General features: G+C 34.3%; 15 protein-coding genes across 15 annotated transcripts in view; 5 read left to right on the top strand and 10 right to left on the bottom strand.

Moving 5' to 3' along the window:
- Positions 1-572: 572 nt before the first annotated feature.
- On the bottom strand, positions 573-1,811 carry MONOS_16899 (uncharacterized protein; the record flags this gene model as incomplete). Its single annotated transcript, XM_067869770.1, has 1 exon — positions 573-1,811. One exon carries the CDS (start codon positions 1,809-1,811, stop codon positions 573-575), a length of 1,239 nt encoding a protein of 412 aa, XP_067736592.1.
- Positions 1,812-3,673: 1,862 nt separating this feature from the next.
- Positions 3,674-4,549, bottom strand: MONOS_10923 (uncharacterized protein; the record flags this gene model as incomplete). Its single annotated transcript, XM_067863411.1, has 1 exon — positions 3,674-4,549. The coding sequence occupies one exon, from the start codon at positions 4,547-4,549 to the stop codon at positions 3,674-3,676; it is 876 nt and encodes a 291-aa protein (XP_067736591.1).
- Positions 4,550-9,770: 5,221 nt separating this feature from the next.
- MONOS_16898 (uncharacterized protein) lies at positions 9,771-10,073 on the bottom strand (the record flags this gene model as incomplete). The annotated part of the gene is made up of 1 exon (XM_067869769.1): positions 9,771-10,073. The coding sequence occupies one exon, from the start codon at positions 10,071-10,073 to the stop codon at positions 9,771-9,773; it is 303 nt and encodes a 100-aa protein (XP_067736590.1).
- A 3,809-nt stretch (positions 10,074-13,882) lies between these two features.
- MONOS_10924 (putative K+Transporter (Trk) Family Protein) lies at positions 13,883-22,683 on the top strand (the record flags this gene model as incomplete). Its single annotated transcript, XM_067863412.1, has 2 exons — positions 13,883-14,062; positions 14,136-22,683. 2 exons carry the CDS (start codon positions 13,883-13,885, stop codon positions 21,924-21,926), a joined length of 7,971 nt encoding a protein of 2,656 aa, XP_067736589.1. The 3' UTR covers positions 21,927-22,683.
- A 7-nt stretch (positions 22,684-22,690) lies between these two features.
- On the bottom strand, positions 22,691-23,922 carry MONOS_10925 (uncharacterized protein; the record flags this gene model as incomplete). Its single annotated transcript, XM_067863413.1, has 2 exons — positions 22,691-23,553; positions 23,617-23,922. The coding sequence occupies 2 exons, from the start codon at positions 23,920-23,922 to the stop codon at positions 22,783-22,785; spliced, it is 1,077 nt and encodes a 358-aa protein (XP_067736588.1). The 3' UTR covers positions 22,691-22,782.
- A 3,845-nt stretch (positions 23,923-27,767) lies between these two features.
- Positions 27,768-28,730, top strand: MONOS_10926 (uncharacterized protein; the record flags this gene model as incomplete). The annotated part of the gene is made up of 2 exons (XM_067863414.1): positions 27,768-27,914; positions 27,969-28,730. 2 exons carry the CDS (start codon positions 27,768-27,770, stop codon positions 28,728-28,730), a joined length of 909 nt encoding a protein of 302 aa, XP_067736587.1.
- A 6,359-nt stretch (positions 28,731-35,089) lies between these two features.
- MONOS_10927 (uncharacterized protein) lies at positions 35,090-35,960 on the bottom strand (the record flags this gene model as incomplete). The annotated part of the gene is made up of 2 exons (XM_067863415.1): positions 35,915-35,960; positions 35,090-35,857 (listed from the first exon to the last, which is right to left on the bottom strand). Exons 1-2 carry the CDS (start codon positions 35,948-35,950, stop codon positions 35,090-35,092), a joined length of 804 nt encoding a protein of 267 aa, XP_067736586.1. The 5' UTR covers positions 35,951-35,960.
- A 3,287-nt stretch (positions 35,961-39,247) lies between these two features.
- Positions 39,248-39,628, top strand: MONOS_10929 (uncharacterized protein; the record flags this gene model as incomplete). Its single annotated transcript, XM_067863416.1, has 1 exon — positions 39,248-39,628. The coding sequence occupies one exon, from the start codon at positions 39,248-39,250 to the stop codon at positions 39,626-39,628; it is 381 nt and encodes a 126-aa protein (XP_067736585.1).
- Positions 39,629-43,065: 3,437 nt separating this feature from the next.
- On the top strand, positions 43,066-44,378 carry MONOS_10930 (uncharacterized protein; the record flags this gene model as incomplete). Its single annotated transcript, XM_067863417.1, has 3 exons — positions 43,066-43,172; positions 43,296-43,551; positions 43,614-44,378. The coding sequence occupies 3 exons, from the start codon at positions 43,066-43,068 to the stop codon at positions 44,376-44,378; spliced, it is 1,128 nt and encodes a 375-aa protein (XP_067736584.1).
- Positions 44,379-48,366: 3,988 nt separating this feature from the next.
- Positions 48,367-49,643, top strand: MONOS_15396 (uncharacterized protein; the record flags this gene model as incomplete). The annotated part of the gene is made up of 2 exons (XM_067868268.1): positions 48,367-48,585; positions 48,642-49,643. The coding sequence occupies 2 exons, from the start codon at positions 48,367-48,369 to the stop codon at positions 49,410-49,412; spliced, it is 990 nt and encodes a 329-aa protein (XP_067736583.1). The 3' UTR covers positions 49,413-49,643.
- A 660-nt stretch (positions 49,644-50,303) lies between these two features.
- Positions 50,304-52,104, bottom strand: MONOS_15397 (uncharacterized protein; the record flags this gene model as incomplete). The annotated part of the gene is made up of 1 exon (XM_067868269.1): positions 50,304-52,104. One exon carries the CDS (start codon positions 52,102-52,104, stop codon positions 50,524-50,526), a length of 1,581 nt encoding a protein of 526 aa, XP_067736582.1. The 3' UTR covers positions 50,304-50,523.
- A 23-nt stretch (positions 52,105-52,127) lies between these two features.
- On the bottom strand, positions 52,128-54,047 carry MONOS_15398 (uncharacterized protein; the record flags this gene model as incomplete). The annotated part of the gene is made up of 2 exons (XM_067868270.1): positions 52,128-53,872; positions 54,002-54,047. The coding sequence occupies 2 exons, from the start codon at positions 54,045-54,047 to the stop codon at positions 52,128-52,130; spliced, it is 1,791 nt and encodes a 596-aa protein (XP_067736581.1).
- A 955-nt stretch (positions 54,048-55,002) lies between these two features.
- MONOS_15399 (uncharacterized protein) lies at positions 55,003-56,500 on the bottom strand. Its single transcript, XM_067868271.1, has 3 exons — positions 56,488-56,500; positions 55,932-56,425; positions 55,003-55,872 (listed from the first exon to the last, which is right to left on the bottom strand). Exons 2-3 carry the CDS (start codon positions 56,364-56,366, stop codon positions 55,129-55,131), a joined length of 1,179 nt encoding a protein of 392 aa, XP_067736580.1. The 5' UTR covers positions 56,367-56,425; positions 56,488-56,500; the 3' UTR covers positions 55,003-55,128.
- A 2,470-nt stretch (positions 56,501-58,970) lies between these two features.
- On the bottom strand, positions 58,971-59,536 carry MONOS_15400 (uncharacterized protein; the record flags this gene model as incomplete). Its single annotated transcript, XM_067868274.1, has 2 exons — positions 58,971-59,218; positions 59,443-59,536. 2 exons carry the CDS (start codon positions 59,534-59,536, stop codon positions 58,971-58,973), a joined length of 342 nt encoding a protein of 113 aa, XP_067736579.1.
- Positions 59,537-65,832: 6,296 nt separating this feature from the next.
- The window catches only part of MONOS_15260 (uncharacterized protein), a gene marked incomplete at both ends in the record, with an annotated part of 6,455 nt that continues 2,481 nt past the window's right edge, over positions 65,833-69,806 (bottom strand). Inside the window, one exon of the mRNA XM_067868125.1 lies at positions 65,833-69,806. This exon is cut by the window's right edge and continues 2,324 nt beyond it. Coding sequence (XP_067736578.1) covers positions 65,833-69,806 — 3,974 coding nt within the window.

The following is a 69,806-nucleotide window of genomic DNA, read 5'->3' as shown; positions in this document are numbered from 1 at the left end:
CCTGTTCACCAGTCTCCCAGGAAGTGGCTCCTTCGGTGGTCCCACTGCTACGCAACTCCCCACTTCTGGCGTCCTTTGACCAGTCTGTATCTGTGCGGTCTCTTTCCCTTCGAGAGTATCTGCAGTAGCTATCTTCCAGCTCTCCTCCAGGACGCTCCCAATTAGGGACTCGATAACAGTCCCAGAAGCTCTCAAGGCTCTCTTCACTACCTCCCTCTCGGTTTCCTGACCGTTCATCTGTACTGTCCCGTGGGGATGTACGGAGTCTTCCTCTGTGTTTACTCTCCCTGTTCCCATCTCGCAATCTATCGAGCTTTCTATCTCTATCCTCTTCTTTTGGTCGGAAGGGCTCAATGCCTCTTCGTTGCTCTCGCAGACTTCCCAGGGTTCCTCCCCTGTGCTTGTCTGTCGATTGATTGGGACCTCCCGTAGTACTGTCATTCCCCTGAACTCTGACAGCGTCATGTCCGTCCCTGTCTCGCGGCGAAGCGCGGCTCTCTCTTCTCTCTCTGTCTCGCGGCAAAGCGCGGCTCTCTCTTCTCTCTCTGTCTCGCGGCAAAGCGCGGCTCTTTCTACGCCCACTGGCTCGTTCCAGAAGCTGTTCCTGCTGCTGATTCTCCCTGTGTCCTCGGGGGGGCTGGAGGAAGGGGGACTGTGAACGAGGGGGCTCTCCCAGCTGTTGCTGGGGCCTGTTGTGGTCGAGTTTGTGTTGACCTCCTTCTTTGTTTGAAATTTGAGAAGCTTCCTTCGAAACCTTGCTTCTGGAATTGCCTATAGGCAAAGCCTTGAGCGTTTCTGCCTGTGCTGTACTTTCCTGGGCGCACGCCCCTGACTGGGGCGAGTCCGAAGGTTGTGGGAGAAGCGGGGGATGCTCCATATCCTGGAGCATCCCCCCCTGGACGAAAAAAGCTGGTGCTATCCACCAGTCTCCTGAAACTCTCTGGGATGTCCTTGGACATTCCCCCGTCCAGAAAACACTTCACGTTCTCCCAGCTTGACTGAGGGATAACTTTCAGCAAGTTTATGCGGCTAATACAGTCTGCTATTAGGGCGTACGCGCAAAAGAGCCCCCTCAGTCGCTCTTTCTCTTCTTCCTCTAGGCGTGTCTTTTTCAATTCTCTTGTAGTGAGGGCTGCAATCGCCTTCGCGGCTTCAAACCCCGATTCCAGGGCGGGCTGAAGCAGCTCGATAACCCGAGCGGCTTCTGGAGAGTCTTTCCTTCCCTCAGCAGTGACCCCCGTCACTGCTAAGGCGTTCCAACTGATGTCAGTGTGTCTTGTAAAAAAGTTCTTCTCCGTCTCCGGGATAAAGGTGTTCAGGATATCATCATTTATTCTGATAGATCCGGCTTTGCTAAAGTCCATGAATCTCTTCAGTTCTCCTGCTTGTCTCCTAGGCGTTAACCATTCGTCTGGGAAAATTCCCAAGAAATCTTCGGATCTATCTTGCTCTTCTTCCCGCTTTTCTGTGTTTTCGGAATCGCTCTCGCTGGTTTCTACATCGTCCCATTTCTTCATCTGGTTACGTCCGCGACCGCCCCTCAATCGCTGTCTGTGTCTCTTCTTTGCGATCATCTCTGTGTCATCAGATTCGGACTCAGATTCGCTTGATCCCGATAGAGATCTTCCTCTTGGTCGTTCCCTCTTCGTCTTTCTCACTGGTAATATTCCTACTGCTCCCGAGCGGCTCGTAACTGCTCGACTTCTCGCCATTTCCTCAATCAAATTTTCTACTCTTAAAAGTCTAATTGCAAGATCAAATCCTCTGTCCTCGCTGTCACTGGTTTCCATTCTAACAGGATCTTGTGTCATTATTACTGCGGACAATGGTGTGTAACAAAGGTTTATTTGTTAGCGAAGTTTGATCTTAAACCACCCATAATTTAAGATCAAACTCATTATTGAGGAGCAAACCTGCTCCTTGCGTTCGTATATTCGCTCTATTGCGAATTGTCCACAGTGTTCATTTCTTGAATTCCATCACCTCCAACATTCATTCTGTTTGTGATTCATTCAGGACACAATGAGCACAACAGGACTTCAAACAATGAGATTATCAGCAAAAACAAACTTCTTTTTTTATCTGACTGTTTGAAAACGCTTTTGATTAAATTCAAATTGAAAGGTTTTTTTCAACAAACAAATGTGCAATATGTTACAGCAACAAAACCAATGATCGTTTTTGCATTTGAGAAGAAAAGCATACCTTTTTCTTTATTTTGATCAAACCAAAAGTTGATATATTTGAAAAAATTTCTTCACTTTTTCGAAATTGAAGTAAACCTGTCTGACGTATCGAAAAAAAAATTTCACGTCCTTCAGTAATTTTCCAGTGTTTTTTTTTTTCTATTTTTATTTTAATTTTTATTTTTTTTATTTTATTTTCTGTTATTTTTTTATTTTTTTTTTATTTTTATTTTTCTTTTTTTAAGAATGAATGATTATTTTTGTGTGAGTATTATTTTTTTGAACTTTATTTGTTTTTTTTAATTTTTGAATTTATCAAAAATTGATTTTTTCTCATATCCCAAAAATTTATTTCAGTTATTTTTTCGAATGAATTATTCTTTAATAAGATTTGTTATGCATGGATTGTGCAATAATGCGGATTTTGTTTTTGCACTATATTTTTTTATCAGATATATATAAGCTATTTATCACTTCAACAGTTTGAAACTTTTGTAATTCTTTTCATTTTTCATTTTTCAATCGATTTTATAAAATATTTCAACGATATAATTCATTCATATATTTCTGTAATGCAGACGGTTTTTTGTTAACGCTAAGTGCTTCTTCAATTTAATTATTCTTTGTATTTTCTTAAAGATAATCTTTTTCAATGTATTTTTCATCTTCTACTCCGTATCTATTTCTCCCTCCACACCACTTCATTCTTTCTTTCTGCTCGTTTGTGCAACCAACTTCTTTCACCTTATACGATCTTCTTCTAATGCTGCTGCGGTGAATGTCGGATCTGAATCTCAAAGAGCGAACCTTGGAAGATTGGCTTTTTCTGAATTGAACAGCTATCTCCTTGAATAGTGTGCGTGGAATGATTCAAACAGTGGAAATGGATACGGAGGTGCTCTGAAAATAAATTGCACAAATGCAAATCTCACAATCACTTCTTGCTCGCTTTTCAATTGTTCTAATGCAAATCATGGTAGAGCGTTATATAGTCACTGTTTGAAAAAAATTGAAAATGCAAAATCAAATTTCACAAACTGTTCTTCATTTCACGGAGGAGCAATTTGTGTAGATGAACAACAATTATCTTCCGTTAATTCATTTTCTGATAACAGAGTTGAAGGTTGAAAAATAACGGGTATTTATGGAACTGGTTGGTATTTCTGGATCTATAACATGACCTCAGCCTGTCAATTCCTGTTCACCAAATGCAAGTGCATTTCAAATTCGGGTGGTGATGCTGCTGGTTCTCTAACATTTAATGATCCTCCAAATAACAAACCAATTCAGTTTTAGATAAGTGATTGCCAATTTGTAAATAATGAATTGACGTCAAGTTCATCTACACGCGGCGGAGCTGGTATTTATTTTGATGCAACCTACAATTGGATGAAAGAAATTAGATTCATCACTTTCTGCTTTTTCGATGGCAACTCTGCCAAAAATGGTAGATGAAACGATGTGTTCTTCAGTGGAAGCAGTATCGCTCAATCTCCATTCGAGAATTGTGGTTCAACAACTCCAACAAAAAGAGTCTGGAATGCAGGAACTGCAGATAGCGGTGTGTACAATGGATGGCTTCCGATCATCAACCAGAATAAAATAGTCTCAAATGGTGGAAGTGATGTCGATGCCTGTGGCAAAACACAGCAAAGCCCCTGTGCCACGGTGGAGTATGCCCTCGGATGCGTTGCTCCCTTCAGCGATGCCTCCCTCTCTCTTCTCGTCTCCACTTTCACTCCCACAAAGACTCTCACATTTCGTGCTCCAAATACAAAAATCACTGGAAATGGCACAACTGCCACCACCATCGCCTCCAGTGGCATTCCCCAACCACAAAACCCACATTCACAATCATCACAATCATCCTCATCATTATCAACATCTTCTTCACCAGATCCATCTGCAACTTCTGCACTCTTCCAACAAACACAAGGCTCACTCACAGTCTCTGCCCTCGCCATTGCCCACAACTCCCCAAATCCCATCACTCCCATCCTCTTCCACCTCTCCAATGACTCCCCTTCCCTCAACCTCAACACAACCACCATCACCGGAACAACCTCCATAACAATAAAAACTCCCCTCTTCTTCCTCACTGCTGGCTCCCTCGCCCTCAACCACACATCAATCACCAGTCTCGCCCTCAACAGCCAAAGCATCTTCCACCTCACCTCCCTCACCGCTCCCCTCACCCTCAACTCCTCCAGCATCACCGATATCACCTCCACAGCCACTCCCACCAGCTGTGTCCTCTCCTCAGCCACCTCCCCTGCCCTCTCCCTCTCACTCACCAACTGCACCATTGCCAGCATCAACTCAGCTCCACAAAACCAACAGACTGCTACCAATGGCGTGTGCATCTCATTCGCCTCATCTGCCTCTGCCTGGATGCTTTCTTTTTAAAGCTCAAATAAAGCTAGGTGCTGTGCGAGCGAAGAAGAATCGAAGAATTAGAAAGAGAGAAAAGCGAAAATTCAGATATCGGAACGAGTTGGTGGACTTGAAAGGAAAACCAAAACGAAACCTATTTCAAGCGGATCAAAGAGAATGACATTCTGCGGGGATGATGCGAAAAAGAATAATACAAAAGATATTTACAAAGAAACAAGAAAAGAATAAGAATTAGGAGAAAAGATTCAAAAGAAGATGAATGAATAAACCATATAACTGTTTCATTTCGCAAAGTTTCTTTGATTTACAGGTTATTAAATGCAGCGAAATATAATAATTTGATTTAATAATATTTTTTGGAGATGAATTGCAAAGTATTTTAATAATGCAATTAAAATCAACGTGCTTCAAAAATATCTTTTGGATATTCCTCTGACTTGATGTGAGATATTAAGAAAAAATATGAAAAATTTGAGAGCATTTGTTAACAATAAGTTATAATTATATTCAATATTGAATCCATTTTCAAAGCTATTTAGAAGTGTCAAACTTCTCAAAACATTTCATTCATTCGAACAACTATTCAGCCCTCATCTTCTGTTGACAAAGAGAGAGAAAAAAGTTCTGCAAAGTTATTAAAGACTTTTGTGCTTTTCACCATTCCATGCAAAATCTTTATCAAAAATTTCTGATCATCTTTCAATTCTTCCAGAAATGAATGATTCTTCCATTTCGCAATCGTTATTCTCGACACAATTTGTTTCATGTTTATGATATCCAAAAAACTTTTTTCTATCACTCGTTTTCGAAGAAAAATTCTTCAGTCGTGATGTTCAGCAGGCGTTTCTGAAAAAATTGCGCTCAATAATCAAGTGATGAAGATAAGGAAGGCAGGCGCTTCAAGTCGATCGAAGAAATTGATAAATACTTTTCAACGTTGTCGGGAAAGAAAGATGAATGAAAAAAAACGAAAATAACATTTTATTGAAAAGGAATTTGTTGAAGCCGAATCTTCAACATATTTGTGTGCGTAACAAAGAGATGAAGATAAACAGTGATTAGTTTGTTATCTGACTACTGGCTTTGGACATTTTAGTGAACTTTGTGAGCTTGTCAATAAAAAAACTGTTAATAAAATTTCTCTTTTGAAACAAGCTAACCATATCCTGATGATATTTCGTTCTGGATGAATTGTTGAATTTCCTTGAGGTCAAGTTTTCCACGTGCGTTCTAATTGCATGCGTTCAATTTTGATTTCCACAATAATAACTTTATTAAAGTGCAAAAAAATTCTTCATCATTCCATTTCATTTCATCTTTCACGTTGCAAAATGCAACTTTTTCAACAATTAGAATTTATTTCAATTTTTTGATCAACATTGAAATACTGGCTTGCACTGACGTTCATGACCGTCACCTACGATCCGAAATTCCTTTTTTGCCTTTTCGTCAGTATCCCATTTAAAATAATTTTTTTAATGATGTAAAGTGAGAAGAAAATAAATTTTTTTTTTCTTGTGCAAATAATGAACTTAATATTGAGATAAATTATAATATGGGTTGTTATTTTTGAAAAGTCGCAAATGTTCAATTTTCTGAAAAAACAAAAATTTCATATCTTGATCAAATTTCAGTTCCCGCTCATGCAACTTCACCAAAGCGGAGGATATAATTTGACAATGCCATTTAACACATTCCTGTAAAGTTGAATGAGCGGGAACTGAAATTTGATCAAGATATGTAATTTTTGATTTATTAGAAAATTTAACGTTTGCGACTTTTCAAAAATAATTACCCATATGGGTGATTATTTTTGAAATCATAACTTTTTTCGGGCTGTTCATTTTTCAAACGTTATTTGTCTTTGGGAAGGAATTATGTATTCAATTTGAAAATTCAGCTCAACTATATGAAAAATAAATGCTTTTGCTAAAACAAATATAAAGATATCTTTTTCAAGCATTTTAACTTTTCAATGTTTTTCTGAAAAAATTCAAGGGATTATATTAACAGAAATATTTGAAAGAAAGAAGATGATATCAAAAAAATCACCCCTTTGGAAAATGAGTTTTTAACAAATGCAACAACTCTTTGTTAAAAAAACACTTTTTTCGTTTTATTTATTCTTTTTTTATGAAAAAAAAAATAGTGTGAAACTGTGTTATATAGAGTTATCATTTAATCTTGATATTATTTCTTTTTCAAAACCCTTTTATTTAAGATCTTGCAAATTGCATAGCACAAGCTTGCGATTTTTAAAAAATAACCAGTAATAAACATGTGTTTCGGATTCAATTATTTTTTGTCACGTCGGTTAGTTATTGAAAATCAACGTGGGACAAAAGATTTGACTTCAGGCATTTCCATTGAAAAGATGTGCCCTTTTTATTGAATTTTAAAGATCAAAAAACACAACAAAAATGTGTTCATTTTTTGACATACGAGAAAAGCTGTATTGCATTTTGCTTTATATTTCTTTGATTCTAAGTTACAGATTCTTTTTTCCAATTAATTTCGAAATCTGGTTAAGTTCCAAAATGTTGTTAGTGAATCAGTTTTTTCATGCTTTGTGCATTAAAAGCTAGAAAGTCTATATTTTTCTCCACGTCAGTAATGGTTTTTTTCCATATTTATTTTTACTGATTTTCTGAATTATCGAAAAAAAATCGAATTATATCAATAAATTCATAATATTATGATCAACAAACTTCACTTTGTTTCTTATATAAAATGAAAAATAATTTCCCTTCAGACACTGACTTCATTTTCGTTCCGATGATCAAAAAATAACAAATTTGACTTTTTTGTCAGAAACTTTTTTGAAAAACGTATTTTTATTATTCACTTATTTGAATACTTATTAAATCATATGAAATTCAATAATTATTATTTTCATTATAGAGGTTCTGACGTTAGAATTGTCTCTCGTTCCATCAGGAAACAATTTTTTTGTCAATAGTCACAAAGAAACACCTGTTAAACATGTAATGTTCGATAAAATTTAATCTTCTTATTCCATATGGGTGATTATTTTTGAAATCATATCTTTTTTCGGGGTGTTGATTTTTCAAAGATTGTCAGTTTTTCGAAAGAAAATTTATTTCAAAAGAATAGAAGCATGATGATTGTTTTAAATGACTAATGGTTATTCCGAATGAAAGATAAAAAATGTATTCAATAAGCCTTTTCACTTTTCGATTTTTGTTTATTGATATTCAATAAATATTTTTGCACCGAAATTTTTGCATGATATAATATGATTTCAAAAATAATCACCCATATTATATTTTTTTATGCTTTCACGAATATTTTAACTAGGCCTTTGCGACAAGGAAAAATTTAGCGATGTATGTCGGTCGAAAAGCAAAACCAATGTCGAGAAGGTTTTTTTTTTTTTTTTTTTTTTCCTAAATGAATTTTACTATTCTAAAATATTCAGCTTGTATCTGAATCTCTTTCTGACATGAAATTTTGATAAAAATATATTTTTGAATGAACGAAAATTTGTATTTTAATTGTTATGGAAAAAAAGTTATTTGAAACTTCAATTATGAAAAAGAAAAGCCTAAACAAGTATTATTATTGAAAACAAAATTTATTTTTTTTTTTCTTTGGAAGATGAAAAGAAAAAATGTTAATATTGCAATCAAACCAAAAAAAAAAATTGAATTGCGAAAATAGAAGTTAGATTTATGAAAATGTACTGTTTCTGTTTTGATTATTAAAAAAATATTAAATTAAGAAAATTGAAGTTATGCTGTTTGTTTTCATTTTCAACTATCTGTTTTATTATTTGTGCATCTTTAAATGACCCATAATTGATGCTGTCCATTGGCAGATGCCAGTTGCGAGTTGCCTTCAATAAAATTAAATTCGTGTGCAACAAATGCAATTGATCTTTGACAAACAAAAGAAAATAAGACAAAAAAGTTTTTCTTTAATATGAAGAAGAAGAAGATGGAGTGAGTGATGAAGGCTGATAGTTATATGTTAAGACTGAAGAATTTGTTGAAAACAAAGCCTGAGAATAAGACGAAATAGACGCACGATGCTAAGGAGGAAGATACATTGGCGGAATCGATGATTACAAATGAAGCACAGTTGCTGGCAATGGAAAGATCGACTTGATAAGCTTATTATTCTGTTCATTTACTGTTCGTTGGGTGCTTTACGAAATGGAATCAAGAATTGGAACAACGTGTGTTGCAGAAGAAACTGGTATCTGATGAAGAGTTGACGGAAAATCAGAAGTTGATTATTGATAAGCTGGAGTATCAGAAAATTCACTCACAGAAGATACTTCATTTTCACTTTCTAAGCTGTCTTTTTCTGCCTCATTTTTTAATGTTAGTTCTCTTTCTCTTTTTTTTTCTCTTTCTTCCCTCTCTCTCTCTCTCTCTCTTTCTCTCTTTCTCTTTCTCTTTCTCTTTCTCTTTCTCTTTCTCTTTCTCTCATTTTCTATATCATTCTTACTCCATTTCACTCTGAATTTCGCCTTCCGTATCTTCTGCATATTCACAAGCATTTGAAAGGATTGAACATCAACAAACTCGTATTCCACCTTTAAATCTTCAATCATCTACAGAGCCTCCAGCTGCTTCTCATTCTGCAGCCACGACAGCCTCTTTTTGCAGCTTATTGCGAATTTCCGCAAACTTCTTATCTTTCTGCTTTTGTGATCTTCCCACTTTCTGTTTTGATTGGATTCAGTTCTTAACGGCTTATTCCTGCTTTCGATTCTCAAAAAGTGTTTTCTTCTCCTCCCTCCGCTTTGGCTATTCTTGTTCTTCCATTCTCTTTTGCTCGTCCCTCAGAATCTTCCCAAAAGAAATGTTTTCATTCCCTTCCTTTTCCAGCTCCAATTATCTCTGTTGCCATCGCTCTTTAATCTTCAGCTGCTTCCGCTTTGCTTCCATTGCTGCATATCTCCTCTTCTTTTGTTCTTAATCTCACTGCATCTGAATCTTCCTTTCTCTCTCAACCATCCGAACTCCTTCGTTAACTCGCCCTGCTGCGAGCTGCTGCAATTTGTTGTTTTTTTGAGTCTAATTCGTCTTTAAAGTCATCTGTTCATGCTTCTTTCGTTTCTGTCTTGCCTTTTTTCTTCTTGGTGTAGTCTTCTTCAATTAGTTTTGTCAGCAAAGCATCGTCTCATACCACTCCCTCTAACCAATTCTTCCTCTCGATTTTCTAATTCCTCTTGATCATTCTGAAGTTATCGTTCATCACGATACCCCATATCTCCACAAAGGATTTGTTTTCCCGATCTATAATGTCATCATCCAGCTTCTCCTGCTCCATCACCCGCAGATACCGCAACCTCTCCTTCATATATCGCAACCTGTCGCTCCTTCGCTTTTGGTTGATGTACTGCCAGTTCCAGCTCTCCCGCTTCCTCCTCACGCCTTCCAGCGCATTCCGGATCGCCCAGTGCCACAGGTCCGGAAGCCGCTTCGACACAACTTTCCGCCCTATGTCAATCGCGTCTAGCATCCAAAAATGAGTCGAATCTTCGTTAGCTTGATCTGCTGAATGTGAAATCGAAGACTATTGCAAAGAGATGGGTGAATCGTGTGATGAAAAAGATGCAATGACGTTTGAAAAAGTTATGATAGGCGATAAATATGGAAAAGGTGAAGAAGATGAAGCGGATGAAGTTGATGATGAAAATATACTGCTGTTTAGAGGGAAAGCCGTTTGAGGAAGAGTTTTTGTCATTTATCGTGTTGCTTCAGTCTTTGCCTTCAATTGCTGATGCCGCTGCTGTCAAATGAACAACTGACAATGCAGCTGAGAACAGAAATAGATAGATTTTGTTTTGCTATTTGTGTATTTTCTTCGCTTTGTTGCAAAGTCTTTCTGTGAGTCGACAATGGAATGAAAATGGGTTTATACACAATATATAGTGCATATTGTGAACGTGATTCCGACAACATTGATTGAGAAAGTACTTGCATGGAAGTAATTACAGAAGGATGTGACGGCAGGCTCATTCCAAAAGAAATACTGTTTAAAGAGGAAACTTCATGATAAGATTGGAATTGTTGTGGGAATTGTTGATGGAAATGTTGTTGTTGATGAAGCATTTGCATGTTTAAGAGTTCATTTTGTATATGATCAAGCACTTTCTATCGCTGTTGCTGCGATTAAGATCAAAAATTGTCGCAAAACAAGATGACATTCAGGGAGGTGATTGACGTAATTGAGGTGAAAGATAAAGATGAAGAAGAAGTCGAATTTAAAAGAGGAAAAGAAGAGTGTTGTTGAGAGGAGAAAGATGGATAAGGAAAAGAGGAGATGTTGGAAAGAGGTGAAAAAGAAAAGTTTTTTGGTGGTGGAAGTGGAGGAAGAGAAGAAACAGCTTAAAGAACAAAGAAAGAAGAAAAACGATAACTTTCCAGATTGTTATTCTTCTTTTATTTTTTTTGTTCACAATGAAAATTCAGCTTTCTTTTTCGAAATCATTAGAAGTAACTTTTTCTTTTTCTTATTTCATTAATATAAACTGAATTCTGTTGGTTTTCAAAATTTAGCAACTTCGATTCATTCCAATTTGCACGAGATATTTGACGTTGTGCTATATGAATTATTATGAGCAAGTCATCACAAATAATTATGAATCTTCATCAGCAGAATAAACAATTCTTTCAAATTTCTATCGTTGTTCATCGTATGAAATGATAAAAACAATGATTTTTGTCAAACATTTTTCATGTGTTAACCTGCTATTTCCACAAATCTGAGTATCAAAACTTAAAATGTGTAATTATTATGGAATGCATTCAAAAATATATATATACAGTCAAAACCGGATATAATCACGTCGAATACAATCACATTCGTTTATAGTCACATTTTTCCATTCACCGACATTTTTAGCTCATTTTTCATTCATTTTCCATCGAATATAATCACAGGGATGAAAATATATAATCACATTTTGTTTCATTATGGGTGCTTTTTTCAATGAAAAATCGATTTTTTGATCAAAACTTTCAATTTTTCGCTTTTTCAAAATTATGTTTAAATAAGACTGAATAACATAGGAAAACATAAAAAATTGTTATTTCTATTGAAAAATGTGTTTTTGTGAAGAATTTCCAAAAATAAAAAAATCGACCCAAAATTAATTAATAAATCAATTAATTTTTATTTTTTTCTGTGATAAGCAGCATCGTATATTATCACAATCGGATATAGTCACAAAAAGTTGTGCAAAAACCGATGTGATTATATCCGGTTTAGACTGTATATTATTAAGAAAATAACAAATATATATGAAAGCTGATGAAGCGTCCGACAAAATATGGCTTTGGACAACAAATGAATAATGTCAGATAGATAAATACTCAATATCTTTGAAATTCTTAGAATTTTTCAATCAAAAAATGCAATTCAAAATAAGATCATTATTAAAAATACGTTTCATTAAAAAAAAAGAAATGTATCAAAAATGTTAATCCGTTCGACATATTGATCTTTTTCGACCGACTGATCTTTCGACTGACTGATCTTTGTCGTTCGACTGATCTCGACAAAGATTTGTCGATAACCCATTGAAATTATTTGTGATCAATTAAATTATAATTTGTTTGTTCGAATCTGGAAATAATTAAAAAATTAATAAATAAAAATAATAAAAATTCAATGCAAAAAATGCAATATTTAAATTTGAATGTTATAAAGTTTATCAAAAAATTAAACACAAGCCGACTGTTTTGTCGGTCGACTTGTCGAGTTGATGGAAAAATGTCGGTCTGTCGCAAAGGCCTATTCAAGATGGGTAATAATTTTTGATTTCTGATTTTTCCAATCAAATTTTTCAAATTAATAATTTGTCGCAAAAACTCAGAAATCTATCTTATGTTTTTGAAAAATTTTTAATGAACTTCTTTATTATTGGAGTCAAAATGCATATGAAAGACAATAATTTGAAAGAATGAGAAGCTTTTTTATTATTCTTTTGAAAATAACTGTCAATGAGAAAATTATTAATATGGGACAAAATATTTTGCTTTAAGAATTTTGTTCCATTCTTCTCTAACAAATATTTTTCTCAATTTTGGAATTTTTCTGTATTTTTTTGACATACGAATGCAATGTTTCTCATGATAAGGTTGCGGGAAAAGTTTGGAACAAATCGTTGTTTTATTCATAAATGAAAAAATTTTGCCCCATATAACGAATAAATATATGATTTCAAAAATAATCACCCAGTTCCTTAATAATTACTAAATGTTTGAAATGAAATTGTCCTATGATAAATTTTTTCATTCGATCAAAAAATGTTGAAAAACATGCTCGCTTATTTTTGAAATCTTTCATAATTTCAGATTGCTGATAGTGATGCAGTTTTTTCTTTGTTTTATTTAATCATTGTGAGAAATTCGATCATTATGTTTATCACGAACATTAATGTTTGAGACAAACGACAGATGATGAACTCTTTTCTCAATATTATTCAGTTTTTTGTGACATTTCAAACAATTTCCAACAAATTTCAAATAATAGAAATAATATCATGAAAGTGCTATTATCAATAAGAATTTCGCACGAAAAGACTGAAGTGAGTAGTGACAGGATCACAATAATTTTTCAAGATGAACGTGAAGATTTCAAATTTATTTATTACCTTTTCGAATAAAAAGGTTTTTATCGAATAATGAAATGGATATATTTTCAAAATCATTCACATGTATTCAACTATAATTAACTTGAAAATTCATTTTTCAATAACATATGAACAAGTTTTTCTTGTTACAAATACTGATAAAATTTTTTTGGAACTTGTTGCAAAAAATAAAAAATAAAAAGTGATGATGGTTCATTTCCTTTGAAAATGTGATCATCATCTGTTTCTATTGTTCCATTTTATGACCATGTGGGTGCATGTATTTTAGAACAATATTTTTTATTTGTTCCTTTATATCCAACAACAATAACAAGAGCAAAAAATAAATTGCATTTTTCCCTTCAATTTCATTTGAATAAATTACTCTTTCAAACACTGAGACTCGATTATTTTTCACACATTTTTTATTGAAGAGATTGACATTATTATTATCCTTCATTTTCTCAATGAATAATTTTACTTATTTCCAATTATTGGTTCAACATGTTCGTTTTCTTAGAATTATAAATCTTTTTCTCGAATTTGCTAATTTTAATTTATAGAAATAATAAATTTTGATGATTCCAATGAATAATTGAACGTTTTTTAAATTGATGAATGATTTTTTAGATGATAACCCATATGCGAATAATTTGAGTACTTACTTTTTTGTTTGCGGCTCAAGTTGTGCATGAGCCAGAATGATCGTTTGCTAATCGGGCGCATACCGGATTATCAAGAGTTGAAACGTATTGTTCAAGTGGAGGACAAGTTCATTGTGCAGGAAAATGAAAAGAGAAAACAAAGCAAAATTGGCAGATGCTTTCAAAGAAACTGCTCATATTTTGTTTTGCATCTTTCATTGATTTTGGTGTGCTTTAATTCATATGATGTCTGAGCTGAGCATTTGACAAAATTTTGTATGAAAAAATTTGTTATTTTAGATAATTGCTTTTGCTGCAGCAGTTGTCCTTTTATTTTGGGAAAGCGACTTTTCATTCCGTCATTGCTTTTATACGGTGATGTCAGCTGTCTGTGGCGTGGGACTGGCCGGATTCAACATCTCCAACTCGAAGTTTGGAACCCAATTGGTTCTGATGATAACGATACACCTCGGAAGCTCGTGTCTCTTGTCTCTTTTGCCGTTGATATTGAAAAGAAGGTATATCCGGAAGCATTTCAACCATCCAGTTGTGAGGCAAACAATTGAACTTGAGGATGCATCTCCGACTTCGAAGAAGGAGAATGAATGCAAGCAAGAGTCCTTCATTCAGTTCTCAAAGGAGCAAATAAAAAGAATTCCTCCATCGCCTATTTTCACAATCCAGCTGCCAACGCAACGTGAGGGGGCTGCTTCCAAAAGGCGTCTGAACGAGCACATTACCTCTGCTCACACAATTCATATGCATCCTTCGCCTCTGTCAGCATCGTGTTCGCTGGCTTCGCTTCCGCCGAGGCCACAGAAAGAGAAAAGAGCGGAAAACAAGCTGCCGAAAGCATCAGCGATTTCTTCTTTCAATGGGCATCCTGTTCAGCCACCTTCTGTTGCTTATGCACCACGCACGCCTCACTCAGCTGCCTATTTCGGAACTCAGCATTTCATTCCAACAAACTCTCCATCATCGTCATCGTCATCGTCATCGCCCTCTTCCTCTCCTCCTCTTCTTTCTTCTTCCTCTTCTTTTTCAACTTCTTCTTCTCCTTCTCCCTCGACTCCTCCAATCAGCGTTAGCACACATCCAATCACAGCTGCCCTCTTTCAGCCTCCGACTCCTCCGCGTGTATCGCTGAACTCCCCACATCCAATCATTTCTTCCTCTTCTTCTCTTTCTTCTTCTAATTCTTCTCTTTCTCCTTCTTCTTCTTCTTCTCCTCTTCCTCTGTCTCTTCCTCGTTCGTTTGCCAATCTTCCTCCAGCTTTCACTTACAGCCCGTCTTTCTGCGCTGCTTTTCCAGCAAAGCAAAAGTCTTCTCTTTCTTCTTCTTCATCATCTTCAAATAGAAATGCCAATCAAAGGAATTCTCGAAGGTTCCCTCGTCCCATTACTCTCAATCCTCCCCACAACATCAATTCGAAGTTGCTCAATACACCTTCTCCTCTCCCTCCTCCTCTTTTTCCTTCATCTTCATCTTCCTCCTCAATTCATTTTCCTGCTTCTTCTTATCATTCTTCTTCTTCCTCCTCATTTCCTCCCCCGCTGCTCAGCAACAGCAGCTCAGCCACAGCCACTCTGGCGCCACACGCCGCCCAAGTTCTGATTCAGCTGCTGGACGAAGCAAGAAAGGAGAGCAAGAAACAGAGGGAAGAAGACATTGCGCGGAAAGGAAGAGGGAAAGAAGGAAAAGAGAAAGGAAAAGAGAAAAGAAAAGAAAGAGAGGGAGAAGGAGAAGGAGGAAAAGCAGACTCTTTTTGTGGTGATGATAGGACATCGAGTGTGATTGCGACCATCAAGAACGAAGGATATGTTGCACCAGCCACAGCGCTTAAGCGGAGACACGGTGTGAGGTTTTTGCAGAAGATGAGGGAGAAAAGAGCCAAGCAGAGAAAAGATGAAGAAATGGAAAAAGAAAGAGAGGAGTCAAATCGGAAGAGCAAAGCAGATGATAACAACGATGCAGAAAGAGGAATTGCGGGTGTGGAGGAGATGAAAGTGAAAGTGAAAAAGGAAAACGATATGGGAGAAGAAGAAGAAGAAGAAGGAATGGAAGGGATGGAAGAAGAGGAAGAGCAAGAGAAAACGACGCTGCCGTTGTATCTCTTCTCTTTGGAGTATCTCGGCATGGGCGAGATTATCCGCTCGATGATTGCGTATGTGCTGACGTGGTATGTTGTAGGCACTGTGTTGCTTGCTGTCCCTTCCTTTTGCAGTCCTTCCATCCGCCTCAACATTCAGTCCTGTCTGCAGCAGACTTTCCATCTTTCTGCTACCACAGTGGCTGCAAACGAGGCGGATGCCCCCTGTTTTTTCCGGGTGTTGTGGTGGGGCCTGTTCACAGCAGTATCTGCATTCAACGGGGCGGGGCTGAGCATCACACCTACATTTTTTTGGGAGTCGATCAGAGGAGGAAACCATCTTGGAGCGATTGTTGGGGTGGTGCTGATGATTTTGGGGGGGCCAGCGATATTTATGCTTCCGTTTTCTGTGTGGATGAGGGGGAAGAGGAGGTATTTGAGGTGGAGAGAGAAGAAACAGAGGGAAGAGATGGAGATGGTGATGAGGATGGAGGAGGAAGAGGAGGAGGCAAGGAAAAGAAGGAGAAGAAGAAACAAAGGAAACGAGGTGAAGAAAATGGAGAACACAGGGCAGGAAGAAAAAGAAGAAAAAGAAGGAGGAGAAGGAGGAGAAGAAAACATCTTTGATGATGAATCCAAATCAAAAAACCCACAAAGTATTCATCCCTCCTCCTCCTCCTCAAATACATCCTCGCAGAGTGTTCTGCAGCTGGAGCAAGAAGAGCTGAAAGGAGAAGAGGCGAACGGATCTGCTGGGTCGTGCCAGGCGATCGACTATGTGCTGGCGCATCCCCGTGAGATATACTCTTCACTCTTCGACTCTGCAGAGCTGATCGTGCTTTCTGTCTGCTTCTTCTCTCTCTGTCTTCTCGAGGTGGTGTTCATTCTCGCTTTTGGGGCGCAGACAGCCCCGCTTTCAGAAGTGCACCCAGTTTTGCGCGTGTTCATGGCGGTTGCGCACAGCGTGAGCGACAGAGGATGCGGGATGGGAGTGATTGACTTGTCGAGGATGGAGCCTGGGGTGATCCTTCTGATCTGCTTCACGATGGTGCTTTCGGCGTATCCGTTCATTCTGACGCTGCATGCAACAGCGATTTCGGTGGAGAAGGCTGAGGCGGCGGAGGAGGAGATTGAGGAGAAAGAGGAGAAAGAGGAGGTGGCTGTGATGGAAGGAGGAGAAAGAGGAGAAAGAGGAGAGGAAGAAGTGGAAGAGGAGAAAAGAAGTTCATTTGATGCATCTTCAGAGACAGAAAAAGGATTGAGAAGAAAGCGAAGTGAAAACACAGAAAGCGATCAGATTGACAGTTCGATTGAGGTTGGGGTGAAGGCAGAGGCGAGAAAAAGGTGGGAAGAGGAGCAGAAGGAGAGGAAGAGGAGAAGGAGAAGGAAGATGGTGAAGAAGCTGTTGAAGAAGGAGAAGAGGAAAAGGAAGAGGAGGAAAATGGAAAGAAGAGGAGGAAAAGAAAGAGGAGGAAGAGAATCGGCAGAGGTGATCCAGAAGAAAGAGAGCGAAGAGCGTTTTGAGGACTATTTTCCGAGTAGCCATTCGCTGCACAATTCAGCAGAAGAAGATTCAGATGAAGGCAAAAGCAGTTCTGAAACATCATCAACTTATTCTTCTTCTTCTTCTTCTTTTTCTTCTTCCTTTTCATCTCTTTCATCTTCATATTCATCACTTTTTTCTTCTTCCTCTTCCTCTTCCATTTCCTCTCCTTCAAAACCCTCCAACTTTCAGTCCAATCAATCCACACCACATCTTTCTCCTCCCTTTTCAATTTACACAGCAAAATCCACATTTACCACTCGCCCATTCAGAGACGAGCCATTTTCTTCTTCTTCTTCCTCCTCTTCCTCTTCTTTTCCTTCTTCTTCTTCTTCTTCGAAGTTCTCTTCTCTTCTTTCTCCACTGAATGAAAGGATGGAAGGCTCAGATGAAATGATTGCTCCGATTTCTTCTCCTTCCTCTTCATCTGAATCACCCGAATTTCAGGCATCAAATCTGCTATGCCCTCCTCCTTCTCATCCTCCTCCTCCACTTCCTTCTCCCTCATCATCATCATCTTCTTCTTCTTCTTCTCATTCTTCTTTACTTTCTTCATCTCAGCAAGATTCCAATCATCAACCAATCACTGCTCCATCTTCTTTGCCTCTTCCTCTTCTTCCTCCATCATCACCATCTTCCTCCTCCTCTTCATCTTCTTCATCTTCTCAAATATCTCCTTCTTATTCACTTCCTCTTGATGTCAGCCACATAACACAATCACATCCTTCCTCTTCTCTTTCTTCTTCTTCCTCCTCTTCTCTTTCTCCTTATCCTCTTTCCCTTTCTTCTTCTCAACCGCATTTGCGTCGTCATCCAATCAAGCAAAACAGAAGTGAAGAATTAAACACGAAAAGTCAAACTGTCTTGCCAAAGAAACATCATTTGAATAGCAAAGGGGAAGAAGAAGATGATGATGAAGAAAATTTGAAGAAAGAAGAAGGAGAGGGAAAAGAAGGAAATGAAAAAAATGAACATATTCATCACCATCATCATGAAAATGATAACAAACATAAACATCATCATCATCATAGCAATCATTCAATTCATAAACTTAGCTGTTTGAATGAGGAAAGTGAGGAGATGAAAAGAAAGAGAGAAAGAAGAAAAGAAAGAGAAAGAGAAAGAGAAAGAGAAGAAGAAGAAAGAAAGAAAAATCAAATTAGTTCAACATATACTCATCTTCCTCTTCCTGTTTCAAATTTCCCTTCTTCCTCCTCCTCCTCAATATACATTCCTTCTTCTTCATTTCTTCCTTCTCTTCCTTCTCATTCGTCTTCTTCTATTCCTTTTTCTATTCCTTCCTCTTCCTCTTCCTCTTCCTCTTCCTCTTCTCTTCTTCTCCCTCATCGCCCTCTTTCCATTCTTCAGCCATTCAAAAACACAATTTCGTTGTATCGAAAAAGAGTGAGCGACAGAACAAGCAAAGATTGGCACCAGAGAGGAAGATTTATTCAGCCTGTGTTTGTGGCAAAGGGGGGAAGAGAAGAAGAAGAAGAAGAAGAAGAAGAAGAGGAAGAAGAAGAAGATGATGAAATGAAAGGAATAAGAGAAGAGGAGGAAGAAGAAAATGAAAGAGAAGGAGAAAAAGAAAGAAAAGAAAAAGAACAAAGTGATGTTGATTCAGGATTGCTTAACAGCCAAAGCCTTTCTCAATCATCACCATCATCATCTATTTCTTCTTCTTCTTCAAATAATAATTATCCTCCTCCTATTCTGCTTCCTCTTCCAATATCCTCCTCTTCCTCTTCTTCTCTTCCCTCTCATCATCAGCCAAACAAATCTCGTTCATTTTTTTCTCTTCTTTTCCGTCGTCCTTTCGACAGAAAATACGAAGTTGATGTTGAAAAAGGTGGAATTTCGAATGTTTCTTCTTCTTCTTCTTCTTCTTCTTCTTCTTCTTCCCTTCTTTCTTCTCCTTCTATTTCTTCTCCTTCTTCTCAATCTTTTTCTTTTCTTCCTCCTCTTCCAACAAACAATGAACAAATTCAAACAAACAAACAAACAAAACAAGAAGAACTGAATTTGGGTAATTCTTTTTATTCGCAAAATTTAAGAGAAAATAAAGAAAATAAAGAAAATAAAGAAAATAAAGAAAATAAAGAAAATAAAGAAAATAAAGAAGAAAAGGAAAAAGAAGAAGAAAAGAAGGAAACATCAAAAGATTCGTCGAATTTGAAAGGAATTGCAAAAGTGTTCAGTTCTCTTTCTTTGATGGAACAAGAAGAGAAGAGAAGAAGAGAAAAAAGAAGAGAAAAAGGAAAAGATAAAAAGGATGAAATAAAAGAGAATAACAACAAAGAAGAAGAAAGCAATGAAGAAGAAGAAGACGATGATGATGATGAGAAAAGCAAAGAAACAATTGAACCAGATCTTCTCTCAGGAACATATTTAACATCCAATTCTTCTTCTTCTTTTCCTTCTTCTCCTTTATCTTCTTCTTCTTTATCTTTTTCTTCTCCTTTATCCTCTTCTTCACCAAAATATCAAACAGAAACAAACATTTTTCTTTTGTCTCCTTCTCCAAACGAAACACCCAAAAAAGACTATTTGGAAGGAAAAAGAAGAGAAAAAGAAGAAGAAGAAGAAGAAGAAATGAAAGATGAAGGAAAAGAAGAAATTGGAATGAAAAGAGCAATTGATGATGTTTCAGATGAGATGAAAGAAGAAGAAAGAGAAAAACACAAAGAAGATGAAGAAGGAAAAGAAAGGAAAGAAAATGGCAGCAAAACCAAAGAAAAGCAAACAAACTCTTCAAAATATGGATTATTTTCTGAATTTCCAGACATTTCTTCTTCCTCTTCTTCCTCTTCTTCTTCAACAGTTTCGTTCTCAGGCAACGAAGAACAAGAAATTCCTTCTTTTTCAACAACAACAACATCATCATCAGAAAATTTGAGAAAAGAGAAAGAAGAAGAAGAAGATGACGATGAAGATGAAACAGAAATGAAAGCGATTAAAACAGCAAATGCATCACAAATGATGGATTTGAATGAAGAGAAAAGAAATTTCGATGTTTACAAAAGGAAAACTTCAATTCTTCCTTCATCATCATCATCTTCTTCTTCTTCGTTAACCCCTTCTCAAATTTCTTCACCTTCCCAAACAGACAAATCAACAAAATCAAACAAATCCCCAAACAAATCTGTCAGTTCCCCAAATAAATCAAATAAATCGAATAAAACGAATAAAACAAACAAAAAACCAAAATTAACCTTTTTTGAGCGCTATCCGTCAATCCACTTGCTTTCCCGCCTTTTCATTGATTTTGCCTCCATCCAGCGCGAACAGCCGCTTTTGAGAGATTTGATTTGGCTTTCTGTTGGGTGGCTGATTGTTGTGTGTGTTGAGTTGCCGTTGGTTGAAGGAGAGAAAGGAAGTTGTGAGAGAATGAAGGAAATAAATGGAATAACCGGAATAAATGGAGTGAATGGAGTGAATCAGATTAAAGGAATACAAAAAATGAATGAAAGCGTGGAGAATAGCAAAACACATAATTTTTCTTCTTCTTCCTCTGATTCTTCTCCCTCTCACCCACCTTATCTCTCCTCCCTCTCTCTTCTGCACGAGCTGGCCTCCGACTATTCCGGAACAGGAATGAGTTTTGGCTGGTTTGGCTCAGAAACAGCACTTTCTGTTCATCTTTCGGGTGTCACACAGTGGATTGTGATTGTGCTGATGGCGATGGGGAAGCAGAGGGGTTTGCCTTCAGAAGTGGACAGATCGATTGCGAAGGGCTCGTTTGATGGAGCGCCAGAGGAGGTGTTTCGGCTGCTGGGGTGGGAGGAGGTGAGGGAGATGGGGCTGACGAGGGAAAGAGGGAAGGGGAAGGGGAAGACGAAAGGGAAGAAGGAGAAGGAGATGAAGGAGAAGGGGAAGAAGAAGGATAAAGGAGAAGAAAATGAGAAAAAGAATGAGAATGATGACATTTCAAAGCAATCAACAGAAACAACAAAAACGAAAGTTTTTAGCAAAACACCTTTGAGACATGTTGTTTTTCCTTCTTCTTCTTCTTCTTCCTCTTCCTCTTCCTCTTCTTCTCTGCAAAGCAAAGACTTTCCAAATATCTCTTCCACACTCACCACAATTGCACACACTCCTCTTTTTCTGACTTCTTTGCCTGACTCAAGCTACACTTTCTCTTCTGCCCTTCCATCAATCAAATCTTTATCATCATCTTCATTATCATCTTCTTCTTCTTCCAATCCATCAAACTTGAAAGGAAGTGTTTTGGAACAAAATGATTTGTCAAAATCGAATCATTTGACTCGCTCATCTTTCATGGACATTTTTGTTCCTCCTCCTGTTTCATCGTCTTCATCGTCGTCATCGTCATCTTCTCCTCCTCCTCCCTCTTCTTCATCTCCTGTTCACCCTTCTTTTCATCCTCCAAATCATTCTTCTAGTTTGTCTTCTTCTTCGTCATCTTCTCCTTCACCATTAAATCAACCTAATTTATGAAAAATTGAAAATCCTTTTTGTGATTTCATTTTTTCTTTCAAATGAATTATGTTCTGGATTGAAGTGAGTGAGAATTTTTGATTTTAAATTATATTTTTTAATTTCATTATTAAAAATTTGTTATTCTTATTCATATTATTATTGTGATGTTTTCGTGTAAAGACTGTTCAAAGAGCATATTGCGTTGTATGTAGAATGGAAATCAATTGCTTATATATGTCATATTCAAAGCCAACAGATTTTTATTTTGTTTGTTGGCAAATCTTATTTGTTTAGAATTTTTGATTGTTGTTTGTTTTTACAGGTTTTAAATAGTTGTGTTTTATTCACACTTTATGCATGCTTTTTGCACATTGATTGTTTTGGTTTTTTTTTTTTCAATTTGATTATTTTAAATTTTTGTTGGTTGCCAAAATGTTTAAAGTGGTTTCGCTAATTTCAATGATTCACTGACAAGTGCAAGAAAGTGATTGCATTAAAGTTGTATTCTTATATATTCTGCATTGCTTATTGCTTAGTATTCGCAATTTCGACAATTTCATTTTTTTATTGAGAAAGGAAACAAAAAATCGATATGTTTTGTAACTCAATTTGAGTTCCGAAATTGATTGCTGCATTTTTTTTCCCAAAAGGAAACAAGAAACAAATCATTCAAACAACTTTCATTCTGAAAAACATTCGTTTCAATTTGCTTTGTTGTTTATTTCAATTTTTTTCTGTTTGCCAATCGAAATACATGCAACTTTGAATCATTTGACATCTCATAACTTTTTTTGGAATAAAAAGGACGTTGTTCAAAAAGGAGAAGAAAAAAGAAAATGCAAAAGGCATAGAAAAGTGCTCTTCATTCAAATGTTCAAAAAAAATAATCTGCATAATAGTCAGAAAGAGAATCATCATAACGATATTTCAAAATTCGTGAAACAACATGAAAGCTTGTGATGATGTCTTCATATCCTTCTTCTTCCATTTTAACAAAAACTTTCTTTTTCGTTGACTTTCTTTTCGTTTCTTCTTTTTCATCTTTCTCTTTCTCTTTCATTCTTTTTGAAATCACCAAAAAGAATTTCAAGCATTTCATCAAATGGCGATTCAATGTTTGACTTTGAATCTCCTCCAAGACAGCATCAAATGACCAACCTTTCAAAATCCCTTCAATCTTCATTGTTCTGTTCATCACTGTTCCATATAATATATTCACGCAACATTCGCTCATATCCATGTTTATATCCCTTGCAGCTCTGAGTAATCGCACAATGCTGTCGACAAGCAGAACAGATTCTTCGTTCCACAATTTGCACATGGTCAAATAACGGCCAATCGCAAAGAGCCATTTCATCATCATGTGCTCTTCTTCTGGTTCTTTTCCTATTCCTTTTTCTTTTTTCGCTTCTTTTTGCTTCTTCTTCCAATCTTCATGTTTCATCAACTTTTCGAGTCCTTTTGAAGCTTCTCTTACAAAATGCATCTCATTCACAATCACTCCCTCCAAACTTTCGTCGAACACGAATCTTTTTATCAAAAACTGCCAAGCAGACTGATAAGCAATTTGAGTGAGATGGCGATGTTCCTGATGATACAGGATGATTTCTTTGATTTCACTTAAATACAATTCTTCAGGAATTATCTGAATCAAAGATCATAAAAAAAAACCTTAAAGAATGGGGGGAAAATGGGAAAGTGCTCAAACAAAATCTCCAACATTGCCCAATGCAAGCAATGCAGTTTCTGCTTCTTTTTGTGTTTCTTTGCTTTCATCCTTGTTTGATGCCACTTTCAAAAGGGGTGGCACACAAATGTTTGTCATGGTTTTTGGAAGGTCATCATATTCGTAATAAAACAAAAGATAACATTCACAAAGATCAATCAATATCTTCTCATCTTTTTCTTCTTTCTTCTTCTCTTCTTCAACAATCAGATTTTTAATTCTTTTTCCCAATGAAGAATTTTTGAAGTGACCAACATTAAGTCTTTTCATTGCATTTAAACGCCCCATGTGCTTCGGAAAAAGCAATATATTTCTTAAAGGAATTTTCTTTCCCTTCGTGATTTTTGTGATTTTGTCAAACATTTCAAATGAACAAATTGTGAGAAATTCATCCTTGCTCATCTCATCAATAAGTCCATTCATTTCTTCGATTTTCTGTTTCTGTTCATCTTTTGAATACACTTTCAGCACTTCAAACAGTTCTTCAAAAAACATGAAAAGGATGAATAATTGTTTGTATTTCAAAACAGTCAGAAATGAACAAACTCAAAAACTTGTCCACAATGTTCATTTCTTGAATTCCATCATCTCCAACATCCATTCTGTTTGTGGTTCATTCAGGACACAATGAGCACAATAAACACTTCGAACAATGAGATTATCAGCAAAAACAAACTTCTTTTTTTATCTGACTGTTTGGAAACGCTTTTGATTAAAAACCAATTACAAGGCTATTTTCAACAAACAAATGTGCAATATGTCACACAGCAAAACCAATGATTGTTTTTGTATTGAAAAGAAAAGCACACTTTTTCTTTATTTTGATCAAACCATCATCACATATATTTTTCTTGAAAAAAAAGTGCCATTTGTTTATTGTTTTCATTTTTTCCCTTTATCAATGGACTTAAGTTTATTTTACAAATATGAATAATGACAGAAGAGAAAATGAAAACAAAATTAGGTGATGAGAAAAGTATGTTATTCGTATTTGAAGTGACTTTTGGGTGAAAAAATGGAAATGAATATGATTTTTGAATAAAAGATTTAAAGTTTTTTCATTTGTTATTATTTCATTCTTGTTCGCTTTCATTCGATAAATCTCAGGAATTGTTTGAGGGTTTAGTTATGAAAACAGATAGTCAAAATGGAATAACAGAACAAAAGCATCAGAGATACCATGTGAAAGAAGTGATGAATTATATTCAGCTGCATATCGAAGACCAAGGAAACGCTCCTTAATCAAGATAATGGATTATATTTTTACATAAAAAAAGGTTAATGCAAAGAAATCTTTTGGAGTTCGATTTCAACTGCGAAAAAATAATTTACAGTCTTTCACAAGGTCATTTCAAAAAGAGACGTTCACGTATTAGCATGCAATTTTGTTGAATGAAATTGACGCCAATGGCCACTTGACTTCATATGAAAGGAAATATCAAGCCGAAGACGGAGAAGATGAATATTTGTGATATGATCTTTCTTCCATTGCATCTTCCCGCCCAATCTTCAAACGCTCTCCTTTCAGATATGAAAATTTTCTTCAATGAAATTACAACATCTTTTCACTTCTGCTCCTTCTTCACTTGGCGCCACATGCTCAGCTGCAAAGACATCGATGCCTGGATAGTAGCTGCAGAATGAGCTGTCTGGCAAACAGTACGATTGCAGGTTCAGAGGAGGGAAAAATACAACGAAGCAAAATGAAGAATAATTGTCCTGAACACAGGAGTTCGTGATGAAGCCAAAACAGAAAGTCAAAGAAATCACAAAAATGAATTTGAAGCTTTGATGATACTCAAGATACTGGTTGTGTCATGGGAAGCACAAGTCCGTTTCAACTGCTTCAGACACAAATGCTGCATCCTTTTGCATCTGATGCATCTCTTAATATGGCATTGTCGATGTTGTCATCCTCAAATGAAAGAGTCCAAGCGAATAATCATGCACATGGTTTCAGAGTCCTCACCTCTCGTGAAATCTATGCATTCATCAGCTAATATGCAACCTTCTTCTCCATCTGCAATCAAAGAAAGTTTTGCTCTTTTTCTTTTCATCCATCTTCACTTTTATCTCAACATTTCAATACATCATCTTCCTTTCCCTAACAATCATTGTTGCCTTCTTCCTTTGCTGATGAATCTTCCTATCTTCACATATTTATTTCTATATAATTTCTTCAAATATTTGTTCATCGTTTTCTTCTTCATTTCACTCATTATTTCTGGCACAGAAGCTGATGAGAATAACTCTGATTACACAATATGGATAATGTTAATAATGGAATTGTGATGTGATTTGAAGTAGACTTGCATGTGGAAGAAGATGACGAATGAAAGAGAAATGAATGTTATCACAATAAATTGGCTGTTCTTCAACAACGTTGAGGAGGAAAGATGAAAAATGTTGACGTTCATTCAGCGATTCTCATGTTGAGGATGATGATACAATTTAAATGAAATCTTCATGATCAAGGCACAATGCTCACTTGATCAAGAACAAAAATTGAAATGGGGCACAAGAATCACTTTTCTGAAAAACAAGGAAGAAAACAAAAACCATCGAATTCTCTTTCATTGGCTGTGGTGATAAAGAAAACAAACTTCAAATTATAATCACCTTGCTCACTCAAAATGGCTGTCCCTTCGAAGAATGAAATCCAGATGCAATTGGGTTGAATGTTGTTCGACTGCCAACAAATAATTGATAATGTGTAATATCTTCGATGGCGTTTCTCATTTGTTTTGAAGAAAAAATGGAATCAGGAAGAGAATTTTGTTGCTTTCCATGTCTGCATGGCGCAGTCCGAGAAACAGGAAAACTATATGAATAAAACCGATATTTTTGGGTTCTTCTTTTTTTTTTATTGAATTCTTGCCTTTTTAATGTGATAAATATCCTTCCCCTTGGTTGGCAAGCCACTTTTCTTGCCCAAAAAGCTTCTCCTTTGCCTTATGCTCCAATATACTTTATAGTTTTGTGCAGATTTTGTCTTCACAGAATACCATTTATAAATCTTCATTCAATGAAACATCAGTCGAATTTGTTTTCACCTCTTGTTCCAATAAAAATCATGCATCTTCCGTAACTTCCTTTATTTCCCAATGTCTATATAATAATCTGCTCCATTCTCATCGTATTGCTCCACAAAGCGGAGATTGGCCATTTCAACAATAACTCATATTTCTGCACTTTGGAAAGGTCACAGATAGAAATATCCTCACAACATACAGAACAATACAAAATACATACATTATGTCTTTTTGTGTTATTGATGAAATTGGTGTATTTCCCTTGGCCATACAATTTTCAAAAATCAACAGAAAGAATTTCATAACCAGCGCAAAGATAAAGATGTATTGTCCTCTGCAAATGTCAATTATCTTTTTCTATTGAAAATGTTCATTCTCAGTTCTTTCATTTGAATATTCATTTTTCAGTTCAAAGAAACAACTTCGATCTTTGATTCCATTACAAAAATTCCAGAAATATTCATCGTTGTTTCTCTTCATAACTATTTGTCACAAATGCAAATGCTAAGAAGCATGGTGTGAACGCAAATTTTTTATGACCATTTTTGAGATTTTGTTATCGTGTATTTTCGACAAAACAAACAAATGCTTGTTCAATGTGAATGATAAAAATTTTTATTGTTTTTTGAATAAAATGTTCATATAAAAATGCAGGCAAAAAGCGTAACTGAAAAATTCTATAGTGTGCATTTATCGTTGCATTTGAAATGCTAGTGATTGTGGTTCTTTGTTTAATTTTTTATTGAAGAATTATTTTTTAAGCTTAAACATTGCATTGAAGATGAACAGAAAGCGATAATTGTTGAAATGAATGAAGTTATAGAAGAGATGGATATAGATGAATTCAAATATGTTTTTACGAGAGAATTGTTCAATGAAATTGACAAAATGATTGAACAAAAGAAATTGACTTTGGAGAATGCGTGTTTGTTAATAAAGCATATTGGCTATTACAAAGAACTGGAAAATATTTATATTCATGGATTTGAAGAATCTTTGTTGAATAATAAATTTGAAGAGATGATTATTATTGAGGAGAAAAATAAAAAGGAAGGAAAAAATCAAAAGTATTTAGTTGATACCTGTGAATCCTATATTTTGATGAATGATATCGAAATTTCAGAGGAATTGTTTTCATACTGTGTTCTGTGCCTTCTGACAGTTGCAGTAAAGAAAGAGGAAAGCGAGGAAGTTCAAAAGGAAGTGGAAATGGCGTTGTTTGCATTGAGCAAATGTTACTATTTTGGAGTTTGCTTTTCTTTTTAAATTTTGATAATATTGAAATTTTTCATTTTTGTTGAGAAATTGGATAAAGAGCTATTTTTGAGCGAGATCAAAGAGATTATCCACCATCACCAGGAACATCACAACCTAACACGACTTGCGTATCAATCGGCTTGGGAGCTTTTGATTCACACATTATTTAGAGAAAAAATTTATGAACAAGTGATTGTGAATGAGCTGCATTTTGTGAAGGAGGCAAAAAGAGAAATGGAGGAGCTGACAAAGTGTGTGAATTGGAAGAGAGAGAAAGAAGAAGAAGATGGAAGAGGAGAAAGGAAAGAAGAAGTTGTTTTATTGGGATGGCTGAATTCATTGGAGTTTTTCTTTCGTTTCTGCGAATTGCGTAATGGAGGATATGTTGGGCTTTTCAGAAGCATTGTTCAAATATCGGGAGCGGCAAAGGATAATTACCGAGAAATAAGAGAGAAATGCATTTATCTTTTGGGAAGAGCAGCAGAAAATGGATTTGTGGAAGTTGATGAGTTGCTGAAAGGAGGAGCTATTGATGCTGTCTTGGAGGAGATCTCACAGCAATCATTGAATTGTTGGGCATATTCTTGTCCTGAATTCTTTATGAATCTTTCCAAAAGATTACAAGAAGAGACAAAAGATGAAATGGAAGAAGCGAAAAGAAAGGAGTTGAAAAGAAAAATATATGACAAGATGGAAGAAGAAGGATTTGATGATTTCATCATCAAGTTAGAACATTTCATGTTTGTAGAACGTTTTTCGTTGTATTATCCTGGCGAAAAGTGGGAAAGAGATATTATTCTTTTGTGAAGAAGGTATTTTATTTTTATTTTTATTTTTATTTATATTTATATTTATATTTTTATTTTTATTTTTATTTTTATTTTTATTTTTATTTTTATTTTTATTTTTATTTTTATTTTTATTTTTATTTTTATTTTTATTTTTATTTTTATTTTTATTTTTATTTTTATTTTTATTTTTATTTTTATTTTTATTTATATTTTTATTTTCATTTTCATTTTTATTTTTATTTTTATTTAAATTTTTATTTTTATTTTTATTTTTATTTTTATTTATATTTATATTTATATTTTTATTTTTATTTTTATTTTTATTTATTTATTTATTTTTTTTTTTTTTTTGGAAAAAAGAGAATCAATCGACAGCTGGCTGATCCTTTTTGAAATCATACTTTCGTTCGAGTTTTGATTTAAAAATTAATCTCAATGGGATTTTTGTAAAAAATTTGTTACTGCAATAACAACATCATATACAACGAGTATTATCAGTTTTGTTCAATTTTACAAAATCCCATTGAAAACAAATTTTTGATCAAAACTCGAACGAAAGTATGATTTCAAAAAGGATCAGCCAGCTCTTTTAATCACACCCATTCTATTCATATTTGTTTTGTAAAATTTTTCTTAAATAAGCACTGAATAAAAGTGTTTTGGAGTTTTTTGACAAATTTTTTTTTTAGCATAATTATTAGATAAATTGTGAAATAAAAATTTATTTCAAAATAAACTATTTATTTCAAGATTCCCCAGTAATTTTAAATTAAAGGTAATGTTTTTAAGAAAAACCAAAGTTTTTAAATTGTGACCTGGCAGTCTTGCATTTGTCAAAAAACAATGTTTTGAGGGAAAAAGTCAAAAATGCATCAACATTAAATATTGTGTTGTATATTTCGCTTTTAAAGCATTTTTCGCAAGTTTTCCAAAAAAAGTTTGATCTTTTCACTTGGAAGTGGAAAAATGAAGTTTTTTCACAAAATAATGAATTCAAACAAGAAGATAAACGTTCATTAAACATTTGCATCCATCTGTCAGATAGGTTTTTCTAATATCTGTTGAGTTTCGCTTTTTTTATATTTTGAACTTTCTGTATTTTAGTGAAACAACGAAATAATCAAAAACGATTGGTTTACACGAAATCAACAAATAACATTTGACAATATTATTTAAACACTTTTCTAATTTTGAAAAATTTGCATTGATTAATATTCATTTATGTAAATGATCAAATCATTTTCAAGGTTTCTCGACACATATGGATTGAAAACAAAAATGCAATTAAAACCTGTGTGAACATTTTTTTTGCAATATTCAGTGAGTTTACACCTTTTTATTCATTTTTTTGATTATGAAGAAACACACATTCAGAAAAAATTTCTTTATGTGAAGCTTTGCAACTGCAATGCTTGCTTGAATCAAGGATGTTGATAACACACAAAATAATGCACTGGTTTGATATCATTGCTGAAACAAAATCTTGATTGAAAAATATTTTTTCTTGTAATTTTTGCAAAACTGTTTTCGGAATGAAAAACATTTCTAAAAAGATGGACAAAGACAGAAAATCCTTGGAATGAATTCTTTGATTGAAGAAAAGAATGAAAAAGAATTTGTATCAGCTTTCACAAAAAGAGCTTTTCAACAAAATTTAAAAAATGATAAAAGAAAGGAAATTTTCAGTCGAAAATGCGTTATTCGTAATGAAGCACATGGAATATTGCAACGTGCTATTAAACATGATAAATTTCGGTTTTTTGTATTCTTCGTTAAACGAAAGGTTTGAAAAGATGATTATTAATGAAGAGAAGAGAAAAGATGAAAAGAACGAAAAGCTTTTAACTTATCTTTGCGAATGCTATATTTTTCAAAGCAACTTATTTTCATATAAATTGCTTTCGATTTGTGTGTCTTGCCTTCTAAAAGTTGCGTTGAAGAAAGAGGGAAATGAGGAAGCTCAAAAAGAAGTGGAAATGGTATTGCTGGCTATGAGCAATATTCGATGTTGTGTATGAATGTTCCTTTTTTTAAACTATCATCTATCTTTTTGTTGATACTGTTGATTTTTATATTCTTTTTATAAAGGTTGTTGAGCGAGAACTGGATATGGATGCTATCAAAGAGATCATCCAATATCATCAGGAGCATCCAACCTTAAACGACTTGCCTATTAGTCTGCTTGGAAGATTTTGATTAACCGATTTTGGGATGACAATAGATTGAAAGATATTGCTGTGAATGAGCTGCATTTTGGAAGAGAAGCAGCAAGAGAATTGGAGAGTTGTCGAAGAGTGTGGATCGGAAGAAGAAAGAAGAAGAGGAAAAAGGAAAAGTGAAAGAAGTGCTGGTTATTTGGAGATGGATTATCGAAATTAACTATTTCCTGTTGTGGCACAAATTGTGGAATGAAGAATGTTCTGCACTTATTGGCTATGTTGAAGGAGTGCTTGTTGCATCAAAGGACTGTCGCGAAGAGATTTGCAAACAATTCACATTTTTATTGAAAGCAGCAACGAGTGACAGATTTGTGAAAGTTGGTTGCTTGATTAGATGTGAAGGTACTGATGAATTTGTGGAGTAGATTCTAAAATCAACAAGGTTGACGAAATGAGACATTATTTTTTTGGAGTATTTTTTGTGATTTCAAGGCGATTGAAAAAAAATGAGAATTGTGAATTCAACGAAAAAGGAAGAAAGACAACCAAAAGGAAAGCTTTCGAATAGATGGAAAAAGAAGAATAAGAAGATTTCAATGAAAGCTTATTTGGAGCGTCACATTTTCTTAATAGTAAAAAATATTTTGAAACACCGTTGAATATTTCAAAATTCTTTGAGATTATATAAGGAAATGAACTGCATTTTTTTCATTTTCTATTTTTTATTATTGCTTTGTTTCATTTCGAATTTGTGAATAAACGAATTTACAAAATAACTTCTTGTTTCTAATTTTGCGAAATGAAAAAGAAAAAGAAAATTTATGTGTTACAAAATTCAACACATTACATTTTTTTCAAGCATTTACGAAATAATCTGCAACATCCAACGATAAATGATGATTTCCATTGTTGAAAAAATCAATTATTTCATTACAGCTTATGATGACGTTTTCTAATCCATCTTCTTCCATCTTGACAAACGTTTTCCTTTTTGTCGTTTTCCTTTTCGCTCCTTCCATTTCATCTTTCTCCTTTCCTTTCAACATCGATGAAACATATATAAAAAATCCCAAGAATTTACCTTCTATTTTGATATCCATTGTCGATCGCTGAATCTCCTCCAACAAAGCAACAAAAGCTCCAAGGCTCAGTCAGAAATCAATCTTCAAATGAGTCGTCCACAAATAGCTATTCGTCAAACTGAACAACAGTCCTGTTGTTGTTGGGGAATATAAGGAAAGCTTTTCTGTTCCAATAGAACTTTTCTCTTTGTCCGTTCCAATGACTGAAATCTTCTTTTCAACAATCTTAATAGTTGTTGTCTCGCTTTGATGACGAATTCCATCAACGTGATTGCCATGCTAATCTGCACCTCACACATCTCAAATACCCTTTTTTTCTGTCAGACAAGGAAATGTTTCATTTGCCCCACAAAGCGGAAATCCATCATTTCCATTCGCTGTAACACAAATCGTCTTGTCCTTCAGCCAATCCTTCTTTTCGGTGTGCTGATATGTCCTAGCGCTTGCAATTGCATAATTATATCCATAACATACTCTCTGTTCATTCGTGTTTGTGGTGTAGCATTCATAGAACGGATTATATGAGTTCAAAAAGATATTGCAATAATCTGAATAGATAATGTCGCAGTCATATTGAATATTGGTCAGGCATTTGTTTCCATGGAAGAACATAAAACAGTAATAAATTCCATCATTTGGAGCTGTTGCTTGAACAGGATAAAATAAAAGTCCTTTTCCTTCTCTCAGTGCTGAGCAAAAAATAAATTGAAAATTCCACATTTTGAATTTTGTGGGAACGCATTCAACGCATGTCTCCTCCGCCGAATCTGTTAGCAAGTGTTAACTAACTGAGCATCCAAACGTGCATTACTCATTATATTCTTCAATTATCTTGTTTTTGAATCTCGAAGTTCAAATCTGAAATTTCTTGCAGAAAAAGTCCTCTTTAATTAATTTGCTTTGGATGTTGACTTTCATATAATTACGCGCATCTAATCTTCGAATTATTTTTTGCTTTCTTTTCCTTTTCTCGCTTAACAATCACTCTTTCTTTTGACAAGTTTCACTCTTTAAAATTTGCATGCCATCTCAAAATCTCAAATTTTCGAAGACGATAGGGTCAACTTTTTAATGGGACTTTTTTCTTTATTGGCACTTTTTTTGTTTTTGCATGCCAATCATTCAAAAAAGCTTGATGAACCACAACACTCGGATGAGGGTGTTTATAAAACAAATACATTAAATTACCGGTTTGTTTTTTAAATTTTGTTTATTTTTCGTAGAGATACAGCAATTTTTAATTTATTTTGAAGTGACTTTTTTCAGCCGAAGAAGCGTTTCACAAATTTTTGAAATATATTTTTAAAAACTACTGGCATTATCCTTTTTATATTCAAAATCTTAAGTTAAACAATTTGTTTTTTCTTCATTTTTTCACATTTCAATTTTTTATCTACATGCAAACACAAATTTGAAAATTTCTTTGTTATTAAAATGAAGTGTTAAAAATAAAAATATGATATGAAAATTACACACTCTTATGAAGAAGTGTGAAAAAGGTTGAACATAGAAATTTTCTATTTGCATCAAAAAGGTGAATGGTCACTACATTGAATGATCTGAGATCAAACTTATTTCATTTTGATGAGTTTGATGGAAATAGAAAATTTCAATGTTGAACCTTTTTCACACTTCTTCAAAAGAGTGTGTAATTTTCATATCATATTTTTATTTTTAACACTTCATTTTAATAACAAAGAAATTTTCAAATTTGTGTTTGCATGTAGATAAAAAATTGAAATGTGAAAAAATGAAGAAAAAACAAATTGTTTAACTTAAGATTTTGAATATAAAAAGGATAATGCCAGTAGTTTTTAAAAATATATTTCAAAAATTTGTGAAACGCTTCTTCGGCTGAAAAAAGTCACTTCAAAATAAATTAAAAATTGCTGTATCTCTACGAAAAATAAACAAAATTTAAAAAACAAACCGGTAATTTAATGTATTTGTTTTATAAACACCCTCATCCGAGTGTTGTGGTTCATCAAGCTTTTTTGAATGATTGGCATGCAAAAACAAAAAAAGTGCCAATAAAGAAAAAAGTCCCATTAAAAAGTTGACCCTATGATATAATTTTTATGAATTTCATGTCTGACCTTCATATCTCCTATCATTTCTTTCTGAATTGCATATTTTTATTTTATTATTGGAGACCATAACTGTTTGATTAAAATCAACAAACAATTATATTTCTCTTCAATAGAAATGTGAAATTTGTCAAAGCTTTATTTTTTTCCAAAATTTCAATATGAAAAAAATATAATAATCATGCGAGAAATCAATTGGAAAATCTTGAGAATTCACAAAAAAACTGCATTCAGATTGAAATAGTTGATTTGTTTTTTCAACTGATGATATTTTTCACAGACAATAATCACCAACACGAATATTCATGCCACTTTAATGCTTTGATGGATAAAAATCCATTTAAAACTTTATGCAATAAAAACTCAAAAAATGAATATTTGAAAAATCTTTCCATTGAAAATGCAAAAAAATATAATTCAGAACATGGTCGCAACCATTTTTCTATCAAAAATATTTCAATTCAATGATTTTTGAAAACTTCCAGTAGATTTAAGTTTTACCCGATTATTTCAAAATAACTGGGTTAATTCAAAATTCGTGGCTGAAACTTGAAATAACACGATTGATTTGATATAACCAATTTATTTCACATTTTATCTATTGATTGGGTTAAGAAATGGTAAAAAAGTTTGGGTTTTTCTCAAAAAATTTAATTCTTTTGTAAGTAAATGATAAGAGTGAAGACTATTTTTCATTTTTGAATACAGCTACTTGTCCAAAAGAGAAAGAAAGAAAAGAAAAGAAAAAGAAAAAGAAAAGAAAAGAAAAAGAAAAAGAAAAGAGAAAAAATAGAAAATTTAAAATCGGAAAAAAATGAAAAGCAAAAGAATCAAGCTTGTTGAATTCTTCAATGTGTGTTGCAAAAAAGAAAAAAATTAACTTTTCAAAAAACAATCCAATATTTGTAAAACTCTTTCAAATAAAAATTTCTGGGCTTTCAAAGCTGAAATTTTCAAAATAAAAACATTGAGGAACTGGAAATTTGGTTTGAAATTTCACAGTTCATCTGATTTTTGATTTTCAAAGTTGAAATTCATTTCAATTCCTCAGATATACACAAAATAAATAGAAACATTTGATGAATATGCATAAAAGTACTTTTGTCTCAGTAAATCAAACATTTCACAAAAGCTAACAATGACATCTTCGTATCCTTCTTCTTCCAACTTTTCAAACAATTCCTTTTTTGTTGGTTTTTTTCCCACTTCTTTCATTTCATCTTTCTTCTTCCTTTTCAATCTTTTTGAAACATTCTTAAAGAATTGCAAGCATTCGTGTGCTGCTTCATCATTCAATCTCAATCGATGAATCTCCTCCAAAATAATATCAATAGCACCACTTTTCAGCAAGAAATCAATCTGCACAGCCTTATTTTTTGCTGCTTTATCAAATAAATATATGCATTGATTGCTAATCCCTCTGAAATCATCCCTTGATGCTCGAAGCACTTCAACAATGCTGCTGAAAAGCTCAACATATCCTCCATTACGCAATTCGCAGAAACGAAAGAAAAACTCCAATGAATTCAGCCATCCCAATAAAACAACTTCTTCTTTCCTTTCTCCTCTTCCATCTTCTTCTTCTTTCTCTCTCTTCCAATTCACACACTTTGTCAGCTCTTTCAATTCTCTTGCGGCACTCCTTCCAAAATGCAGCTCATTCACAATAACTGTTTCCAAACTTTTATCTTTGTACAATCTATTTATCAAAAACAACCAAGCCGACTTATATGCAATTCGTGTAAGATTCCGATGTTTCTGATGGTATTTTATAATCTCTTTGATCTCATCCAAGAAAAGTTCTTTTTTCAATTTCTAAAAAAATAATGAAAAAAATCAATAGTATCATAAATAAAATAGAAATATTCATACGCAAAATTTAACATTACTCAATGCAAGCAATGCCATTTCCACTTCTTTTTGATTTTCTTTGTTTCTCTTCTTGCTCAATGCATATTTCAGCAGGAAGGGCACACAAATTGATAGCAAATCAGATGAGAAGCAACTACTTAGCAAAAGATAACATTCGCAAAGATCAATCAGGAGCTTTTCGTTCTTTTCATCTTTTTTCTTATTTTCATCAATAATCATCTCTTCTAATCCTTTGATCAACGACGATGTATAAAAGATATTAATCCAGATGTCTTTCAATGCTTTGCAATATCCAATATGCTTCAGCAACAGAACTGCATTTTCCACAGTCGTTTTCTTTTTTTCAATCATTTTGTTAATAATACTGAATGTTTCAAGCTGCCCCATTGTAAAAACATATTTGAACTCTTCTTTATCCATCTCTTCCATAACTTCATACATTTTTTCAATTTTCGCTTTCTGTTCATCCTCGGCGCAGTCTTCTAATTCATATAACAATTCTTCAATTGAAATAAAATAAAGAACATAAACATCAGGTATTCAGATGCAACAACGAATGCATACGAGTGAACTTTTTTGTGTTGTCCGTATCCTTCATTTTTATAAACATTTTATTCAGAAAACAACATCATATTGATATTAACATTGAATTCGCATTCGTAAGGATAGAAGAAATAGATTGAAAATAAAAACTCAAATCAGTTATATAAATAAATGCATTTAAACCGTTCTATTTTGAATTGCCATTTTTAACAAAGGATTATGAAGAGAAACAATGTTTTATCTTTTCAAGTTTATTGTTATGGATGCAATGATCCAGTAGTTTTATTTGAACGAGATTATCCATTGACAAGATGAGAGATCAGCGAACGAATATTTTCTGGGTAAAAGGGGATTATACGGCCAGTAATAAATTTTACTTGTAAACTCCAAAAACTGTATCGAAACTGGGCTTAACGAACTCATTAATTAAGATCAGTTCTGAAATTCTATTCAAAAATAAAATTATCTTCCAATGAAATAATTCTTTAAGACTTAAAAATCTTTGATCAAGCCCATCATTTAACTTGATCATGTTTTCTTTTTGGTTTTTTTTTTTCTATAAACTAATTTTAACATCAGAACTTTATGAATTAGGGTTAACCCTAAAAGAAATTTCATTTTTTCTTTATTTATAAAGACATTAGGGCTTCAATACGAAAATAAATTTTTCATCATTATTCATAAATTGAAAAAAAAATAAGTTTCTTTCTTTGTAAAAATTGATGTTAAAAATTAACTATATCTTCATTGCACTAATTATTTTCCGGAAGGAATATGAAAAAGAAATCGTTATTAATGAATTTTTCACTGGTCGTATCATACACATTTACCATTTTCTGTAGGATAGGAGATATTATTTTGTGCGTTGGTACGAGATAGCAACGGTTGGGAATTGATGATGAATTTGGGAGAGATGATTTTTATGAAAAGCATCATTGAAGGAAATTCTTTTTCCAAAATGATGTATGAAAATTATGATGTTTGCATTTTTTTAATTGTTCTTGTTTATTTCAAAGAATTTTTCATTTGTGGCCTTCTCAGAGTCCAGGAATCTGATGAATTATTAAAATGGCCATTCATTTGCTTTTCTGAGGAGAATATAAAAAGAGAGCTATGCCGAGAGACAATCAGCAGATGTGAATTGCAAATTTTTAGTATTCATTTGGGAGAGGGGATGAAAATAAATTCAATTTCAAAGCATTTTGATGAGAGCGAAATGGAACGACAACAATTGGACAGTTATTGGAAAGAACAGAATTCGGAGATATTTTTTTCAGGAAAAAAACGGATGAAAACATAGAAAGAAGGATATTTAAGGAGAAAAAATGATGATGGAGAAAGGAGCACAGGGAAACAATGGAAAAGGAGATTGGCAGCATCGGTGATTGGACAATCTCCTGCTTTTACAATTGGGAGGGTGTATGTGTTCTTTTGAGGACTTTTTATAATCAATGAAAAACTAATTATTTTTATTTTATGTCTTTTTATTTCCATTCCAATGAGCAGCTTTTTTTTCATGTTGTGCATCATTTTCAGGAACAATCCATTTCAAGCAGCATTTTTGCGGATTGTTTGGTTTCTTCTCCTTCTCCTTCGATCTCTTCATTGATGATATTTTTTTATAAACTTGGTTGATACAAAGAAGACCTTCTTCGTTTTTGAGAATTTTGTTGTTAGAATTGCCATCAAATTCCATGTTACAATATGGAATGAATCTGCCTTCTCTTGCTGCTGTTGGCTGTTATGAAATTTGAATCCGTCAACTATGTCTGCATTTTCTTTTGATAAGTCTAACTTGCCTTTGCCTCCCAGCTCGTCCAAAGAGAACAATTGAACTCATTCCATTCCATTTCTCTCTCAGATGACCCTTCTTCTTTTTCTTCTTTCGTTCTTTTTTCACATTTGTTGATTCAAGAAACATATATTACGAAAGCAGTCATTGTGTGAACTCTGATCATTAAGCATTAACTTCATCATCATCATCATCTTCTTCTTCCTCTTCCTCTTCCTCTTCCTCTTCATCTTCCTCTTCCTCTTCCTCTTCATCATCATCTTCTTCTCCTCCTTCTCCTTCTCCTCCTCCTCTTCCTTCTTCTTCTTCTTCTTCTCCTTCTCCTTCTCCTTCTTCCTCTTCCTCTTCCTCTTCCTCTTCCTCTTCCTCTTCCTCTTCCTCTTCCTCTTCCTCTTCCTCTTCCTCCTCTTCTTCCTCTTCCTCCTCTTCTTCCTCTTCTTCTTCATCTTCCTCTTCATCTTCATCTTCATCTTCATCTTCATCTTCATCATCAGCACATGCGATTGACACTTCGAATGCCTTGGCTGTAGCGGTATCATTCATGTATGCAGCAGGAATAGACGATGAAGAGAGGCAGCTGCGGATTATTGTATCTGAGGCAGATGAAGCATATATAAATCACAAGAAGTCGTAACTGAGGGAGCAACAGACGCTTCGAGGGATATGTTGTGAATCAGCTGGTTGTATTGAATGGGATTATTGCGTTTTCCTATGATGAGAATCTTTCAGTGATGCTTTCGGTTCCACTGGTGGTAGTACAGCTTCCATCGCTTGCAGAATCGGAGGAGAAAGAAAAAGAAGAGCAAGCGGATCTTTGCGGTGGAGGATGTAAATGCGTTCCTGTCTTTCTATGATCTGTTTGACCCTTCACTGCAGATGTGGCGATCGCTGCAGTCGAGGATTGTGGTGGTGATGTTGGATGATAAAGTGATGGAGAGAAGGGTTGCGGTGTGTGAAGTGGAGGAGAGGAGGAGGTGAAGGCGCTGGAGACAGAGGCGATGATGATGGAAGATGCGACTCTGTTGTCTGCAGCAATTGCTCTTAATGTGCTGGAGAAAGGATTAGAAGATGAGGAAGAAGAAGAAGAAGAAAAAGAGGAAGAAGATGAAGAAGAAAAAGAGGAAGAAGATGAAGAGGAAGAGGAAGAGGAAGAGGAAGAGGAAGAGGAAGATGAAGATGAAGATGAAGATGAAAAAAAAGAAGAAGGAGAAGGAGAAGAGGAAGAGGAGGGAGTAGTAAAAAAGAAGATGAAGATGAAGCAGCAGCAGAAGAAGAAGAAAAAGAAGAAGAAGAAGAAGAAGCAAATGGAGCAGATGGAGAAGGAGAAGAAGGAAAAGTTTGAGAATACGAAGTCAGAGATGGAGAAAAGGAATTCGTAATTTTTCATTTCGCTGCAAAAGATCCGAGGAAACGAGAGGATATCGAAGCAGATGAGCTGGTAAGTCGAGTAGTGGAATGAGAAGGACGAAATAGCACAGATGAAGAAGAGGAAGATTTTGAAGCAAAGTAAGAAGTGCAACGTAGTGGTGATGGAGCAGCATGAGAAACTGTCAACTATGAAGGAGAAAGAGAAGCCAATGGATGCATGGACTGATATTGTGAATAAGCGCTGAATACAGCTGGGAGTGCAGGTGAGTGGTCAATGAAAGGATTAGTTGGTGAGATTGTTGATTTCGCTTGACATGTCATCTTTACCGGCTTTTGTTTGTCGTGTGGAGGTTCCGTCTTCAGTTTCAGTAATTCTGCTGTAAGGTCTGTGTTCAAAGTGCTACGAGAAGTTTGCAGCGAACATCGGGGATGGCAGTGTTTATTTTGCTTGGGCAGCACATCAGTCGGAATGAGGTTGTTGCGATAGTTGGAAACAAGGTGAGTGTTGTGGGAGAAGCAAACATCTGCGAGGGAAGGAAAAGTCGGAAGTGAGGGAACGAGACCTGGGATCAGCGAGAGATCGGAGAAAAATGGCGCTGGGGCAAATAGTGGTGGTATTAGTGGTATTGGTGTCTGCGGTGGCGGAAGAGCAGATGTAACTGATCAATAGAAGATGAGCTAAATGGAGAAGGAAACGAAAATGCTGATGGAGTTTTCGAAAGTGAAGGAGAAGACGCTTAGCGAGTTGAATGTGTTGTTCAATGAAAAGATTGAGATGCTGCAGATGGAGCTTGCACAAAAGAAGAAGGATTAGAAGTAAATGAAGCCGTTGTACGAAGAGACGGTCCAATGACTGGTCGAGCAAGTGAAGGAACTGAAGGAGAAAGGGGCGAGAGAAGAACAGAAGATGTGACGAAGAAAACAAAGAAGAAGAAGAAGAAGAAGAAGAAAGAGAAGAAGAAGAAGAAGCTGAAGAAGAAGAAGAAGAAGAAGAAGAAGAAGAAGAAGAAGAAGAAGAAGAAGAAGAAGAAGAAGAAGAAGAAGAAGAAGAAGAAGAAGAAGAAGAAGAAGAAGAAGAAGAAGAAGAAGAAGAAGAAGAAGAAGAAGAAGAAGAAGAAGAAGAAGAAGAAGAAGAAGAAGAAAGAGAAGAAGAAAAAGAAGAAGAAGACGAAGCGGAAGAGTAATCATACTCTCCACCTTTTATGTAAATTGAGAGAAAACGAAGAAATAACTTTCTTTTTCCTTAAACTTTTCCATTTCAACTTTCCCTTTTTTTTCTTCCTTTCTCTCATTTCTATTCATCTTCTTCCTTCTTTATTTATGTTTCATTGGGTAATCTTTTCTCTTTCTCTCTTTAACCTGTTAAAAAAAATTTGAAACCTCTTCGCACAAATCATCTGATGAGAAATAACTCCTTTCTTATTTTTCTTCTTTTGATAATTACTCTTCTCTTTTCCTGCTGATATCCTCAAAATTCCTCATGTTTATGAAAGAGAACCACTTCCGGATAATTAGTATCATCCGGAGAAATATCACTCTTTGCTTGATTTTCTCCGCTTTTGCCTTTTTATCTTCTTCTTCTTCTAATCCACTTCACTCATTTTTCTCCATGAAAATTCCCGCTTTCGGCTCATCTTTTTGGAAGTTTGCCGGAATAAAAAATCCAAACATTTTCATCTTCTTTTCTCAAATCCAACATCTGATTATTTTGTTTCTTTTCTTCTGCTTTCTTCCTCTTCTCTCTCTTTCTCCAATAAAAAATAGCTAAGTTCTTTCTCTGAACTTTCTTTCCTCGTAATGAGGAACATCTTTTCTTCTTTCATTTCATTCATAAGAAAGTATCCAATTCTTCTTTCAAAAATTGCTTATTTCCTCTTTCTCTTTTCTCTTTTCTTCTTCTTCTTCTTCTTCTTCTTCTTCAAATCCACTTTTCTTGTTCACAACCATTTTTCCCTTGTTTTCTTGTCCATCGCTGAATCTTCCCTCCTTTTTCTCTTCTCTTTTTGGAAGCACTCCAATTCCAACTTAAATTCTGCATATTTCGCCAAAATTGCAAATCTTTCCATTGAAGCATCAAAATTGCTGTTTCCATCAAACAATTCTTGGAAATGATGATGACTATAAAGAAGAAGATGAGTTAATCGATGATTGAATCATGAAAAATAGATGGCAGAAGTCACGAATGTTATTGTTGAATGCAACCCAAACAAGAATAATCTCAAAATTTCTGAATCTTTCGCGAAATGAAAAGAAGATTTCTTTCCATAGCATTCCTGTTCGTAACCAATATGTATTCATTCAATGAACATTTAAAAAGAAAAATGAATGAAATAAAATAGTAAACCATCTTTTTGGCCTTGAATTATTTTCCCATCTCCAACGGATTGGTAATTATCAGCCCAGCTGGTTTTCTTGTTCTCCAAAATTGCCTCTCACCACATAAAAAAACAGGCAACTGGATAACAATCATCTGGAAAAGAACGTCATCGAACGTAGAGAATCCATTGTGAAACCAGTCATGATTTCAAATGAAAACACACATCCTCAAAATTAACTCCTTTTCAAAGCCTAAATCAGTGTCATGTCTTCGCTGATGACTTTCCAACGGGTTTCGCGTAAATGGCAATGCGTTTGTTGAAAAGGCCTGCTGAGTGCTTCGTTCAACTCTCTTCCTCCATTGTCCAATCCCCAATTCCCTTTCCTTTCCCATAAAGAAAATCTTCCACCAAATAATCACGCAAAACAAGCTCTAAGCAAAAGATATGTCAATTACACAATATTTCCCTCGAAATGAGCAAGCCATTCATTTCAATCCTTCATAAACATTCTGATTATTTTTTCTGCTCTTGCTTGAGTTATTTTTCATTCAAAATATCGCAGCCGATGTTGCGTCATATGTTTTGCAATATACAGCTAAGTTCAAGTTTCACGCAATTTCCTCCACCAATTCACTTTTCAAATTTAACCGATGCAAACAGCCACCCGCTCCTCCATCTGCAAGAAAAGTTCCTGTTCTTCTGCAGTACAATAACTCGCATGGTTGCATCCGTGGAAGTAAACATAAGCAGCTCAAACAAACTTTTATCTCAACATATCATCAATCAAAAATTTTCACTTATATAATTATAGGTTGGTCACCCTTATTAATTTATCCAAAAACCAGATTATTTTGTATCATAGATTTTCTTTCTTTGAGGCAAAAATCATTGATGGCAAAAGAGGTTTCGATCCTATATTATTTAAAAAATTTTGATTTGGTGTTTTTATTCTATTGATTCCATTACACCATGAATGTTTCGAAAACGAATTTACATGTTGTTTTGAATTCATTTTGCGATTTCACAGCCAACTTCAAAAAGTCAAATATATCTTGGTTTGCAAAGTGTTATAAGAAATGAATGCTTTTCATTCTTTGGATTTTTCAATTTTTTAAGAGAAACTTTCGCAGATGGAACAATTCACTGAAGCCGAACAGAAACAGAAAATTGAAGAAATGAATGAAATAGTTGATGGAATGAATGAAGAAGAATTCGAAGTAGTTTTCAACGAAGAATTGTATGATAAAATATACAAAATGATTGAAGAAAAGAAACTTTCAATGGAAAATACATTGTTGTTGCTGAAACGCATTGGATATTGTAAAGTCCTTTTTGGCTGGTGGATTTATGGATTTCATAGTTCTTTGCTGGGCGGAAGATTCGAACAGATGATTATTGAAGAAGAAAAGAAAAATGAGGAAAATGAAGAAAGTCTTCTTGTTGATCTTTGCGAATGCTATCTTTCTTTGCATTATTATTCCAGTGAAATTGGAGAAATAATTTCAATTATAGTCCCTTGCCTTCTGAAAGCTGCATCGGTAAAAGAGGAAAACGAGGAGGCACAAAAGGAAGTGGAAATGGCTTTGCTGGCGCTGAGCAACATTAACGAATGTATTGTTTGAACATTTCTTTTTCATTTTTGTCATGTTTGCTTTTTTCCCTTTTTATTTCTGATTAGGAAGTGAAACAAGAACTATATTTGAAGGAAATTACAGAAATCATCAAACATCAGCAGAAACACAGAAATCTAACTCATCTGGCCTATCAATCTGCTTGGCTGTTTTTTATATATAGATTTTTCAAAGATAGAAATTTGGAAGATACAATTGCGAATGAGCTGCATTTTGGAAGAGAAGCAGCAAGAGAATTGGAAGAGCTTACAAGAAACGTGAATTGGAAGAAGAAAAAAGAGGAAATGAGCAAAGAAGAAGCGAAAGAAGAGCTTACATTGGTGAGATGGCTGCAAACATTGAATTCTTATATTTACAAAAACAAATTGAGGAATGAAGAAAATGTTGAGCTAATCAATAGCATTGTACAGATATATCGAGCAGCAAAAGGGAATAATGAAGAAATTAGTTTCAAGTGCATTTATTCCTTGAGAACTGCAGCAAAATGGGGAGTTGTGAAAGTTGTAGATTTATTGAATGGAGGAGCTGTTGATACTGTTTTGGAGGGGATGCAGCTGCCAACGTTGGATGACAATGTGATGAGAAATTGCTTGTATTTCTTTATGAATGTTTCAAAAAGATTGAAAAAGAAGACAGATGATGAATTGGAAGAAGCGAAAAGAAAAGAGTTGAACAGGAAGTTTTTTGAAAAGCTGGAAGAAGAAGGATACGAAGATACAATCGCAAGCTTTCATGAAAAATTTGAATTTCTTCACGGAATATATTCTCTTGGAACATTGTTGAAAATTTCTGAATATTTTGTGAATGTTTGAGGAAATACATTATATTTTGTAACTCTTTATTTTCAATTTCTCTTTTTTCATTCATTTCGCAAAATGAAAAAATAAATAAATAAATAAATAAATAAATGGATCATTTAAATCATGTTTTTACTTTCTTTTTGGAGAATAAAAAAAGAAAAATCTAAAATTCTTTTCTTTTCCTTTCATCAAGAATCTTTGTTGAATGAATTGTCAACCTAAAAAAAAATATGTTAAAAATCAATGTTCACTAGTTCACTCATCAACTTTAAAATCTTCTCCTCTGTTATTTTCAGCAGTTTTGTGTTCCTCTCACTTCTTTCTTTGTTTTTCCACGTTCCTTCAGATTTCATCGAACTGAAAAAGAGAAATCAAAGCCCTATGAAAATAGAGGATTTGTAAGATGAATTTGAATGGAAAGATAGCGTTATTCTATTGGTCGTTTGTGTGTTAATTGAAGCTTCTCAACGCAGACATTTTCTCTTTCCCGCTTTTTCTTTCTGTATTTCAGTCCAACTTGCTTTGCCAAATATTCATCAAAAATATGATATCCTCACCCAATTCCCAATGAGCAAGAGAAATTAAGAAATCCAAAACGACGAATACAAAGAAATAGCATTCTCTTGACTGATTAGTGTATTCTGTCCAAAGCATTTCATTTGTATTTTTCATCGTCCTTCAACAGCTAAATATTCCTTAAACAGCACAAATTCGTTCACGGAGCAGAGATTAAGCCAAACCGATTTTTTCAGAAGTCGAATGAACCAACATTCTGATTGAGATTCACGCTCTTCCATTGAAAGTGATGATAGATGTGAATGAGAAGGAAGAAAAGCAACAAATGATGCTTTTCATACGGATGATTGATGCAACGCGATGAATTTGAGAAAATATGAGAAATATTCTCTTGAAAACGATATTATCTCTGTGTGACAATTGGAAAAGAGGAAAACAATGGTGGAACCGATTGATGAATGAAATATTGAAGAATTTCAGAAGATGCAACTGAATTTTTTTAAAAATTGAAGCATCTGATGATTAAGTTTGTGATGAAACAGGTTTTGAAGCCACAAAACCGCTTGATTGAAAAGTGGTTGTAAAATTCTCATTGAACTGCCAACTTTGATTCAATTTTCAAATGAAAACTTCTTCTTCCACTTTTTTGCCTTTCTTCTTCGCATTTGCTGCATTTGTGTGTGCTTCTTCGATCGATTTCGCATGCTTCATTTCACTTCCACTTGATACATCTATCTTCGACTGAGTTGCTAAATTTTCACTAGAAAAAAAAACTGTTCAGAAAGAAGGGATTAAACTCTTAATAAATCTTTTATGAGTTAATTGAAAAAGAAGTTGATGATTCAATGAACTAAATAAAGAAGAAATGAATTTCTAAACTCATTTGAGCTTCAACAAAATAGAAGCGCTTCATAAACTGAGAATTATAAGTTTATCGCCGTGACTGTATTTGACGTTGATTCTTCATTCTTTAATTCTTTCTCTTTAAGCTCTGCATATTCCGCCTGTTCGTCTCCAATCCATTTGCCTTGTGCTGTCAGAATTAACACTTTCCTCAATAAGATGTGTTCATATGAATATGTTTTGCAAAATCAACAGCCTGTATCTGCAAACATGCATTCAACTTATTCTTTGTCCTCTTATCTTTACAGAATTCTCTATTTTCCTATTCTTCTTTTTTTTCCTCTTGTTCAGCTGTATGTTAAGATTCTATTCCCCAACTTCAAAGTTATTGCATCCACTTCAGAGCTTATAGCTTCCTTTTCTCATCCATTGCCATCAAATAAAGTATCAAGCTGATTCAAACAAGAACAGGCGAATGCAGAAAAGGATAAATCATGGAAGACTTTGAATCAAAAGGAGAAATTGAGGAGAAGTTTGAGAGTAGAACATGAAGAGGAAGTTTGACAACGAGAAGAAAGAGATTCAGTGCATTCCATTCAATGAATCGCATTTTTTGTCGCTTTCAATCTGAAACGAAGTGAAGCCATTTTTCCTTTTCCAGATTATCTATTCTGGAGTGATTATGCATTTGTCCTCTTTAACATCTTCGCAAAATGTTCATTTTTGTTCTGTATCAGTTTCTTCTTCATTTGTACTTTGCGATGGCTATATAAGGCAATCAATGAAGTTGTCGAAGAAAAGGAAGAAAAGGAGGAGGAGGAAGAGGAAGAAGAGGATGATGATGATGATGGAGGAAGAAGAGAAAAAGGCAAAGAAGAAGAAGAAGAAGAAGAAGAAGAAGGAGGAGGAGGAGGAAAAGAAGAAGAAGAAGAAGAAGAAGAAGAAGGAGGAGGAGGAGGAAAAGAAGAAGAAGAAGAAGAAGAAGAAGAAGAAGAAGAAGAAGAAGAAGAAGAAGAAGAAGAAGAAGAAGAAGGTGAAGAAGGTGAAGAAGGTGAAGAAGGTGAAGAAGGTGAAGAAGGTGAAGAAGGTGAAGAAGAAGAAGAAGAAGAAGAAAAAGAAGAAAAAGAAGAAGAATATTTCCATTTCAATTCATCAAAAGCGAGCTGTGATGCTGAAGTTCCAAGGCTTCTGTCTGTTCTTTCTGAAAATATCGCAAATGTGAAAAATAAGAAACAACTGAAGCATGTTTGACTTGTTTTGGAAATCTTTCAAAAGCAGAGACTGAAACAGAGTTGATGATATTCATTTCACGTTTCTCAACTTCATGAGAAGGCGCAACAATGCTTAGCTGTTAAAAACTCTGCAAAACACAAGTTTTCATTTCAATTAAATAACCAAAATGTCCATCAAGAAATGCTGTTCTCCAGCTCCATTGCTAATTGTTGTTTCCTTGCCTTTTTTCGTTATAAATATCTTTCCCTCGATATTGCCAGTTGCTTTCCTTGTCCAAAAAGCTTCTCCTTTGCCTTCAGCTCCAAAATGCTATATAATTTTATGAGGAGTTTGTCCTTCACAGAATTCCATCCATAAATCTTCATTCAACAAAACATCAGTTGAATTTGTTTTCATCTCTTGCTCCAAATAAAAATCATGAAAATCATGTAACTTCCGTAACTTCATTTATTTCCCAATGCCTATATAATAATCTGCTCCATTCTCATCATATTGCTCCACAAAGCGGAGATTGGCCATTTCAACAATAACTCACATTCCTGGACTTTGGAAAGGATACAGACGGAAATATCTTCACAATATATAGAACAATATAAATTACATACATTATGTCTTTTTGTGTGATTGATGAAATTGTTGTATTCCCCTTGGCCATCCAATTACCAAAAATCATCAGATTGAATTTCAAAAATTTTGCATCTCCATCATTGTCTGTTTTTTCCTCGTGAAATTTTGTTTGTAATTCTGCAGGTTAATTTCATTTATCAACACTCATTTTGCTGATTGATATTCCAGTTCAAACATAACCATTTGATCATTGAATCCATAACAACAAACTTAATTAATTTGAACATTTTTTTTCTTAACAATCACTTTTCAAAAGTGCCAAGACGATAAAGAATGGTGTGAACGTGACATTATTAATGACTATTTTTGAGATTTTGTTATCGTGTATTTTCGACAAAACAAACAAATGCTTGTTCAATGTGAATGATAAAAATTTTTATTGTTTTTTGAATAAAATGTTCATATAAAAATGCAGGCAAAAAGCGTAACTGAAAAATTCTATAGTGTGCATTTATCGTTGCATTTGAAATGCTAGTGATTGTGGTTCTTTGTTTAATTTTTTATTGAAGAATTATTTTTTAAGCTTAAACATTGCATTGAAGATGAACAGAAAGCGATAATTGTTGAAATGAATGAAGTTATAGAAGAGATGGATATAGATGAATTCAAATATGTTTTTACGAGAGAATTGTTCAATGAAATTGACAAAATGATTGAAAAAAAGAAATTGACTTTGGAGAATGCATTTCTGTTGCTGAAGCATATTGGACATTTCAAAGCATTGAAAGACATTTGGATTAATAACTTAAATACATCATTGTTGAGTAGAAAAATTGAGAGAATGATTCTTGAAGAAAAAAAGAAAAAAGATGAAAAGAACGAAAAGCTGCAGACTGATCTTTGCGAATGCTATCTTTTATTGAACATGTGGATTTCTTCGGAATTGCTTTCAATTTGCGTGCCTTGCCTTCTGAAAGCTGCGTCAAAGAAAGAGGAAAGCGAGGATACTCGAAAAGAAGTGGAAATGGCTTTACTGGCTTTATGTAACTTAAGATTTATTGTTTGAACACTTCTTTTTCCTTTTTGACATTTTTGCATATTTTTCGATTTTTATAGAAAATTGAACAAGAACTGTATTTGAATGAAATCAAAGAGATTATCCAACATCACCAGGAATATCACAATCTCACTCGCCTTGCCTATCAGTCTGCTTGGAGGTTTTTAGTCTCCAGACTTTGGGATGACAATAGCTTGGAAAAAGTGATTGTGGTTGAGCAACATTTTGCAAGAGAGGCAGCAAGAGAATTGGAAGAGCTGTCAAAAAGTGTGGATTGGAAGAAAAATAAAAAGGGGGGGGAGAGAAAAGAAAAGGAAGAAATGATTACCACATTGAGATGGATGCAAACACTCTCTTTTTTCTTTGGGAACTGTTATTTGTGGAATGAAGAATATGTTGAGCTTTTCAGCAGCATTGTTGGGGTGCTTCGTGCATCGAGGGATAATTACAGAGAAATAAGCGAGAAATGCATTTATCCATTTGAAGAAGCATCAGGCCGCAGAGTTGTGAAAATTGGCAGCTTGTGGCAAAGCGGAGCTGTTGATGTTGCTTTGGAAGAGATTCATAAATCAGCAAAGGATGACGAGATTGCAGCCAAAATCTTGAAATTTTTTATGAATGTTTCAAGAAGATTGAAAGAAAAGAAGAAAGATGAAATCGAAGAAATGAAAAGAAAAGAGCTGAAAAGAAAGATATTTGAAAAGATGGAAGAAGAAGGATATGAAGATGTTGTCACAAGCTTTCATAAAACATTTGATTTTCTAAGTAATAAATATTTTTTTGACGATGCATTGTCATTGGATATTTTTGATTATCTTGTAAATGTTTGAGAAAATGTGATTTTATTAATTTTATTGCTCAATAATTATTTTTTTTCTTTTCTTTTAATTTTTTTTTCCAATGTGTGAAATCGAAAATTAATGAGCTTTTTCAAATGATGTTTTTGCTTTCTTTTTCAAAAAAAGAATAATGAAAATTCTTTTAAACAAAGATTGAACACAAAATAGAATAAAAGAGATGAGTTACACAGAAGAACAACAAAGGAAGCCATTCAATGAAAAAAGTACATGTTAATAAAAAAAATAGTGATTTCAATCAAATTGATTACAAAAGAAATTTCTCAATTTTCAGAAAATAAAATCATTTTTGCACAAATCTGAAAAAATAAAGGTGAAAAAAAAGAATAAGAATAAGAAAAAGAATAAGAAAAGAAAGTGATATTAACAAAAAATAAGCTTCATTGCAATAACAATGAAGAGCTTCTCAAAGAAAATCTGTTGATATTTCAATGAGAAAATCAGAAATAAAACTTTTCTTGTGAAGTCAAGATTTTCTAAATGAAATGAGAAATTAATCAAAGAAGATAAGCATCACGATTTCTCAAAAAGAAAATGAGAAAAAAAAGAGGACAAAAGAAAACTTCGACAAAAGGAGCTAATCAGATAACAATGCTTTATTATGTATTATTAGAATCTCGTGTTTAAAATGAAATTTCATCCGCTTCGCGTATTTTTAGATATAAATTCATTTCTTTCTTCATTTTCATTTCTTTTCTTCTTTTTTGAATAAATCCCTCCATTTCTATCAATTTCTTCTTTCATTCTCAGAAAATCGTCTTTTCTTCAAATCTTTCGAAAGTATCTATCAACCTTTCTTTCTTTCTTTCTTTCAATGCGAAATTAATTTTTCTCTTCCTCAATGCATTTTGTTATCTTTTCTCTATCTTGTTTATTTAAAATCTTTTTCTTTTCAGTGCAAACAATCATCTTTCATTGAAATCTCGCAAATATCATCCAGAATTCAAGGAAAAAAAAAGGGGGGGGAAATAAATTAGTCATTTGAAACAAGTAATCTTCAAATTGCCTTCTAATTCTTTCTTATTCAACACATTTTTTTTTGATCTAAATTCGTTTTTTTTTAGCTGTTTAATATTCTTGTTCTTCATATTTCTTCTTCTTCAGTACTTTCGAGTTTCTTTGTTTTCTTCTTCTTCTTCCTTTTCTTTTGTTCCTGTTTAACATCTTCACTCTCTTCTTGTTCTTCCTCCATTGCTTCTTCATTATCCAATTCGATATTCGCTATTAAATGTTCTGTTTTTTTCTCTTTCTTTCTTTTTGCTTTCTTTCCTTTTTTTCTTTTCTTAATCTCTTTTTCCTCTGAGCTATTTTCATAGATTTCTCCATCTGTCATTCTTGTTTCTTCATTTTGTTTGTTTGATTGCAGCGAAAAAGTGTTTGTTTCTGTCACAAATTCTTTCAAATTCACATTCATTCCGTTTGCTTGCAATCCTTCTTTATTCATCAAAGAAGAAGAAGAAGATGTTGAGGAAGAAGAAGAAGAAGAAGAAGATGTTGAGGAAGAAGAAGAAGAAGAAGAAGATGTTGAGGAAGAAGAAGAAGAAGAAGAAGAAGAAGAAGAAGAAGAAGAAGATAAAACCTGTCTTAATGTCTCTTCAATAAATTCACTACTAATTCCTTCCTTTCTTTCAGCTTTCTGCAATTGTTCTTTTGACTTGTTGATGTTGTTTCTTGTGCTGCTCAAATTTCGTTTGGTAAATTCATTTCCATTTCCATTTGAATTTGCTTCTTTCACAGGATTATTTGTTGTTCTGTCTTTTCCTTTCCTTTCTTTTTCTCTTTGCATAATGTGTTTTGTCTTCTTATCCTCCTCCTCTTTTTTCCCTTCTTCTTCCTCCTCATCATCATTTTCGTTCACCCACCTCTTCTTTGAGTTCTTCTTCTTCTCAACAAAAAGAAGAACAGAAAATACAACCACAATAACAACAATCATACAAGCTAAAATCACAACAATTATCCACCAAGCAAATGGCTTTGATTCGTTGCTTTTATCAAATCCCTGTTTTTCTATTCCATCTCCCTTCCCCTCTTCCTTCCCCTCTTCCTCTTTCTTTCCTTCATCTTTCTCTTTCTTCAGATATTTCTCACACACATCAATGGGCTTTGCATCCACATCAGCTGCTCCAACAATCCACCCAGCTGCTGATTCATCGCTGTAATCCTTCGCAAACTCAAAGGCATCTTCTTGTTGGCTGAACTCCTCAAAGTCGGGGAAAACAATGCACAACGACGCTCCTGACGAATCTTTCCCTGTGTTTGTCTCGTCAATCTCCAGATTGCCCTCGGCTGGAAGCTCCAAGTTCGATATCGCCTTCTCCATCTCAATATACATTGCTCCTGCTTTCCCTTCTTGCGCTGAGCAAGATTTGAATGTGCACTTGCTTTCCCTTCCAATCGACACTGAAGATTCTTCTGAACTGAGAATGATTCCCAACCCTGCACTTTCTCCATTCTCTGAACTCACTTCTTGAACATTCAATCCTTCGATTGACACTTTCGAGGCCGTGTCTTTCCCATCTTTGATGCTTATCGCTGCTCCTTCTTTCACTTTCACATTGCTGATGCTCACTGAATCAATCACAATATCGCTTGCTCCTTCAATTTCAAACAACGGGCTTTGGAATGTTGCTTTGTTGCTCTCATCAACACATTCCACGTTGCTCATATTTAAAGCGCCTCCATTCACTTTCACAAGTGAAAATCAACAACATTCTCTTTTTCGCTTTCATTTTCATGTGGCCGAATAAATCTGCAATGGATTATTGCAAGCTTTGCATCCACACCTTCTGAGATGATCAAAGCAAATGAATCCGTCACTTTAACAAACTGACTTTTCCCCTTTGAACTTAAAGACAATGGGAAAACAAATGAAAGGTATTTGAAAGTGACACTTTTTTTGCACGTAAACAAATTGCTTTCTGGGCCAACATCACAATCAATATTCGCATATTGATTCATTCCTTCGGTATTCTCAATTCCTTCAATTGTCAATTGATCACTTCTATCAAAAATCATTGCTTCTGCTTTGATCATATCATCGTCAGCAATTATTCTCATCGAATACAACTTCAAACTTGATGAGAAAGTGAATAAATTGTAAGAGCTTGAAAAGCTACCAATTGGTTCATGGAATGATAACCCAGTATCGTTGGCATCGCATTTCAAATAAACAACGGAGATTGGAGTGGGCGGTGTTGGTGGTTGTTCTGGATCGAAATATGTGGCTGTAAAATCAACATCACATCCATCGGGTCCTTTCGCTGCAACATACCAATCATTTGTTCCTCTTATATAGCTTGAAGCAAAACCACACTTCATCGAGACTGCTATTTCTTCATGAAGATTAACAGGCACATCAAGATATAATCCTGTACTTTTTGATCCAGCTGTGCATCCACTAAACACCAAATTGCTTTCTGTGTCTGGCCATGCCAATTTATTAGCTTCTATAATTCCTGTCATTTTCAGATATATCCCACCAGACTTCCCATAGGCACAAGCGCATGAAGTGAATGTTGTTGTTGCTGTATCTCCAATAGTAAATGAACTTCCAGCGTGTTCGCTTTCAACATAAAGTGCTCCACTTGTTGCTGTATCTGCTGATGCTTCTTCTGATGCACATTTTGTAAATGAGCATCCATCAAGTGACACTTCCATTTTAACTGCTGATTCTGATGCAATTTTCATCAAAGGACCTGTTTTTGATGTAATCTCTGACAATTGCAAATCTTTCAAAGAAACCTTTGTCACTCCAGTAATCAAAAATGGCGATGTTGAAAACGAAATTGGATTCTCGGTGGCTGTGCCTATAACTGTTTCCATCGTCAATGTGCCTGCTTCCACTTTCACAAGAGTGGTTCCTAGCGGTTGTGATTCGTCTCCTTCGCCATTTCCTCCGGGTGTCTGTGGAGTCGGTCGCACAAAATCGCAGCTAATTAATCTCAGCGAAGTTGAACCAGTTGTTGCGCAAATCAATGAATTCGTTCCAATAAGTGTTCCAAATTTAAAGGAGATCTCCCTGAATTCCACTGTTTGCGTGCAAGTAAAAAGAACAACGGTATCTCCAATAGAGCAAACGATTGTTGCCTTTGCTTCGGTTTCGATTTCGGTTCCGTCATCATTTTCCTGTTTTGCGACTCCCACAACGGTGACTCCCTTTTCTTTGTCAAATGCTACAGCTTCGCTTGCGGAAAGTTCGCCAGTTGAAATAACTTTAATGTGATATCCCCCTTCCGCTGGATCGCCTGTAAGTAAAGTGTTTGCTTTTCCCAGAGTATTCACTGGTGTTTCAAATGTTTCCCCATTTGCATCTGAGGTGCCACTTTGACCCACATAAATAGTAACATGCTTCAACAAATTTTCTTTTGTTTCATTTGCTGATGCTCTGTCTACTCCATTTTTAACATTATTAATAGAAGTAATTGTTTGTGCTTCTTATGTTAGAAACAATACGCAAAAAATAACTAAAACAATATTCACTCTTGATTTTAACATGAAATTTCAACCTCTTCAATTATTTAGTGACAATATTATGGCTGAAGATCGTATTCTTGATATCGAACTTATGTGTTTGTTATAGTTACACCATGACAGTTTTGCGATTTTCATTTGCAAAATCATCTGATATTATTCAACCATAATAAATAATTTGAGATAATGATTAAATATTAATTTATTTTGTAAAATACAATGTTTTCAAGGCTGGAATTTATTGCAAATTCCTATTTGCTCTACGTTTTTTGTATTTTATTTATCAGCATTGCGTTTTCAAAGGTTGCCACTTAAATCATTTTGTGAATGTAACATGATTCGTTTTCTATTCAAATTCAAACAAACGATTCCTGAAGAAAATGCATGAAAATTATCATTTTCCCCATCTTCATTCAGTTGTTATCAATTTTTCTCGGCATCTGAAAAGACATATTTATTTGATTTAGTCATTTTGCTTAAAGAGGTGATTTTGCATCCACTAGAAGCCAATTTTTCAAATGAAATAATTTGCTTTATACAAAGAATTTAGCAATTCAGCTGGGCTATTGAAGCCAATTTGTAATTTTGAACTTTTTATCCTCAGTGTTAGCATTAGCAATTCTAATGTGCATCTGTGAAGTCTGAATCGATTTATATTCAAGTTTCTGAGCAAAGATGAAAGCCATTGGATTTTCTGTGCTGTAGTTCGGAGGGAAAGGACAAACGCATCAAACAATTCAATGAATCAGATAAATAGATAAGCTATATTATCAATCAGAGAGGCAAAATGCAGTTCAGTTCTAAAGATGCCAAATAAAGATGAACATTTCAACAGGAAAATAAAATATGACTGTTTTTGATGTTTGTGCCAGCTTGCAGATTCAGAAGATGGACAACAGAGAAGCTTTGCTGCAAAGCTGCCATTTTCACTTTGAATTACGCAATCAAATTCATTCTTCATTTGAATTTTGACCTTTCTTTCTTTCTCTCTCTCTCTTTCTCTTTCTCTCTCTCTTTATTTTTTTTTTTTAATTTTATTTTGCTTCATTCCATTTCGAAGAAGGAAAATATAAAAAAACAACTCTGAAAAGATCTTCAAATAATTGCATGTTTTCGATTTTGTGAAACGATTTTTAAAAAAACAAAAATTGAAAATTTTTGAGCGACAAAATGAAATGAATCTCCTTTTCTCAAGCATTCACATCAAAACCAAATACATTCAATGATAAATAAATACAATATTTTCTTCAATAAAGAAACGAAATGCTTCATGAAGACTTGTGATCATATCTTCGTACCCTTCTTCTTCCATCTTTTCAAATATCTCCATTTTTATTGCCTTTCTTTTCGCTTCTTCCATTTCATCCTCCCCCTTCTTTTCTCTCAAACGAGCTGAAATAGTTTTTAAATATTCCAAAACATTATACACATTTTCGTTATTTAATGTCTTCCAATGAAGTTCCCACAAAAATGCATCAACAGTTCCGACACTCGAAATGCCGTCAATTTTCACATTTCCATTTGCCTCTGCTGTTCTTGCAAACAAAATGCATTCCTTGCTCACATCTCTGTGATTCTCCTTTGCTGCCAGATACACCCGAACAATACAGCCCAAAAGCTCAGAAAATTCTTCATTCCGCAATTCGCAGTAACAAAAATAATTCTTCAATATTTGTAGCCATCTCAATAAAACAACTTCTTCTTTCCTTTCTACTTTTCCATCTTCTTCCTCTTTCTCTCTCTTCCAATTCACACACTTTGTCAGCTCTTTTAATTCTTTTGTTGCCTCTCTGACAAAATGCAATTCATTCACAATCACTTCTTCCAAGCTATTGTCATCCCAAAGTCTGTAAACCAAAAACATCCAAGCCGATTGATAGGCAAGTCGCGTCAGATTGTGATATTCCTGGTGATGTTGGATAACCTCTTTGATTTCATTGAGGTAAAGTTCTTTTTCAAATAACTAATAAAAAATGATAATGAAATTCAAAAATATCAAAAATGAAAAAGAAGTACTCATACAGAAGCACGAACATTGCTCAATGCAAGCAATGCCACTTCCACTTCTTTTCGAGTCTCCTCGCTTTCCTCTTTGTTCAGCGCTACCTTCAGAATGCAAGGCACAACGGTTGAAAGAACTTCACCAAAAATGTCATCTTCTCCCAGCAAAGCATAACATTCACAGAGATCTGTAAAAATTTTTTCGTTCATTTCTTCTTTCTTCTCATTTTCATCAATTATCATCTCTTTCATCCTTTCGCTCAATAACGAATAATCAAAAGATTCTAAGTAAATTATTTTCAGCTCTCTGAAATACCCAACATGCTTCAGTAATAGAATTGCATTTTCCATGAAAAGTTTCTTTTCTTTAATCATTTCGTCCGTTTCATCGAACCTTCCCATCGTAAAAACATATTTGAATTCTTTTTCGTCCATCTCTTCCATTGCTTCATTCATTTTTTCAATTTTCGCTTTCTGTTCATCTTCATTGCAATCTTCAAGCTCCGAAAATAATACTTCAATAAAAAAGGAAAGAACCACAATCACCAGGAATTCTAATGCAACAACGAATGCACACCAGTGAACTTTTTTGCGTTATTTGTCTCCTGCATTTTTACAAGAACATTTTATTCACAAATCAGTAAAATTTTTATCATTCACATTGAATTCGTATTTGTTTGGAAAGATGACATCGATGATAATTTATTTTCAAAGACAGTCATTAATAATGTCGTTTTCACACCATTCTTTATCGTCTTTGCACTTTTGGAAAGTGATTGTTAAGAAAAAAAATGATCTATTTTATTCGGCTTGTTGTTATGGATTCAATGATCAAATGGTTATGTTTGAACTGGAATATCAATCAGCAAAATGAGTGTCGATGAATGAGTTTATCCTGCAGAATTGCAAACATAATTTCCCGTGGAAAAAACGGACAATGATGGTGACTCAACATTTTTGAAATTCAATCTGATGATTTTTGGTAATTGGATGGCCAAGGGGAATGCAACAATTTCATCAATAACGCAAAAAGACATAATGTGCGTAATTTTTATTATTGTATTGATTATGAAGATATTTTCATCAGTATCCTCTCCAAAGTTCAGGAATGTGAGTTATTGTTGAAATGACCAATCCCCGCTTTGTAGAGCAATTCGATGAGAACAGAGCAGATTATTGTATAGCAATTAGGATATAAATGAAGTTACGGAAGATACATGATTTTTATAAAATATTATTTTGAGCAAGAGGTGAAAACAAATTCAACTGATGTTTTGTTGAATGAAGATAAAAGAGGATGGTATTCTGTGAAGGACAAAATCTGCACAAAACTATGTAGCATTTTGGAGCATAAGGCAGTGGAGCAGTTTGGGATATTTTTTTGGAAAGGAAAGTGGCTGGCAATATCAAAGGAAGGATATTTGTAACGAAAAAAGGCAAGAATTCAACGATTAGCAATGGAGCTGGAGAACAACATTTCTTGATGGATATTTTGGTTATTTAATTGAAATGCGAACTTGTGTTTTGCAGAGTTTTTAACAGCTAAGCATTGTTGCGCCTTCTCATGAAGTTGAGAAACGTGAAATGAATATCACCAACTCTGTTTCAGTCTCTGCTTTTGAAAGATTTCCAAAACAAGTCAAACATGCTTCAGTTGTTTCCTATTTTACACATTTGCGATATTTTCAGAAAGAACAGACAGAAGCCTTGGAACTTCAGCATCACAGCTCGCTTTTGATGAATTGAAATGGAAATATTCTTCTGTGCGTTCATAATCATCATCATCTTCTTCTTCTTTTCCTTCTTCTGCTTCTTCTGCTTCCTCTTCTTCACCTTCTTCTATTTTTCATTTTTTCGTTGGTTAATTTTTTGAAAAAGAAAATTCATTCTCAAGATTCGTGAAACGTTAATTTCATTCAAAAAATTATTTGAATGAAATCGAATGAGATAAGAAAAAGGAGATATTTATTTGTAAAAATTATGAAAGAGAAAATTGGTTGAAAAGGATGAAGAAGAGAAATTTGAAGATAGAATTTTGAGAGATGTTTGAAGATGAGCAAATTGAAACGAAGAAAAAGAGAGAGAGAAAAAGGAAGAAAAAGGAAAAGAGAAGGCAAAGAATAAGATGAAAACACTTTTGAAAATGTGATCAAGAAAATCAAGGCGTCTGTCGTATTCAATGCTTTCTAAAAAGGATTGGAGCATATTTTTAATCTTCATCTCTTTTCTAACTCAAAACCTGCTTTTTTTTTTGAAGTCCTGAAGAAGAGCTAGATAAAGAAACAAAAACAATGCATCGCCTTCTTTTTCCAAACCCTCTGCACACCACCGTCTCATTTGACTTCATCACTTGTTGACAGTCCCACAGCAGCACCTCCATGTAGATAAACGCCTTCTTCACAGCTTAACTCTTCTTCTGTACTGCTTTCTTCTCCTTCAGCCACATGTGCACAAAATCCCCAAATCCTTTCCTCAACACCTCAGTCCCCTTCCCACTCCAGACTGCTTCTCTCCCAGTTCTGTTCTGATCTAATCTCTTTTTTTCACCCAGGATCATCAACATCTTCCACATTCACACAAAGTTTTTCACCCTGTCTTCAGCATCATCATCAGCATCTTCAATCTGAACAGACAACTGCCATAAATAAGAACAGCATCCGAAGAACAAACTCCATTAACCTCTCTCCTGACCACCAGCCTTTGCAACTCAGAGATCATTCTTATTTAATGCTCCATCACAACCAACTCTCTCTCCATGGACTCTATTTGCTTATCCCACAATGCTCACTTCGTTCCTCACTTTCATAACAACCCTTTTCCCATTCGTGTCTGGAAAAAGAATTGCAGTGCTGTTATATTCGAAGCTCGCTGCGAATTTTCTCGGTCCTCTTCAAACAGCTCCGATGGCAGAATCAACGAAACCGAAGATGGAACCTACCAGCCACCTCACAGAGTTCAACTGAAATCCATCGCGAATAGCACACTTGGCACGCTCTTCGAAACATTGCTGTCCCCACTCACCACTCCGCACTTCTTTATGTTGATTTTTTTTACTCTTTCTCAGTCAAAAAATTCATAAGCTCCGTCTTCTTCTTCATCGCCACAATCTGCTCCTGCAGCTCCTTTGTCTCTGCATTGTTCTTCTCGCTCATCTCCAGAATCTTTCTCTTTCACATCCGGATGATCTATTCCTTCTCCTTCAGCTGCTCCTTCAGCTCGTTCATCAGCTTCAAAATCCGCTCGTCTAACAGGATCTCTGGCAGCTTCATGTGAGACTCCAAACACTTCTTCTCCATCTCCTGCTTCACCTTTTCATGCTTTTCCTTTTTATTCATCATCTTCTCCTCAGTCAACTTTTTATCCTTCTTTCTTCTTCTTCTTCTTCTTTTGCTTCCTCTTTCTCTTTTCGCTGTTCCTCTTCTGCTCTCCAAGCAAATGGAATATGTTCAAGTTAGATAGAAGAATCAACCCTCAAAATCCAGAAGTTGCAAACGCTTACACTTTTTGCAGCCCCATTCCACAAAATACACACATCCCCCACTTCCTAGTGTATCTAGTGCATTGCAAATGGAGAAGAGCGCTGCGAGTGAGGTTGCTTTATGGATTTCTTCCAAACTTTTGTTCATTCATCGTTAACTTTCAAAAATAATTCATTAATCCAACTTAAAAATGTCTTGAAATCGCTATTATTATTGTTTGAATTGCTTTTAAAAATTGTCACTCTTAGAATGTTGAGCCAAAATTATTTTTTGTTGAAAAAAAAACATTTTAAGCTAATTATTCCATTTCTGAAATTCAAGAAGAAAAGAATCATATTATTCGCATTTTTCTTGTTAAAATTTATTAATTGTGATGAAATGAGTGATGACTTTTGAAATTATATTGATTCAACTTTTTATTTCTGTTCGAGACTTTGCTTTGATAACTGATGAATGAAAATAAAAAAGAAACAATTTCTTTCATAGACAATTTCTTCATTAATTCACTCAAACACTGACTTTGAAGAAAATCATAATGCATCTTTCTTTTGAAAGTTAATATTCTTTCCATAGGAAAAAAAAACCTTTTGAATTATAAGCACTCTGAAAAAAATATTCTTTTCAATAAAGATCACACAAATGAACATCAATTGCAAAACACTTGGTATTTCAATTAAAAAAACACTTTTGATGGTAAATGCACAAGATACGACCGGTCACAAATTTGTCATATGTTATAGCTACGATTATAACATAAAGTGAGCATAAGTTTTTTTCTGCCTATTGTGTGCGGAAACTGTGAAATATGTTATTTTCAATTTTCAATAAAATTCAAAGTCCTGTTCAATTTTAAATGAAATAAATGAGTTTTTTTAGGGCTTTTATTTGTTCGCTTTTTTTATCAAAGTTTTTCTGTTTGGGTCTTACCCAAATCAACTTATTGGGGTTGAACTCTGTTGCATGAATTACTCAATTTTATGAAATATAAAAATTATTTATCATTGATCTAAATATGCTCTATTCAAATTGGGGTCAAGAAAAACTGAATATGGGTGCTTATTATTGAAATCATAACTTTTTTCGGGTTGATCATATATCAAAGGTTGATTTTCCTTTGAAAGAGATTTTGTATTCGAATGCTGAATTCATAACAACTATTTCAAAAATAAATATTTTTACTCAAATAAAGATGACGATATCTTTAACAAGTCTTTTCATTTTTCAGTGCTCATTTTTTGATATTCAAGAGAAATATTCGAAGTGAAATTATTGAAAGGAAAAATATTATTTCAAAAATAATCGCCCATATGTTCAAAGCATATTTGAGTGCATTCTAGGAGAATTTAAATAATAAATCTGTTTATTTAAATTATTGCTGAATATAACTGATGTTAAAAAAATTTTGATCAATACCAATCTTGAGTGAAAAAATAATTTGATTCATTTAAGACTAAAAGTTTCCGCACATAAGAAAGACATAAGAACTTTACGAAACAGTTAACAATAACGTTATAATCATCCACACAAATTTTTATTAACGGTCGTATATTGTGCAATAACCCTTTTGATAAGGCGCATTAGAAAACAAAACGCAAAATTGTCAATAACTGATATAATTTTTTTCTTTTCATAAAATGTTCTTGAAATCATGAAACATTCATTTTCTTTTTTCAACATTTCTTCAAAAATGAAAAGACTGATAAAGTCATTTGGGTGCTAATATTTTTTACGTTTTGAAATGAAATGCAATCATGAAGAAAAACGATGCATTCGCATTTCATTTGAAAACGTTATTGGATCCAAAAATCGTAAAATCTGAATCAAGAAAAGAAACAAAATGATAGATTTTTGTTGTTATCTGTGAAATGAAAGATTTCATATTATGTTACAAGATTCATTCACAATGCGTTGTTGTAAACTTAATGAGATACTGTCCGGTTATAATATTTTTTGTTTTGTGTTTCATCTTTTTCATCACCCATTTTGTGAAATTTGTTTGAATGGAAAATATATACTCATGATTAAAGATATATTTAAATTTAATGCATTTTTCATAGTTCAAGATCCATGTTTGAAGTGATTGAAAAAACGCATTTGCTCTATGATTATCGAATAAAGAATAAAAAGCAAAATATATAAGTCAATACATCAGCTTTTGTTTCGATTTTATTTCTAAATCAGATGGCTTTCCAACTTTTCCAAAAAGTGTTTTTTCTTTCAGTCTACATTCATTATCTTAATTCTTGTTAAATTGATATCTTTGTAACTAGCGATCTTTTATGATTTTAGTCACTTCAGCAAAAACCAAGAAAAAAGTTTCTGTTGATAGCATATTTTCAATATTGAAAAAATTAACGTTTATTTCAAGATAATTATATGTCTTTCTAGTTTTTTTTCTTCCGAGTTGCTTTTTTTCTTTGAATTTTTTTTGATCAACACATTTTTTATATTTAACTGAATAGAAATAAACTTTAGAAACATTAAACTCATTCACTTTTCAGAAAAATCAAAGATTGACTGATTTGTGTTTACTGAAATTTAAAATTTTATTTTAACGAACAATTAAAACTCCCAAAATCTCCACATTGGATATTGAGTTATTCGAAAAACAATTGGATTCATTTTATTTTGAGAAAAAAAAAGAACCCTTTGATCATCTTTTCATTCAATAATCAAAGTTTAATTTTTTGATCAAACATAATTTTTTTATAGGCGTTATTTATCAATTAAAAGATTCTATTTTCTCAATTATACTTGAAAATTTGAAACGTGCAAAAAAATTTCAAATATAATTTTGCAAAAAATGGAATAATACGTGATGGTTGATTTTCTTTTTGAGTAATGCAGTGTCCACAAATTTTTAATTTTTTCATTAAAGGAGGTTTCAAAATAAACAAATCAATAAAAACATGCCTCAAATTTCAAATATTGAGAATAAAAAAAGTCGAAATAAAATAGTGACAAAATTGAATGAGATGTGTTTCCTGTTGAAAAAAAGTGCTTTGATTTTTAATGAAAAATATGTTTGTAGAAAGTCAAACAAAAAAATTTTTGAAAAAAATTATCTGGACTTAATGAATTGTCACATTATTCTTGCCTTCTCATTTACCATTAAAATGAATCATTTTTTCTGAGAAATGTTCAGTCACTTAATTTTGATTGATATAACGGAAATGAGGGTACTGATAAAGAAAATAAAAAAACAAGAAATAAATGAATTTTTATTCTTTTGTGATAACTCTGAAAATGAATAATAATCATTTATCTTCAAATGAAAAAATTAAACAAAACCCATTTCATTTTTATTTTTTTTGTAAATATGGTTGACATCTTCGTTTTTTTTATTTTTTGAAATAATATTCAGATTTCTTTTTATGAAAATTCATAAAAACAACTTTTTGACTGAAATTCCGACATCTTAATTTAACAGTCTGATTGATTGTGTATTTTTGATAAAGTCTGGTTCATCTTTCCAATAGAATTTCATCTCAATTGTCACAAGTATTTATCATTAAACAGTATGAAAAGATGAATTGTTTTGACTTTTTTGTCTCAACAATTTTTGATCTTATAAAAAAACAAAACAATTAAAAAATCAACTTTTTTCTCCAATAATAACATTTCTTGAATGATTCGGTAAAAGTGGAATCAATCGACACCTTTGATCTTAAAAAAAACTATTCAAATCGAGGATTATTATTTTTTATAAGTTTATTAATACATTGTATTTCTGAAATAAATGCTTTTTTTCAAAAACAAAAAAAGAACTTTTCAATCCTTTGATCCATGTTATTTTGAAAAAAGGGTTGAATAATTTGTTGTTTTTTTTCTTTTCATAAGCATGCAGAAAGATAAAGTTGAATTATCCACATATTTTCGAATGTTTCTTGATAACAGTTGTTGTTGGGAATGGTTTAGGACTCAAATTCTTGTTATATCAAAAACGAAGAGCAGTTCATGTGGTTCATTTATGTTTCTTGGAAGAGATTCAATATCATCATTTATTCTTCGCTGTCCTAATCGTAAAAGAAGAAAATCACCATTTTCCAATTTGATTAATTATCATTCAAAATTGAGGATTTCAAAATTATTGATGTTGCTTCTTTTTCTTTTCCTACGTTTAAATTTAACACAAACATCTATTCTACTTAACGTGAACCCATCTACCGTTTCTTTTTACTCAAATACAGCTCGAAGAATAAGGTTGGAGTCATTGCAGTTGGAATCATCGTGGCTTGGACGGAAAAATATGATTGAAGAAATTGATGAAATGTTGCTTCGTCGAAGAAAGTACAAAAGAGGAAAAAGGAAAAAACATATTTGGCTTTTTGGAATGGTTGAAAGGAATGATTTGGGCAAACAAGGAAATTCTACGATTGTCAGAGTGAGAAATAGTTAAAAAAGGGAGCCTGATTCCAATTATTATTACAAACATAAGAAAAGATAGTATGATTTACTCCGATTAATGGCTTGCATATAGATCATTACCTGAATATGGATATTCCCACAAGACAGTATGTCACAAGTATCGTTACAGAACTGAAGACGGAGTGTGTACAAATATGATTGAAGTAATATGGTCGCAAATTAGAAAATATTTATCTACAACAGGTATCAGAGATCGGTTCATAGATGATACAATTGCGGAATTTATTTCTTTCAAAAGTAAGAATCTGGATTTCGTCTAATTTTGTCAGAAAATTTTCTATTTTAAAGATAACGATACCCATAATGAAAAAAAAGATAATAATGATTCTGAAAATACAGATGAGGAATTAAGTTCAGATGAATTATCTATTGTTAAGGATTCTATCTATTATGATACCGATTCAACAGAAATTGAAGACGGTGCCAGAACACATGAATGCAAAGAAGATCACTAATTGAAAAATTATATTGCGTCTTTTTTTGTCTAACGTTTCATTTTTTTCAAATGACAACTAATAAACATTTTCTCTCATCAACAATTTATTTATTTTAAGGTTTTTAATCAAAAATACTCAAAAATGCGATTATTAAAAGGTGTCTGTTGAGTCCATTCTTACCAAAGATTCTCATTCCTTCGATTTGCTGGTACTTTATTTCATATTTTCGATCAACAACAGCCAATTTCAACAATCAATGAATTGACTAAATTCATTCATCTCTATCATCAAGACAAGTTTTTGTTGCCTTCTTTTTTTTCTTCTATCATGGTTTCTTCATCAACTTTTATGATGTTTCATTCTCTTTGTGTTTCATAATGAAAATTATTGTTTGATATTGAATTTTCACATGACAAGAAAAAGATGAGCAGTTGGATAATGTAACAACAAATTTGCTCAACAAAAAAATGCTGATGAGTCTGAAAGTCTGAGGCAATTCTCTCAATTCGAAGGATATCAGTTCAGAATGAAATAGGTCAAATCAACACTGAGAATGAATTCAAAGGAGATTTTTCATCAGATTAATAAATAGAACAGCTTATTCTTCAAAAAAAGAGATATGAAATCATATTAATTTTGATTTCTTGTTTTGAAACATGACATTCTATATTTCAGATTCCACATAAAAAGGAAATAAACAATTCTTTGTTCATGTAAATTTCAATAACAACAAAGAGATTGCAACAATTCAGTCCCTCATATTCATGAAGCTGAATTCACATTGTTCTTTTCTTCAACAAAGGAAACAGAAAGTTGAGAGAGGAAATTTCAAAAGAGGTTCTTGAGCATGAACAATACTTAATTTTCAAAGTCAAGAAACAACAAAGCCAACAGATTGAATGAGTTTCTCTTGTTTTGTTCAATTCTCTTCACAAATTATTTGTTTCACAGAACAAAGCTGTTCATTGATGGAGGAATTGTTTCTTCTTATGCAATCGCTGCAAACGAACAAACAACTATTTTTTTGCTTTCTGAAACAAAAAAGAGATATCTTTTATCGTTTGTTGTGAATGTTGTGATCGCTACAAATAAAGAAAAAGTCGCTTGGAAAATTGAAAAAAACAAATGGAATTGATAATACAAACTGGAGTTACACAAAATAGGAAATGAAATAATGACTGTTGATGTTTGCAATGAAAAGAAAAGAAAAGAATCAACTGAAAAGCCGAATTAGAGATTAATGAAAAATTTCATTTGACAAGATTCACTCAAAATAATTGTGTGGTGGTGATTCAGCGAACACAAAAACATGAATATATAAAAACACAACAAACACTGCTCATCCAAAATCTGCATTCGGAATCGGTGAAAGAAGAAGCTAAGTGAAACACAACAACCAATGAAACCAATGAAACATAAAAAAAAAAGGTTGATATCAAAAACAAGAAGAAATGTGCTGATGAACAAAAACAAAAAGGGAAGAGAGATTCTCTCTCAGACTGATAAAAGATAATATTGAGGTGGCTTTGAAAACAAATACATTTTTCCAACAAAAACACAATTATCACCAACTCTTCATCACTTCTCAGCCTGCAAGGTTCCTGTGATATCTGAAGAATTCACACTCGTGGTGTGTTCCCCATCTTCTGTTGTCTCCTCCAGATCAATCGCATCTGACATCGTCAGAATTGCTGCTCCTGCAGGAAACCGCTGGATGAACTCTCGCTTCAGCCCTGCCAAGCTCAGTCTGTCTTCTGGCTGAGCAGACAGGCAAGCTCGGATGATTTCAAAGAAATTCGACTCCTTCACAGCAGATATGTTCGGTCGTTCGTGATTCACTATCTTCTGCCCTGCCACCTCACCCTCATACTCATCAAATGGGATCTCCAGCGTCAGACACTCCCACAGCATCATCCCAATCGAGAACGCCACTGACTCCTTTGTTGCTCCCATCTTCTTGTTCATCTGCAGCTCTGGTGCCTTCCACCTCAGGCACTCTTTTCTTTCTTCATCTTCATCATCTTCAAACGCTGATGATGGAGGTGGCGACTTGGTGAATCTCTCGCTCATCACTGAAATATTGGACGATGAAGAGACAACACTCAAGGAAGAGATCGATGAGGAATCTGAACTATCATCAGATGAGAAGTCGGAGTGCAAAACAATGCAGATCACCATGTGTTCCGAGAACAGCACAATGTGGGGACTGAGGTTGGCAAGAGATGAAAGAGGATTCTCCATTTCATCAAATGAGTGAAGTGCGAGATTAGCCACCCAGAACAGGATCTGCGCAGCTGTCTGTTCCCTCTCCTTCAAGGAGCCAATCGCCATCTCTTTTGTCTTATTCCTTCCATGAAGCAGCATGAACAGTGAATCCCTCAGATCCACAATCAGCTTCTCATGGGGAGACGAACACGCCATCACATCCACCAGATTCGACATCGACGAGGTGGTTGGACACAACTCCTCTCCTCGAACAAAAGTTGAATCTGAGTCAGATGTTGAAATGGTTGAAGTGGATGAGACCGATGGAGATGGTGATCTCTTTCGAATCTCTTCCTCCTCTTCCTTTTCTAATGCCCATTCAGGGATCTTGTCTGAGTCTCTCCCCAAAATATATTCTGTTGAGCCACATTCACTCAGCAAATGCTCTGACGATTCTGAGTGTCCCAAGCTTTTCTCATACACCCTCTTCTTCATCCTCTCTTCATTCTTTTTTTCTGCCTCCCTTTCTGCTCTCCTCCACTGCTCCTCAGGTGATGGCTCCATCGTCACCATCTCAATCAGCTTCGGATCCTTCCTCACCGTGTCGTTCACAATCTCTCTCAGATCTTTGTTCTCATTCTTCGCCTTTCTCCACCGAACAGCAAACAAAATAAATCCAATCAGAACAATCAAAAACAAAACAACAAATATGATGGCAATTATCAATAACCATGATGATTTCCCTTCTTTTCCTCCTTCCACCACTTTGTCATTTCCAGTATTTGATTCTGTTTTGTTCTTCACAATCTGAGGAGAAGTCTCTGCCAATGGCTTACCAAATAGAATCATCACTGACACCTCTGTTTCATCTGCAATAGTTGAAATATTTTCTGATGGAACTCTTCCAATCACTTCTGTTTCTGAAACAAAACTGTCTTCCTTAAAATGATATGTCTCAACCAACTCCACATCCCCTGTTTTGAATATCAATCTGAATGACAAGTCACAAGGCACAAAAAGAGATCCCTTGAATTTCACAACAACATTGCTGCCATTCTCATTCACTGAAACATCTTCCAGTCTGGGAATGAAAAATGGAGATGACCTTTCTCCTGCTATCCCTCTCAAATCACATCCATCATCCAAAATCCAAAGTGAAGAATTTGGCATCACTCCATCTCCACCTTTCAAGCTGGAAATGGTCAATGATGCTGAATCTGAACAGATTATATTTCTTCTCAATGACGGATATTTTTCAACAGAGGGGTTGTTATTGCTGAAGTTCCCTGCTTCAATCTTCACATTCCCGCTCGATACGGATAATCCCCCCGAAGAAGCATAAAAAATTGTCACATCCTTCATCGCAAATGAAGAATTAGTTGAATGAACAAGTGATCCATTCCACTCACATATTTCTTCAAAAGAATTTATTCTTTCACTTTCACTTTCTTTTGAAAGAATTCCTTCAAATTGACACAAATCCATCGAAACATCCTTTGTATTGCTTATCTCCACAATGCTTCCTTTGCTTGACAGAGAATTGCAATCTGAGCAAGAGCAATTGAAAAGATTTATTTGAGCTGGAGTTGAAGAAGCAGTGAGAACAGAAGCTCCTTCTGAATTTCTCGAACAGTTGTTGAATGAGGAGATTCCAATTGAAATTGAACTCGAAGACAAATCGTTTATCGCAATGATGCAACCTTCAGGCAATTTCACTCCATCTGAAGATACTCCATTAAATACAACACTCCCACATTGTCCAATCTCAAATACATTTGTTATTGATTCAATCTGTTCCAGTTTCACATTTGTAAAATTTATCTCATCACCATTTAACAGAAATGAAGGCTTCTTGAATGAAAGCATTGATATTGAGCAGTTGTCAACATGAAGAATTCCATTTTCGATGTTCAACAATGTTGAATTGAGACCAACTAATTCGATGCTTTCTGATTTGCCAACTGAAGAAAAATCAACAAATGAAAGAGAAAGCTGACCATTTGCTTCTTGAATGATTGAACACCCCGAATATGAAAATGACTGACCAAAATTGAATTTCAATCTCTCAATCCGAACATTCTCTGATGTTGTGATCAGACTTCCCTCATTGGTTATTGTTGAGTTCAAATACACCAATGCGGCTGAGGGAGATTGCAATGAGCGGATGGTCACATCAAGAACATCACACTCCCCAACAATTTCCGTTTGCCCCAAGATCAGCATCTGTGAGTACAGAGATGGAATGATGTGCTGCACTCCAAAGCTCAGTGAGTGGCAAGGAGTATTGAACTCTCCACATTGCTTGTTATCTGCTGCATTTTCAGAAACAGAAGAAACAAATATCGTCTCGCTCTGGTATCTCATAACCCTCAGCAGAAGATCCTCTTCCCCCACAAACGAGTCTGTTGTGCATCCCCACATTGCCAGTTCCTTCACAAACGGCGCTCTGAAATCCAAAAGGAATTGGTCATCAACAATTTGTGTTTCAACTGAATGGCATCGAATATACACATCTCTCCCTCTGAATGCGGTGTTGTCTCGGAATGTGATATTGGATAACACAAAATTCAGAGGCTTCTCAGCTGTCGAGGTGCATTCCAGAAACAGCCACCCACCTCTTCCTGCAGTCGAGCAGAAACACTCAGAAATCTTGCAAAATGAGCACTCAAACTTTCCTCCCTCATTCAACTCACAAAACATCCCTCCTCCCTTTCCACACTTCAACCCTCCACATCTCTTCATCGTTGTATTCCCAATCACCATTTTCAATGGCGCATCATTCTCATTTCGAATGACGGGAATCTTTTCTGTCTTGTTCTGGGTGACTTCTTCAAACAAACTCCACTCAATAACGATGTTTTGTTCTCCATCATTGCTCCCTCTCTTCTCTCCAGCTGATCCCTTTGATATCCTCAATCCACTTGCTCCTTCAAGCTCAATATTCTTCATCGTCAGGTTTTTCGCATTCAGCACCGTTGTTGTCAAAAGCACAGAAATAACATCCTGCGAAAAGCTCAACAATTGCATCGTCACCAATTCCAGCACAACTGTCCCTCCTTCTGCCTTGATCAGCCCATAATCCGTCAATTCTTCTCTCTCATCTCCTTTTTTGGTGAATGTGCAGTCTTTCACAGTCAACAATCCCTCGCTTGAGCCAACATGCATCAAAACATTCACTCCACTTGCAAATGAAGATGGAATCACAAACTTCATCAGCTCGAAATTGGTGATGCCACAAATCTTCATTGCTGCTCCTTCTGCTCCCTCAAGCGATGAGACACATTCCAAAGAGCACATGCTGCTCTCATCCGATTTTATTGAGATTCCACTCACATCAACACTCTTCT

This window comes from Monocercomonoides exilis (assembly GCF_001643675.1).
Source record: "Monocercomonoides exilis strain PA203 chromosome Unknown scaffold1-2713096, whole genome shotgun sequence".
Lineage (NCBI taxonomy): Eukaryota > Preaxostyla > Oxymonadida > Polymastigidae > Monocercomonoides > Monocercomonoides exilis.
This window is presented reverse-complemented; position numbering and strand designations above follow the sequence as displayed.

Excerpts from the sequence above, each read along its gene's own strand:
- MONOS_15399 (XM_067868271.1), bottom strand. The coding sequence starts at position 56,366 with ATGAATGAAGCAATGGAAGAGATGGACGAAAAAGAATTCAAATATGTT. Across the intron at positions 55,873-55,931 it reads TGAGCAATGTTCGTGCTTCT|TTATTTGAAAAAGAACTTTA; the intron begins GTATGAGTACTT and ends ATTTTTTATTAG.